Below are 72,089 nucleotides of genomic sequence, written 5' to 3'. Positions count from 1 at the left end.
CCACTCCTCTTTTTTTTTTTTTTTTTTTTTTTAATTTATTCTTGGGCTGGAGAGATGGCTGAGGCTAAGGGTACTGGCTGCTGCTCCAGAGGTCCTGAGTTCAATTCCCAGCAACGACACAGTGGTTCACGGCTATCTATTATGTGATCTGATGCCCTCTTCTGGCCTGCAGGTGTGCAGGCAGAACATTGTATACATAAATAAATAAATATTTTTTAAAATAATAATTATAATTTTATGTACATTGGTGTTTTTCCTGCATGTGTGTCTGTGTGAGGGTGTCCGTTCCTGTTAAACAGGAATTACAGATAGTTGTGAACTGTCATGTGGGTGCTGGGAATTGAACCCAGGTCCTTTGGAAGAGTAGCCTGTGCTCTTAGAGCTGAGGTATCTCTCCACTCCTATGAGGAGTCACACTCAGGAGGGAGTGAAGTCTTTGGGCACTGTGTATTCAAATACTGATTTCTGTTCCGCAGAGATCTGATTACAGGCAGGACTTTGCTATTGTAATTATTACGAAGCATCTCCTGTCGTATTATTTTGTAAGCATTGTTTTCTATCACTTTATTATTGGTCAAATAAAGAGCTGCACAGCCAATAGCTGGGCTGGAGAGATTAGGTGGGACTTCCAGGGGCCAGGGTTGTCTCGCATAGGGACCAGAGGGAGAGAGGAGTTGCCATCGGGACACAAATGAAGAAGCAGGTGCCAGAACGAGATTAAGATGGCAGGTAACCAGCCGGGCATGGTGGCGCACGCCTTTAATTCCAGCACTTGGGAGGCAGAGGCAGGTGGATCTTTGTGAGTTTGAGGCCAGCCTGGTCTGCAAGTGAGTCCAGGACAGCTGAGGCTACACAGAGAAACCCTGTCTCAGAAACCCCCTGAGCAAACAAACAAACAAAAACACCAGAGAAACTCATTCTCAAACAAACAAACAAGATGGCAGGTAATGGACCCCAGGGTGAGACGTAATCCAGGCTGGTGTTGAGTTGTCAGGTTAGGAAGCTGAGTATCTGATCGCCTGTAGCACCCTAAGCTGATGATAAATATAAGAGGCCTCTGTGTCATTATTCAGAGCGTGGGCAGGCACAGAAAGCCGTGCAACCACAGTGTAGGAACAGGGATTGGTAGTTCCTTAGCTACAGGGCCAACTCGAGGAGATTAAACAAATCTGGAGCTGGACATGATGATGGTTGCTCAGCAGTGTGAATGGTCTCAGCACTGCCCAGCTGTGCACTTAAATAGTTAACTCAGTTTCTTTTCTTTTCTTTTTTCTGGTTTGCGGAGTTCACCACATTTTTTATTGATTTTCTTTTCTTTTTTTTCCGAGACAGGGTTTCTCTGTGTAGCCTTAGCTGTGCTGGACTCACTTTGTAGATCAGGCTGGCCTCGAACTCACAGCGATCCACTTGCCTCTGCCTTCCAAGTGCTGGGATTAAAGGCGTATGCCACCACGCCAGCTTTACCACATTTTTTAAACCTTTTTTTTTTCTTAACTAGTTTATTTACTTTTATTTTATGTGCATTGGTGTTTTCCCTGCATGCATGTCTGTGTGAGGGTGTCGGATTCCCTGGAACTGGAGTTACACAGTTGTGAGCTACCATGTGGGTGCTGGGAATTGAACCTGGGTCTTTTGGAAGGACATCTAGTTTTCTTAGTCACTGAGCCATCTCTCCAGCCCTTACCACATTTGTTTGTTTGTTTGTTGTTGTTTAGAGACAGGGTTTCTCTGTGTAGCTCTGGTTGTTCTGGAACTTGCTCTGTAGAGCAGACTGGCCTTGAACTCACAGAAATCTGCCTCTGCCTAAATGCTGGGACTAAAAGCATGTGCCAACACTGCCTGACACCACTTTTTTTTTTTTTTTTTTTTTTTAATTCAAAGAAATTATAACCTGAGCTAAGGCCGGGCAGTGGTGGCGCACGCCTTTAATCTCAACACTCGGGAGACAGAGGCAGGTGAATCACTGTGAGTTCTAGGCCAGCCTGGTCTACAAAGTGAGTTCAGGACAGCCAAGGCTACACAGAGAAACCCTGTCTCAAAAAAACAAAAAAACAAACAACAAAAAACAAACCAAAAACCTGAGCGAAGAGAATCTGGGTACGGTAGAGAAGATCTGACTTCCAAGACACCTGGGCTACAAAGAGAAACAATATCTCAGAAGAAAAAAGAAAAACAAAAAACAGAAAAAGAACCTGAGCTGAGAGCACTCAGGCAGGGGCAGAAGAATTGTTTGCTAGGGGACATCTGAGTTCTCAAAGGGGCCACCTTAAGTGCAAGATCCATATTATGGTTGAACTAGCAGGGGACTGGGCTGGGAGGGGCATAGAAAGCTGCCTGTCAGGAGGCCCTGGTAGGAGCTAGGGAAGGATGGGACAGAAAGGGCACCGTGAATTAGCACATGCACCGCTTGGCACTAGGGCATTGGGCATCATGCTAAGAAGATTGGTTTTGTCTCCTGCTGAAGCCCTGATGATTTAGGCAGGAGAGGATCCCCTGTTCAGGGAAGGAGCTGGGGACCAGGGTAACAGGAAAGGTATTGGAGGCAGTTAGGGTGCCTCGGTGCACACAGAGGATGGAAGAGGGCCAGGGGCTAGGGTGGGAGCTGGGTGAGCATTTCCTGAGCTTGTCAACTTGGAAAGAAGCATAGAGGACTCCCTGGCTTCCAGTGTGGGTGTAGTACTTGTGTTCAGAGAATCCAGGAAGGGAACACTCTAAGGGGCAGGCTACAAGGTCAGTCCTGGGTGGGTTGGGATTAGAAAGCCCAGTAGAGGTCCAGGGGAGATGGAGACAGCCAAAAGACATCAGAAGATGAGTCCGGAGTCCCAGGAAGAGCTCTGGAGAGTCACTGGTATCTGGAGTGTAGACCAAGCTAAGGGAGCCCAGCACACTGTATAGTTAAAGATGCTTGTCTTCCCTCTGTAGCCCAGGCTGGCCTGGAACTCCCTACATAGCCCAGGCTGGGCAGCACTACTGCCTCAGCCTCTAAATGCTGGGATTACAGACACCTTTGCTTCTGTATATGCAAATATGATACCTCCTGGGTCTGAGCTCAAGGTTTCAAAACTCAAGAACTTTCTCCTTGCCCTAATGCCCAGCCCCACCTCTCCTGATTTTCCTCTCTCCCTTCTGTTCTTCCTGTTACCTTGAAGGATTCTTTTTCTTCAGCCTCCACTTAAAATGCTATTAGTCACACCATCAATGATACAGGGTTATGCAACAGTCCTCACATCTTAGTGGCTTATCATAAAAGCCATTTATTTTTCACTCACTGGTCCGCCATCAGCTGCACAGCTCAGCTTCACGTTGCAACTTCCCTGTACCCCCACAAGTGTCCCCACTCAAGGGGTGCCTGGCATGTTCCTTTCTTAATAACAGCACTAGAAGCCAAGCCCATCCATGTGCTCCCCCACTCTGCTCCAGTATCACATGCCAAGCCCCAACGTCGATGGCTCAGAAGAGGGTAGATTTAATCCCAGCACTCGGGAGGCAGAGGCAGGTGGATCGCTGTGAGTTCGAGGCCAGCCTGGTCTACAAAGTGAGTCCAGGACAGCCAAGGCTACACAGAGAGAAACCTTGTTTTGAAAAGGGGGGGGGGGGAGAGAAGAAAAACTAAACAAGCAACAAAACAAAACAATGGCACCATGTAGCTATGATCCCAGCACCCAGAAAGCTGAAGCATAAGGGCCCTAAATCCAAAATCATCAACATGGCAGAGAACCCAGGCCACTTGTACATATTACATATATATTAAGACTATATATACATATATGTGTGTGCATATATGTGTACAGACTGGTAACACAGTCCATCAAAGCTGGCTCCTCCCTGGCTCTCTTCTGGCTCTGGCTCTTTGCACAAGTTCACATATGAGCATGGCATGGCCCCTGAACTTCCTTCCACTGGATCTCCCCCTAGATCCATCCCAGCCCAGGTCCCAGGGCAGCTAGCTGGAGATAGCATCTACCCCTGCTGACCAGCTGGACCTGGTGAGCACTCTTCATCGGCTCCACCTTCCACCACTCACCTCTTCCTGCAACTGTCCTGCTGGGGTCTGCACAGGCCCCACTGACTTGCTGGCATGCAGAACACTGTCCTGTCTGTCTCTGCAGCGTCTCTGCATCCTCCCTTGCCAGCAAAGGCATGCACTCCAAGCACAGGTCTGAGACCCTATCCTGCTCAAGACCTGTCAGTGGGGGGCTGGAGAGATGGCTCAGCAGTTAAGAGCACTGACTGCTCTTCCAGAGGTCCTGAGTTCAATTCCCAGCAACCACATGGTGGCTCACAACCATCTATAATGTGATCTGATGCATACTGTATACATAAATAAATCTTAAGAGGAAAAAAAAAAAAGACCTGTCAGTGGCTCCCTCCCTAACTTACAGGATGGAGCCCATGCTCCTTGCCATGAAAGCCTGATTGGCTTCCGCCTCTTTGCACAGGTTGTTCTGGGTAGTGGGGGCAGATGTGTACATAAGAGACCCATGGTCCCTGTGTGGGGAAGCAGACAGCTCCTGCAGTGTCTGTGATCTAAGGTGACAGGGCAATGACGGAGCACATGAGCCCCTATGGACAGTGTAGGAATGATAAACTGGACTGGGGGTCAGGGAAGATGGCCTTGCCTGGACTGTCATGGGCTATGATGAGCCCTCCCAGGGAGAAGCTGGGTCTCTGGCAGCTCTGCAGAGCACCAACAGGTCCAATGAAAGAGTAGCCAGGTGGGTGACCAAGGAGGACTGCTCAGAGAGGTTGATAAAGAGAAACCAGAAGCTGAGTGTGGTGGCGGCACAGGCCTTTAACTTTAATCCCAGCACTTGGGAGGCAGAGGTGGGCCAACCTGGTCTACAGAGTGAGTTCCAGAATAGCCAGGGTTACACAGAGAAACTCTATAAAAAAAAATAAAATACAATACAATAAGAACCAGAAAGACAGCACTTCAGTGAGAAAGTGGCCCAAACAGTTTTGGAAAGAGCTTTTGGAAGGGGAGCAACGGCAGCAGGAGTTGGATCTAGACAGCAGAGGCGGAGGGAGAGGCAAGAATGGCACTAAGAGCAGAGGTCGCTTCTGAGAAGTTCGCTCGCTTGTTTGTCAGGAGGACGAGGGACGCGCCATCATCCAGGCGCAAGTGCTTGCTGTTTTAGGGTGAAGAGCTGTGTACATGCAGGTTGGCAGGTGCCCATCTGAAAAGGCAGAAGACAACATCACACAAAGTCTCCAAACAGTGGGGAAGGGGTGGGGTCGAGGCCAGTGCTTGCCTAATACGCACAAAGATGTAGTAACCTCCATCCCCACCGCAGCCTGAACTTGGAGTCCTGATGCATGCCTGTGATACCAGCAGCACAGAGGGGGTGCAGGGGAGGCGGAGGCAGGAACAGGGGAAATTCAAGGTCATCCTCAGCCACTTCGGGAATCTGGGGCCAGAGTTGCTGCCTGTGATGACTCTATCTCAAAAAGCAAAAAGCGAGGGCCAGCGAAAGGGCTCAGCAGGTAAAGGTGCCTGCTACCATAAACCGGGGGCGTTGGTGGCACTCGCCTTTAATCCCAGCACTAGGGAGGCATGGGCAGGCAGATCGCTGTGAGTTCGAGGCCTGCCTGGTCTACAAAGCGAGTCCACGACAGCCAAGGCTACACACAGAAACCCTGTCTCGAAAAAACAAAACAAGACAAAAAAGTGCTTACTACCAAACCTGGCGACCTGAGTCCATCTCTCGGATCCTTATGGTGGGGAGACAGATCATCCCCACTAATTGTCCTCTGACTTCCACGCTTGTGCAATGGCATGAAAAAAACCACACTCATGCTCACACACACATTTTTTTTTAATTGCAGGGGTGGAGAGAGGGAGGAGTCTAAGCAGCTAAGTCTTGAGGTGGTCCTGCTCCAGCATCCCCCAGTGCGCAGGCTCAGAGCAACGGATTACAGGAGAGGTCACATTTCCTAGGCAGCCCCAGCCTTCCCTGCTCAGCCCAAGGCAGAGAAGGTCCAGAGACCACCGCTGAAGGGGGTGGGTGCCATCGATCCTCCCCCCTCACTATCTGGGGTACCTAGAGCAGAGCTCATAGGTTCTTTCTCTGCTTCTGATCCCCGTTTCCACGGAAACAGGCACCGGCAATTGTCAAAGTCCCAGCTTTCAAATACAGGTCTCTTCCAAACTTACTCTCATGTGACTTTTGCATCAGGGTTGTCGGGCCTGCAGGACGCCCCACGCTCCATCTAGGCCAAATCCACCTAGCACCCACTTCAATATTACAGTGGATATCCGGGCCTGACCCCACCCAGAATGTCCAAGCAGCAGTCTCACAGTCAGGTAGAGCTCTAATTGACCACTGAGGTGACAGGGCCTGAAGTCAATAGATGTGTGGTCAGTGTCTCAGGAGCCTACCAGCCTGAGGCTGGGGTCTCCAAAGCTTCCCCTCACAAAGCTGAGGCCACGGAACCCAAGACCTTTTTCCTGGTCTTTAAAACCTGGGGCTCAGCCAGCCTTTAATCCCAGCACTCGGGAGGCAGAGGTAGGCGGATTGCTGTGAGTTCAAGACCAGCCTGGCCTACAAAGTGAGTCCAGGACAGCCAAGGCTACACAGGGAAACCCTGTCTCGAAAAACAAAAACAAAAACAAGCAAACAAACAAACAAAAAACCCAAAAACCTGGGGCTCACAACAGGGGGAATGAGAGAACACAAATCCCCTGCTGCAAGCCTGATTGGTGGCCAAAGTCAGGTTGAGGGAAAAGAGTTTCTTTAGGGCAAGCCAGCAGACCTGCCCCTCCCTTAGCTCTCTGCTCCATCCCCCCCCCCCCTCGAACACCCCATCCTTCTCATTTCTGTCAGCCTCTGTTCCTGCCTCCTGGATTGTCCTCTTGTCTCTCTGTCTCTTTCAGCAGGCTCCTCACTGGGTTTTGGCCTGCTCTGGCCATTGCTGGATGCCTTATGCGTGTGGTGTGGTCTCCGGCCTGGTGAAAGAGCATGAACAGTGTTTGAGGGGCGATTGTGCCTCACTCCTTCTCTTGTCCTGTCCTTCCCTGCCCTCTGTCTCCCCTCTTAACCTCACTCGCCATGTGTTTTTGTTACTTTGTGTGTGTGTACACAACCACTACAACATATGGGGGTTCAGGTTTGAGAACAACCCTTGGCACTTGCTTGGGTTTTTTCCATCCTGTGGGTTATGGAGAGTGGACTCAGGTCATCAAGTTTGTCAGCATGCACCTTTACCCACTTTCACGGTCTGAGGCCCCTCCTGGCCTTCATCTGCTGTTTCGGATCTTTTAACACGGGCTTCCTTCCCTCCCTCTACTCCTTTGTCTCTCGCTTTTTCTGTGCTCTGACTCTGTCCCTTCTGTTCTCTCACACTGTCTCTTGCACGTGTGCACAAAACAGCAGCAGCAGCAGCAGTAGGTGGTAGCTGTAGCAGCAGCAGGCTCTCTCTCTCTCTCTCTCTCTCTCTCTCTCTCTCTCTCTCTTTCTCTCTCTCGCTCACATGCACACAGCAGCAGTAGGTGGTAGCTGCAGCAGCAGCAGGCTCTCTCTCTCTCTCTCTCTCTCTCTCTCTCTCTCTCTCTCTCTCTTGCACACATGCACACAGCAGCAGCAGATTCTTTCTGATGTCTTCCCTGGCTCCTGGCTTCTTCTTCTTCTTCATCATCTTCTTCTTCTTGTTCTTCTTTTGATACAGGGTTTCTCTATGTCTATGTAGCCTTGGCTGTCCTAGACTCACTTTGTAGACCAGGCTGGCCTCAAACTCACAGTGATCCGCCTGCCTCTGCCTCCGGAGTGCTGGGATTAAAGGCATGTGCCACCACGCCCAGCCCGGCTCCTGGCTTCTAAGACCTAGTTTTTCTCAGCCCAGCGAGTGCCCCCACCTAAGGACCTGACCCTAGGGTCAAAGGGCTTCCCTGTCCAAGAACGAGCCCCAGATACAGGTGCTGAATGAAGCTACACCTTGTCTGATGAGACCCAGTCACCACCCAACTTTTCAAGGGGCCCCGCTTCCACTCTGAGCGAGGAGTAGACCAAAGGAGTTCACATAAAGAGGTTGCTCATCCCAGACCCCAACCCCTAGCCTGCCCCCTAGTCTGGGTTCTTCGCTGCTCCCTAATCTTGCCCCGTGTATCCCAGGCCGGAAGTAAGAGCTGTGATGCCATTCTCTGGGTACAGCACTGAGCAGGATGGGCCAAACAGGTCACCATATGTGGTTGCTTCAGTTACTTGGTATGCTCAGGGGATTTGCCAAGGAAAATGGACAAAGAGGTATAAAATCCCCATCATGCAACTGTACATGCACCAAAGGCTAGTCTCCGTGGTAGTGAAATGCTCCAACCTGAGATCAGCGAGGCCTGAGTTTGTGAGGCATCATTCTGCCACCTATGGCCATGCCGTTGTCCCACAAACCCTGGCCTCCACTCTATAAACTGAGGGTGGCCACACAAGTTCTTGAGGCTGCAGGTAGCTAAGTGGGATGACAGCCATCGCCTGCTTAGTCAAGTGCCTGACCTGGTGTGTGACCAGGAAAAGGTAGGTGACACTCAGGGACTATGTTATTAGGTGGCTGCAACAAACCTAAAAGCAGGTAGCATTTCATTTAGTTCCCAGGAGAGGAAGCTGAGGCTTAGGGGGGGAAGAGTGATGCACATGTCGCCTCACCCACCCACCCACTCTCCCATACTCCACCTCCTGCCATGGCTGCATTAGCTGGCTGCAAGGTTGGACCCTGGGCACCCTTGAAGCTGGTGTGATGGCTCAGTGAATAAAACCAGGAGCCTTCTGCTAAGCTAATGACCTGTGCTCAAGCCACAAGCTGCATGTGTGGAAGGAGAGAACCAACTCCCACAAATTCTCCTCCCACCTCCACACTCACAGTGTGGCACTTCATATGCGTACCAAAATAAATACAGTGTAAAAGAAAAAAAAAGTTAGGCATACCTTTTTGGTTAGGTTTGCTTTGATTTTTTTGAGACAGGGTTTCACTGTGTAGCCTTGGCTGTCCTGGACTCACTTTGTAGACCAGGCTGGCCTCGAACTCACAGAGATGCACCTGCCTCTACTTCCTGAGTCCTGGGATTAAAGGCGTGCACCACCACTGAGTTCAAGGCCAGCCTTGTCTGCAAATCGAGTTCCAGGACAGCCAAGGCTGCACAGAGAAATACTGTCTTGAAAAAAAAAAGGGGGTGGGGGGGGGCTGGAGAGATGACTCAGTGGATAAGAGTGCTGTCTGCTCTTCCAAAGGTCCTGAGTTCAATTCCCAACATCCACATAGTGGTTCATAATAACCATCTATAATGAGGTCTGGTACCTCTCCTGGAAGGCAGGCATACATATAGGCAAAACATTGTATACATAATAAATAAATAAATAAATCTTTTTTTAAAAAAGGAAAAAAAAAAAAAAAAAAAAAAAAAGCCAGCGGTGTGGCGCATGCCTTTAATCCCAGCACTTGGGAGGCAGAGGCAGGCGGATCACTGTGAGTTCAAGGCCAGCCTGGTCTACAAAATGAGTCCAGGACAGCCAAGTCTGTACAGAGAAACCCTGTCTTGAAAAACCAACCAACCAAACAAACAAAAAACCCAACAACAACAAAAAACAAAAGAAATGTATCTTTCGCTCCTAGAACTTTCACCATATACACGCCCGCCCATAGTCCTCCCTGAGCACAAGCCTGTGCTGACTCACCGGGCCCCAGTGTGCTTGCAAGAGGAAATACTTTATGAGAGCAGAAGCCCAGGTCCTGGGAGGCTGAGCCCTGAAGTGGACATGAAGAAGGGTGGAAGCGGCCAGAGCTGTGAATGATGGGGCATTGAACCTCCTCCGCAGCGGTGTCTGCTATTTGCAAGCAAGTGTTATTCCTGAGTGTGGCTCATCTTATACATGGAAACAAGAGTGGGAGGGTGGCAGGCAGAGAGGCTTCCCCAGGCAGGAAGGTGGGCAGCAAACGACAACCCTCAATGACAAGATGATCCTGGGAACAGCACAGAGCAGAGAGATGCCAGTGTAGCCTACCAACAGATCCCAAGACTAAGTCACCCAGGTCCCCCAGTATCTAAGCATCACATGCTCCATTCTGTCTTCCAAGTGGCTGGAATCCAGTGGGAGAGTGGGAGGGCTTAGCAAAGCAGTCTGAAGTGAGGAAGAGGCAGGAAGGAGGCTCCTGCTTGTCTGCATGATAACGCCACCCCATCTCCCCCATTTTTGGTACCTGCTTTTATTTTTCCAATTTGTCATAGCCGTGTGAGTCACACTGAATTCCCAAGCCTAGCTGCCTGTGGTTGGTAGGTTGGCTGGCTGATGTCAAAACGAATCAAGGCGAGGTTTGAGTAAGAGGGCTGGGGCTGTGCTCTAGGTAAGGCAACAACACGTCTCAGAAAATGAGCCGTGTTCAAAGCGTCTCCTTCTCTGCTAGGTATTTCCTTAGGGGTCTATAAACATGATTCCAATGCAAAGAGACGTTTCGAAACAATGCAACTGGGCTCAAGGTTAATGAAAGAGAAAAGAAGAGAAATCAGGACCAAAAAAAAAAAAAAAGAACAAAACGAACATATATATGCTATGAATGATCATGAGAAGTCCCTGCTGGCCAAAATAAAAAGGGAAACAAGAAGCTGGGCGTGGTGGCGCACGCCTGTAATCCCAGCACTCGGGAGGCAGAGCCAGGTGGATCTCTGTGAGTTCGAGGCCAGCCTGGTCTACATAGTGAGTCCAGGACAGCCAAGGCTACACAGAGAAACCCTGTCTCGAAAAACCAAATTAATTAATTTAAAAGAGAAACAAGATAAAAAGATACAGAGCTCTTGTCATAAAGGGAACAGAGGGGGCTGGAGAGATGGCTGTGTCATCAAGGACTGCCCTTGAAGAGGACCAGGGTTTGATTCCCAGCACTCAATATGACAGTTCACAACTTGTAACTCCTGTCCCAGGGGATCCACTTCCCTCTGGGTTCTGTGGGCACCTGCATGCTTGTGGTACACATAAACCCATCCGGGCACATACACATACACAGAAATTAAAATAATGAATAAATATTTTTGAAATAGGGAATAGAAACTTATGTTCAGTGAGCAATTTCAGGGTTTTAAAGGTGCACCACCTTATTTCCTCCCAAGTATCCATGGTGATAAGCTGTGTGACCCCCCCACTTGAGATGCTTCCGTGGATGCCACGGTGGTAGCTCCAGCACTCTTGTCAGCTGCTGGGGATACTGGCTGCTGACAGTCCACAGGAGAACTCCCCTGGGAACTCCTGTTTGGCTTCAGGGCATGACCACACTTCACACTGAGGCACATTACTTTAAGGGGTGCTTCTCTTCCTGCGTCATGAACGCAGAAGATGTAGTTCAAGGCTACTTAGCCTCCTCCCACCACACCCCGCAAGAACATTTTATGTAACTTCAAGAAGAAATAAGTCTGTGTGGTGGCTGGAGGACTGGCTTAGTGGTTAAGAGAAGGTGCTGCTTCTTCATAGGACCAGAGTTCGAGTCCCAGAACCCCCAGTTAGTGGGCCATCGTTTCCTGTACATCCAGATCCAAGGTATACGATACACTCAAGTGAATTTTAAAAGTACTTGTATGCAAATACGTACACCTACATAGACACACACACAGACATGATAAAAACAAATATTTCAAAAGTATACAAACACACAGTTATGGCTAATAAAGCATAAAGCAGTTGACTCGGGGCTGACAGATGGCTGAGGGGTTAAGAGCACTTATTGCTCTTTCAGAGGACAGAAGTTTGGTTCTCAGTATTTGGTTTACAGCTACTTTTAAGTGCAGTCCCAGAGGATGAGATACTCTCCTCTGGTGTCTGTGGGCGGGCACCAGGTATACACTTGATGCACAAACATATACAAAAGCAAAACACTCATACACATAAAGTAAAATACAAGAAAAATTAAGTTTTTTTTTCCCCAAGACAGGGTTCCTCTGTGTAGCCTTGGCTGTCCTGGACTCACTTTGTAGACCAGGCTGGCCTCGAACTCACATCGATCCACCTGCCTCTGCCTCCCAAGTGCTGGGATTAAAGACACATGCCACCACACCTGGCTCGAATTTTTATTTTATTATTATTTGGTATACATATAATTTTACCATTTATTAAAGATGAAAGCAATTTTCTTCTTTTTCCTTCTTTCTCTTTCTTTCTTTTTTTTTTTTTTTTGGTTTTTCGAGACAAGGTTTCTCTGTGTATCCTTGGCTGTCCTAGACTCATCTTGTAGACCAGGCTGGCCTCGAACTAACAGAGATCTGCCTGCCTCTGCTTCCCAAGTGCTGGGATTAAAGGCGTGCACCACCATGCCCAGCTAATTTCCTTGTTTCTATTTGTCTTGTTTGTCTGAGACAAGGTTTTACTATGTAGTCCTGGCTGGTCAGAAGCTCAGTATGTGGAGAAGGCTGGCCTCGAACTTAGAGATCCACATGTCTCTGCCTCCTGCATGCTGGGATTAAAGGCATGTGCCACAAAGCCCAGCCAAAAGCAAATTTTAAAATGTTTAATTATTATTTATGTGAGCTTTTTCTTGTTTTTGTTTTGCTTTGTTTTTGTGTTTTTGGTTTTTTGAGATAGGGTTTCTCTGTAGCCTTGGCTGTCCTGGACTCCTTTTGTAGAGCAGGCTGGCCTTGAACTCACAGAGATCTGCTTGACTCTGTATGTGCCACCACATCCAGTTTGTGATACACACACACAGACACACACACACACACACACACACACGCACACATGCATGCACATATATGTTCCATGTAATACTTGTGGACACAGAAGAAGGTGTCATCTCCCCTAAAACTGAAATTGTGGACAGTTGTGAGCCACTGTGTAGATCCTGGGAACTGAACCCAGGTCCTTTCGAAGAGTAGCTAGTGCTCTTAACCACTGAGCCATCTCTCCAATTTTTTTTTTTTTTTTTTTTTTTTGACATGGGGTTTCTCTGTGTACCCTTGCCTGTCCTGGACTCACTTGCTTTGTAGACCAGGCCTCAAACTCACAGTGATCCGCCTCCCTCTACCACCCCCACCCCCAAGTGCTGGATTAAAGGTGCCACCATAGCAGCTCCAGATATTAATGTAAGTAAATTCAATAAAATTGAAGTAAATGGATTACTGATTTATTTTTTCATTTATTTTATTTAGGTTGTAAGACACAGGGTTTCTCTGTGTAGCCCCTACTGTCTTGGAACTCACTCTATAGACCAGGCTGAACTAAAACACAGAGATCTGCCTGCCTCTGCCTCCCAAGTGCTGGGATTAAAGTTGTGTGCCACCTCCTCTGCCACCACCATCACCACCGCTAGGCTTATCTTTTCATAAAGAATTAAATCTTGAGCCGGGCTTCGTGGTGCATGCCTGTAGTCCCAGCACTCAGGAGGCAGAGGCAGGTGGATCTCTGTGAGTTCGAGGTCAGCCCGGTCTATAAAGTGAGTCCAGGACAGCCAAGGCTACACAGAGAAACCTTGTCTTGAAAAACAAAACAAAACAAAACAAAACAACAACAACAACCAAAAAGAATTAATTCTTGGACAATGCTAGCCCAGCAGGCTAAAGTGCTTGCTGCTAACCTGATGACCTGAGTTTGATTCCTAGAACCTACATGGCAGAAGGATGGAACAAACATCCTCAAATTGTCTTCTACAACCACATGTGCACTACAGTACTAATACACACACACACACACACACACACACACACACACAGAGTTCATAACGATGACGATGATGAAGAAGAATCTCTGAATTTGGGGCCAGCCTGGTCTACAGAGTGAGATCCAGAACAGCCAGGGCTACATAGAGAAATCCTGTCTCAAAAACAAAACAACAGGGCCGGGCGTGGTGGCGCACACCTTTAATCCCAGCACTCGGGAGGCAGAGGCAGGAGGATCGCTGTGAGTTCGAGGCCAGCCTGGTCTACAAAGTGAGTCCAGGATGGCCAAGGCTACACAGAGAAACCCTGTCTCGAACAACCAAAACCAAACCAAAACAAAACAAAACAACAGGGGCTGGAGAAATAGCTCAGTGGTTAAGAGCTCCACCTGCTCTTCCAGAGGTCCTGAGTTCAATTCCCAGCAACCACATGATGGCTCACAACCATCTATAATGCCATCTGATACCCTCTTCTGCAGATAAAGCACTCATATACAATAAATAAAATAAACAAAACAAAACAACAGCAACAATTAAAACCCTAATAGGTGGGCCCGGCAGTGGTGGTACATGCCTTTAATCCCAGCACTTGGGAAGCAGAGGTACAAGGCTAGCCTGGTCTACAATGTTCAGTAGTTCTAGGTCAGCCAGGGCCTAGAGAACCCTGTCTCGAAGGAGAAAAAATGGTTGGGGCCTACAGGGCTCAAGGAAATAATGCTGTCACTGTATCTATTAAGCTCATTAAAACCATGACTACTCCAGGGGCTACTGTGGCTGCCTTCAGCAAAGGAAATGTCAACAGTGAGAGATGACCCTGACCATCAGTAGCACAAAAGGAATGTTCCCACAGGACGGGAACAGAGTGCCCCTGAGTCACACTCAGGTGACTCACTGAGATGCCCTCTGGTGTCCCTTGCCTGGCATTAGTGCCATGTGAGCAAGTAGAGCCACTGTGGTCTGAACAGGGCACAGTAACCTAGGGCTCAGTTCCTTAGGGTGAATGTTTGCACCAGGCAGGCTGTCTGGGTGAGAAGAAATGCTTAAAAAGCTCAGGGGTACTACATGTGGTAGCGCACGCCTTTAATCCCAGCCACTGCCTCTCCCGGGCTTGCTTTCCTGCCTTCTCTCTACACTGAACCCTCAACTACAACTGTCACAATGAAGGTGGGTTTCCAGGAAATTCACCTGAATACAGACCTAGTAGTAAATATGCCCATGGCACCAGGGACCAGGCATACACCTTCCCCACTGTGTCCTGGAGGGAGCTCTCAAAGCTGACAAATGCTTTCTTATGTTAAGCCATACAATTTTGTTTTTTGTTTGGTTTGCTTTGGTTTGGTTTTTTGAGACAGGGTTTCTTTGTGTAGTCTTGGCTGTCCTGGACTCACTCTGTAGACCAGGCTGGCCTCGAACTCACAGCAATCCACCTGCCTCTGCCTCTTGAGTGCTGAGATTAAAGGCATGCATCACCATGCCTGGCAGCCATACAATTTTAGTTCAGGATTTATTAAGGAACCAAAAGTTTATGTCTACCATATAGTGATGGTATACACCTCTAATGCCAGCACTCAGGAGGCACAGGCAGGTAGATCTCTGAGTTTGTGGCCAGTTTGGTCTACAGAAGAGTACCAGGGTAGCCAGGGCTACACGAAGAAACCCTGTCTTAAAAAAGAAAAAGAAACCCTGGGTGATGTGGTGCACGCCTGTAATCCCAGCACTCTAGGAAGCAGGGGCACGCGGATCTCTGTGAGTTCGAGGCCAGCCTGGTCTAAAAAGTGAGTCCAGGACAGCCAAGGCTACACAGAGAAACTCTGTCTCAAAAAACAACAATAGGGGGCTGGAGAGATGGCTCAGTGGTTAAGAGTGCTAACTGCTCTTCCAGAGGTCATGAGTCCAATTCCCAGCAACCACATGGTGGCTCACAACCATCCATAATGAGATCTGATGCCCTCCTCTGGCTGCAGGTGTACATGCAGGCAGAGCACTGTATACATAATAATAAATAAATCTTTAAAAAAAGCAATAATAGCACACAAACAAACAAAGGAGAGGACAGAGACGACACCTACCATAAGACCAGATCCAAGAGTTAAAACCTTTTTTTAAAAATATGAATTAATCATTTATTTTATTCATTTAAAACATTTTTAGCCAGGTGTGGTGGGAAACACTTTTAATTCCAGAATTTGAGAGGCGAGACAGGTGGATCACTGCAAGTTCAAGTCCAGCCTGGTCTACAAAGCAAGTCTAGGACAGCCAAGGCTACATAGAGAAACCCTGTTTCAAAACACCAAAAAAAAAAAAAAAAAAAAAAAAAAAAAATATATATATATATATATATATATATATATATATATATATATATATATATATATATATATATATTCTGTGTGTGTTTATCTCCATATATGCATATACACCATATGCATGCGTAGTGCCTTCAGGGACCAGAAGAGACTGTTGGATTCCCTTGAGCTGGAGTTACAGATGACTGCAAGCTGTGGTGTGTGTGCTGTGAGCTGAACCCAGGTCCTTTGCAAAAGCAGCAAGTGCCTCTTCACCAATGGGCTAGCTATCTCTCTGGCCTCCCTAGTATGTTTTTAAAGCCTGAGTCTTTTTTTTTTTTTTTTTTTTTTTTTTTTTAGTTTTTTTTTTCAAGACAGGGTTTCTCTGTGTTATCTTGGCTGTCCTGAACTCGTTTTGCAGACCAGGCTGTCCTCAAAGTCACAGTGATCCACCTGCCTCTGCCTCCTGAGTGCTGGGATTACAGATGCGTACCACTGTGCCTGGCGAAAGCCTGGGTCTTGTGCTGCCCAGACAGATTGGAACTAAACTCCTGGACTAATGTGATTATCTGGCCTCAGCCTCCCAAATCACTGAGACACTATATTCATGGGATTCATGAGCCACTGAACCTTGCTGTCTTCCCTCCCCCCATATACGCACTTCTTAAGGATTTATATCATAAGGAAAATAACACAATGTCTAAATTCACTGTAAAAGGAAATTGATTGTAGCATTGTTTATGACACTTGAAAGGAAAATAATCCATGTGGGTGGAATAATCTTTGACACAGTGTATCGACATTACGGAATACTACATAAACTCTGGCTGCAAGCCTATTCTTCAGGTCAAATTCTAGCTACCCCCCCCCCCAGTCTGTTACCCTCTTGCAGGGCACTCAAAAGACTATTTTTCCTTAAAAAAAAAAAAAAAAAAAAAAAAAAAAAAAGCCCACACACAGTAACAAACTATATGGGCTTCATGGTCCTTTACTTTCTTTTGCTTAGGCTTTGCTACGTAGCCTAGGCTAGCTTTCCACTAGCTGTCATCTTGCCTCAGCCTCTCAGGTCCTATGATTGTAAGTATGTGCCACCATGCCTGGCTTAAAGATTGTATTAATTGTAAACATATTTGATAAACTAAAGAAGCCAGTCACCCCAGCACTAGGTATTGGTGAGCACGACTCTGTATGCCACACAGCTCTCATGGCCATGCCTGACAGCTCTGGTCTGGTGGGATAGACAGACAGAGCTCTAACTCTCGGCCACATTTAGGGCTCTGAAATGCAGTGGTTCGCAACCTTCCCTGTTCTGCGACCCTTTTATACAGCTCCTCATTTGCCATGACCCCCAAACCGTAAAATTATTTTTGCTACCACTTCATAACTGTAATTTTGCTACTGTTATGAATCGTAGCATAAATCCCTGTGTTTCCAGTGGTCTAAGCAACCGCTGTCCAAGGGCTGTTTGACAACCTCAGAGGCTGTGATCCACAGGTTGAGAACCGCTGTTTCCGAGGCAGTAACACTTTGGTTTGGGGAAGGGGAAAAAAAAAACTAGACTTAGGGGGGCTGGAGAGATGGCTCAGAGGGTAAGAGCACCGACTGCTCTTCCAAAGGTCATGAGTTCAATTCCCAGCAACCACATGTTGGCTCACAATCATCTATAATATAATCTGTATACATAATAAATAAATAAATAAATATTAAAAAAAACTAGACTTGGGGCTAGAGAAATGGCTTTGCAGACAAGAACACTGGCTGCATTTCCAGAGGACCCAGGTTTGAGTCTTGGCACCCACAAGGTGGCCTGCAACCAGATGTAACGACCAGCCAAGGTTATCTGATGCCCTCTTCTGGCCAGTGCAGGCACTACATGCTTGTGGTGTACAGATACACACTCAAACAAAACACCCATCGACATAAAGTACATTTTTGTTTGTTTGGGTTTTGGTTTTCTGAGACAGAACATGTTCCAGGACAGCCAGGGCTACACAGAGAAAACCCTGTCCTGAAAAACTGAGAGTAAGGGAGGGGTGGGAGGTGAAGAGTGAATGTTGGGATCGAGGAGAAGACGCTAAGCAACTCTTGGACCTATCCTAAAGGCATCTACTGGTTGGCTTAGCAGCAAGCCTCTAAGACTGAGAGAGTGCCTTACAGAGAGACAGAAAACAAGGGCGATTTTCCTCTGCCGGGTGTTGTCGTGACTGGCGTGCGGTTTGTATCTGCTGCCATATCTTCCAACCTTGAAAGGGTTTGACTTCAGGATGAGTCTGCCCCTGAGGGCGGCAGAGACAGAGACAGAAAGCTGGTTCCTCGGCATTTTTCAGCTGCTGACTGTCTAGAGGTGGCTCGGCTCCCTCTCTGCCTCCTCCCAGAGCAAGGTACTCTGCTTTCTGGCGGTTTCAACCAGTTGAGTCAGGACAAGACGTTCAATGTTGCCAAAGGACATTCTGAGCCCCAGTGACAGGAAGAGCAACATCTGACGCACAGAATGGCAGTGGCAGAAGCTGGACCAGTGCGGGGGATGCTGCCAGCTGCCCAGGAGAGGCCAGATGGGCCAGGGCATGCAGATTATGATGTGAAGATGCCAGACCGTTTCCTGGAGGACGACGAGGGCGGGGTTGTTCTTTTTTTTTTTTTTTTTTTTTTAATTTGATCTGGTCAAGAGTCCTGTGTGGCAGTGTGATTTTTGTTTTTGTTTTGTTTTTCCAGCCAAGGTTTCCCTGTGTAGCCTTGGCTGTCCTAGCCTCGCTTTGTAGACCAGGCTGGCCTCGCGCTCACAGCGATCCACCTGCCTCTGCCTCCCGAGTGCTGGGATTAAAGGCGTGTGCCACCACGCCCGGCGGCAAAGTGATTTTTAAGACTTGTCCCTTAGGAAGATTGTTCTGGAACTGGAACTGATGGGAAGAAGAGAGGAGCAAGCATGGAGGCCAATGGGAAAGACTGTGGACAGACAACAGGCAGGGCAGGGGAGGAGAATAGACAGGAAGGAGGAAGCCCAGCCTGGTGACTCATGCCAACAGCCCTAGCACAGGAAAATGGAGGTAGGAGGGCCAAGGGTTCAAGGCCAACCTAAACTGCATGGTGAGTTTAAGGCCATGCTAAGGTCTAGGAAAACCTTGTAGGAGGAAAGAGAAGCAGGGGAGGAAAACAAGAAAAGATGGTTAGTGCCTATAGGGACAAAGATGAGGTTCTCACTGCTTTCAGGCTTGGGCGTCTGAAGGGTAGTGTGCTGAGACAGGAGCACGCAGACATGTATGGGAGACAAAGCTAAGTCTAGACAAGATGTGAATGAGGTGCCCCAACATCTCACTGGTGTTGGGGAAATCCCACTGGAGGGCTTCCAGGGCCTTTCAGGAGAGCATCACGGCTTGCTTTGGGGAAATGTGCTATACAGGAAATCATCTTAAGGCCACTGTGATAAGTCCAAAAGGTGCCCAGCAGTGGTGGCGCATGCCTTTAATCCCAGGGCTCTGGAGGCAGAGGCAGGTAGATCTCTGTAAGTTTGGGGCCAGCCTGGTCTACAGAGTGAGTTCCAGGACAGCCAAGGCTACACAGAGAGACCCTGTGGAGGTATAGGGTGGACTATAGTTTGTATCTGGCTAATGACAGGGCCTGCTTTCCTCTAACATTGTTTTGTTTAAGTTTTTTTCTTTTTGGGGGGTATGGGGGTCGGGTTTTTTTTTTTGAGATAGCGTTTCTCTGGGTAGCCTTTGCTGTTCTAGAACTTACTCTGTAGACCACGCTGGCCTCAAACTCAGAGATTTGCCTGCCTCCTTCTAAGTGCTGGGATTAAAGGTGTGCACCACTACCACTCAACTGTTGTTGTTTTAAGCTATTTAACATTTATTTTTCTATTAATGTGTGTGTGTGTGTGTGTGTGTGTGTGTGTGTGTGTGTGTGTGTGTGTTGCAGTGCTGAAAGTCAGAGGACCACTTTTGGATATCAGTTTCCTCCTTTTCCTATGTAGCTTCTGGGAATGAACTCAAGTTGTCAGCCTTGGTGGCAAGCAGCTTTAGCCACAGAACCATCTCCAAAGCCTTTTTACGGCTTTTGGAGAGGAAGTTTTACCATGTAACCCTGGCTATCTCTGCCTGGCTTTGAATGCACTCTGTAGACCAGGTTGATGAAACTTACTATCTTCCTGCCTCAGGAGGCTGAGTGCTGGGATATGCCTACCTCTCTATGGACCTGAATTCTGGTCTGTTGCATAAGGTAGTTAGTTCACCCCCAGCATGGAACTTTGTTTTAGTCTGTACTCCCCAAATAAAGCCCCAAGCAAGGACTGATATGAAGGAAGTACATTTGGGGAGTGACTTAGGTAAGGAGAAGAGAAAATGGGGCAAAGAGCTCTAATTGTATTCCGGATGGATGTTCCGTCCCACTGGAACCTTCTACAGAGGACAGCCTGAACCTCAGAACAGTGCGAGGATGAAGGAAGGGAGCCAGGAGCGCCTTGGGCTAGGATGCTCGCCTCACTTCTCTGGGTTGCCCATGTGAAGACCCAGCACCTACCGGTACCTCAAATGGTAGCACCAGAGATGCAAGGACAGGAGGCAGGAGGCAGAGGCTCCTCATTTTGAGATGAAGGCTGTTGGTACCCACACAGAGGTAAAGGGCATACAGCGCGGAAGGAAAGGAGGGCAGAAGAGGAAGGGTTCAGGGATGGTGCCTAATGCAGACCTGGAAAGGGCTGCTTGAGCTGCCTCCTGGGAGACTGTCCCTGTCATCCTCACCAAGTTGTAATGATTGTGTTTTCCCTCTGTTACAGAACAGCTGCACTGCAGCCTTCCAGTTCACCGCTTTAGGCTCACAACAGTCACAGACAGTTTCTGTTGCCTAGGACCAAAAGCTTCTAATGACCGGCTAAGGTGAGGGCAAAGGCCGTGGGAGGGGAAAGTCCACTGGCAGAGCTCAGGGGCGGAGCCTACTATTAGCACCAGGGAGGCTGTGGGCTCCGTTTCCTACAGAGAGGGAATCCTCACGAGGTTGCTGGGGCTTGTACTCTCATAATCCAGTGGTTCCCGGACCTCACCTTCCTGCGTATCTGTGACTACGGGCATGCGACATTTCTCTTTTTTGTTTTGTTTTTGCTTGTTTGTTTTTGGTTCTTTATAAGAGCTTTATAGTACCTCAGGGTATGAGTTAAACAAATGATCTTCCAAGATTACTCAGCACTGAGAATGTATGTGTGTTCCAGTGAGCTGTCACCCCTTGTCACCATCTTCAGCAGATGTGGGGGTTGGCTTTTTATTTATTTATTTATTTATTTTTCTTCCGTTTATTTGGAGCAACCTTGTGTAGCTCAACCTGGCTTCCAAGTTTCTGTCCATCTGAGGATAACTTCTGCTCCTCCTGCCTCCCCTGTCTGAGTGCTGGGATTAGAGGTGTGTACCACTCTCTTAGGTACCCTTTCTTGCTGTGATAAAACACCGTGACCAAGAGCAACTTCCAGGCAGAAGTGTTTCCTTTGGCTTACACTTCCAGAGGGAAGAGAGTCCACCGAAGCTGGAAGGCATGGCAGCAAGCCCCAGGCTTCCATCTACACCCGGGAAGCAGAGAGATTAAACTAGAAGGGGAGCAAGGGTGTGAAACCCCAGAGTCCAACTCCTCAGTCATGCACTTCCTCCAACAAGGCTGCACTTCCTAAAGGTTCCAAACCAAAGAGCCCAGATATTCAAATACCTGAGCCCATGGGGGGCATTTCTCTTTTCAAGCTATCACAACCGTTCTGTCCAGTTTGTTTATTTGTTTTAACTTGGTTTTTTTTTTTTTTTAAATAAATTATTTATTTAATTTTATTTTATGTGCATTGGTGTGAGGGCGTCAGATCCTTGGAACTTGAATTATAGACAGTTGTAAGTTGCCATGTGGATGCTGGGAATTGAACAGTACTCTTAGCCACTGAGCCCATCTCTCCAACCCTTGTTTCAACTTGTTTGATTGTTTGGTTTGAGTCAGGATCTCACTTTGGTCCAGGAGTTCTGATCCTCTTGCCTCAGCCTCCCAAGTGCTAGATTACAGCCCTTTAGCACATTACTTAATCTTGAAAATCTGATAGGTGAAACTAGTTTCTCATTGGCTTAACTTACTTTTGTTTAATTATAAGTGGGAGTGTTGATATTTTAGCATATTTATTGGCCACTTGTCTTTCTTTTATTTATCCATTCATTTCTTTTTTTTTTTTTTTTGGTTTTTCGAGACAGGGTTTCTCTGTGTAGCCTTGGCTGTCCTGGACTCCCTTTGTAGATCAGGCTGGCCTCGAACTCACAGTGATCCACCTGCCTCTGCCTCCCAAGTGCTGGGATTAAAGGCGTGCGCCACCACGCCCGGCTCCACTATCCATTCATTTCTTTTTGAGACAGGGTTTGTTTGTTTGTTTGTTTAAGATTTATTTATTATTATGTATACAGTGCTCTGTCTGTGCAGGCCAGAAGAGAGCATCAAATCACATTATAGATGGTTGTGAGCCACCATGTGGTTGCTGGGAATTGAACTCAGGACCTCTGCAGGAGCAGTCAGTGCCCTTAACCTCTGAGCCACCTCTCCAGCCCTTTAGACAGCATTTTACTGTGTCACTCTGGTTGACCTGGACTTACTATGTAGACTAGGGTAGTCTCAAACTCATAGAGATCTGCCTAGGTGTGAGTCACCATACTGAGAGGTTTTTGTGTTTCTTAACTCAATTCTTTTTTTTTTTTTTTTGAGACAGGGTTTCTCTGCATAGCCTTGACTGTCCTTGCCTCACTTTTGTAAACCAGGCTGGCCTCGAACTCACAACATCCACCTGCCTCTGCCTCCCAAGTGCTGGGATTAAAGGTGTACACTACCACTGCCCAGCTCAATTCTGTTTTTTATCCACCTTTTGTCTGTTTATTTGATTAATTTGTAAAGATTATTTCTACTTTAATAAAAGTAAGCTTCCATTTATAAAAGAAATTCTCCTACTTTCATGTGTATAATTATTTGTTACTTGCTTTTACAGTTTTTCTGTGATATGAAAATAAATCCAAAGTTTTTGGGGGATATAGTGTAGCCTGGCCTAGAACTCACTCGGTAGTTCTTGCTTGCTTCAAATGCACATCTGTCCTCTTGCCTCAGTTTCCCCAGTACTCAGATTACGTTCATGAGATACTATGCTTGACTTAACATATATTTTATGTTATCCAATTCTGGTTTGGTTTTTCAAGACAGGGTTTCTCTGTGTAGCCTTAACTGTCCTGGACTCACTTTGTAGACCAGGCTGGCCTCGAACTCACAGAGAGCACCTGCCTCTACCTCCCTAGCCCTGGGATTAAAGGCGTGCGCCACCACGCCCCGGCTTTATGTTCTCCAATTTATTGTTATCTTTTTTCATAGTTTCTAGGTTGATGTCATGCCTGAGAGTATATGTAGGTTCCCAGTCAGGAAAGTTCCACGTGGGAGAGTTCTCCAGAACTTTCATGATGTCATCATTTATGCTAAAATCTTGCTTCTGTCTGGAGTTTAACTTAGACAGTTGGTCCACAAGCTCTTGATTTATTAATGTCTTAATTGCCCCTTACATTTTCAACTGCATCTTCTATCTCTTTCATCATGTTTTAGATTTTCTTCCATTCCCAATCTATAGATACAGCTTTTTTGTTTGTTTGTTTATTTGGTTGGTTGGTTTTTGTTTTTTATTTTTGTTTTTGATAACTTACTTCTTTGCCATTTTGTTTAATTTCAGGGCCGAGAGTCAAACCTAGAGTCTCACATGTGCTTGGCAAGTGTTGACCTTCAGCCCCTGCATGGGGCTTCTTAGGAGGCCCCATGCCTGCATGGGAAGCAATAGGGCAGAGGTAAGAGCACACTGGGAAGCCTATGGCTGTGTCTACATGATATGAGGGCAGAAAGAGCACCCGTGAATGGTTGTCTTGCTCCAGGAGGGGGGTAAACAGTGAGGCTGCCGGGGCTGCAGGGGCTGCCGGGGCTTGGGCCTATTCCGACACTGCTGGGTGTGTACCTGGCCAGCCCTTTTGGAGAGCAGGTGGCAGCCTGTGCCAGGAGGGCTTCTGGGACACACTAAGTATACTTCTGGGAACTAAATGTGAACAGTAACCAGGCATGTTCACCTACTAGAAGACTGGTCAGAACAAAGATGCTGAGAGTTTCCAGTCATTCACAACGCTGTTTTACAGAAATTGTTGGTTGAGTGTGGTAGCTGAGTCTTATAATCCTAGAAGTCGAGGAGTCTGAAGCAGACGAATTGCTCTGAGTTCTAGGCCAAATTGGACTACAGAATGTATTCTAGGTCATCTTAACACTGACTGAAAACAGAGGGACAGCTGGGAGTAGTGGTACATGTTTGCAGCATCTCAGCACCTGGGAGGTGGAGACGGTAGGCTCAAGGTTATTCTTAGCTGCATAGAGGGTTCACGGTCAACCTGGGCTATGTGAGTTCCTGGCTTAGGAGAGAAAAAAAGGGCGCGAACAGCTTATATAGGATTTGACAATTTTTATCCAAATTATATACATCACACACACACACACACACACACACACACACACACTTGGAGAGAGAGAAAGAGACTATATATAATGTGTATCTGTTAGTAGCTATGAATTTGAACAAAACCATTTCTCTGGTCAAAGTATTTATTTTCTCCTCTGTAAAATGAGATGTTATTGGTACCGATAGTGTAGGGACTAAAGAAGGGTGAATAAAAAAAATATAAAAAGAAAAGCTAGAGGAAGGCTAGGAGCACTTGCGCTGTTTTTGTTTTGTTTTGTTTTGTTTTGCGACAGGGTTTCTCTATGTAGCCTTGGCTGTCCTGGACTCACTTTATAGACCAGGCTGGCCTCGAACTCACAGCGATCCACCTGCCTCTGCCTCCCGAGTGCTGGAATTAAAGGCGTGTACCACCATGCCCGGCCCAGCACTTGCTCTTCTTATAGAGGACCAGAATTTGGTTCCCAGTGCCGTGTTGGGCAGTTCAGGACTGTCTGTAACTCCAGCTCCAAGGGATCTAATGCCTTCTTCTGGCCTCTTCAGGAGGTACCCACATGAAATATACATACACACACACACACACACACACACAGAGAGAGAGAGAGAGAGAGAGAGAGAGAGAGAGAGAGAGAGAGAGAGAGAGAGAGAGAGAGAGGGCTGGTTGTGGCAACACATTTCTATAATCCCAGCACAAGACTGAGGCAGGAAGATCTCCAAGTTTGAGGACAGATTCCAGGACAGCCAGGGCTACATAGAGAGACCTCCCCATCAAAACAAAAAACAAGCAAAACAACAACAACAACAATTTAAAAAAAAACCAAAACTCTTGGCAGTGGTGGTATGTACATCTCCCAGCACTTGGGAGGCAGAGGCAGGCTGATCTCTGTGAGTTCAAGGCCCGCCTGGTCTAGAGAGCTGCAGATTGAGTTTCAAGACAGCCAAGGCTATACAGAGAAATCCTGTCTCGAAAAACCAAAACCAGACCAAATCAAAGCGAGCTAACCAACCAAGCAAACACACAAAAAGAAACCCGCCTTGAGTAGCAATGGAAGACGAACCAGAAGGAGTTCTCTGACGAAGGCAGCACTGGTCGGCGTACAGATGCTTCTAATTTCCTTCTTTACCATAGTTTGGTATTTCTCAAATTTTCTAAAATGACATAACATAATTAGAAAATAAATGAATTTGTTAAGGTGAGTAAGCAAACTGTTTTTATTGTTCTTTAAATAACCAATTACATGGTTTGAATGTAAATGATTTTGGCTGTGGTCAAAAGTTTAAAACTGTAGACATGTGGAGAACCTAAACCTCGCCAGACCCACGCCACAAGTGCCCAAGGGCGCTCAGGGGAGCCTCGTGATCACACTTCACCTCTCCTCTCTTCCTTCCTTTCCCCCCTTTTCTCTTTCCTTCCTCCCTCCTCCCCTCTCACTCTTCAGTGTCTCACTTTGTAGCCTAGGTTGGCCTAAGGCTCTTCATCCTCCTGCCTTAAGCTCTCGATTGCTAAACCTAAAGGTGTGTGTACATGTTGGCTGCTGGTTTCTTTCTTTCTTTTTTCTTTTTTTTTTTTTTTTTTTTTTTTTTTGGCTTTTTGGCTTTGTTTGTTCGTTGGTTTTTGGTTTTCAGTTTTCGAGACAGGGTTTCTCTGTGTAAACAGCTCTAGCTGTCCTGGAACTTGCTATGTAGACCAGGTTTGGCTTGAGCTCACAAAGATCCGCCTGCTTCTGCCTCCCAAGTGCTGGGATTAAAGGCATGCACCACCACACTGGGCTTGGCTGCTGTTTTCTGGGGTGTTTGTTTGTTTGTTTTTCGAGACAGGGTTTCTCTGTGTAGCCTTGGCTGTCCTGGACTCACTTTGTAGACCAGGCTGGCCTCGAGCTCAAAGCGATCCACCTGCCTCTGCCTCCTGAGGACAGGACAGTGTGGAACACTGATACACAGGTAAATATGGATCCTTGCCTGCCAGTCACATCCACAAACTCACTTCAAGTGTCCCTCACATCCAGCAGGGAGGTGCGCATGCTCTGATCAGAGCTGTGGAGGTCCATGGGACACTAAAGTGACATACCACCCAACCCAAGCAGGGGTGAGTGTAGATGAAGTCTCAGGAGGATTCCTGGAAGACTATTAATCAGGATGCCTTAGAAGGTGAGTTTCAGTAGGGAAGGAGAGAGAGCACAGAAGGGGTAGGGTGAGCCCAAACATCTCTTGGTGAAGGCCTAGAGAGTGGTTATAGACTCACAACTCAGACCCAGAAGGAGGGACAGCTTTTAATATTCGAGTGAGGGAACTTAGAGCAATGCCTAGGAATACAATTCAGCAGGGCGGTGGTGGCGCATACCTTCCATCGGAGCACTTGCACTGGGGAGGCAGAGGCAGGCAAATCTCTGTGAGTTCGAGGCCAGCCTGGTCTACAGAGTGAGTTCCAGGACAGCCAAGGTTCTCTAGAGAGAGTCCGTCTCAAAAACAAACAAACAAACAAACCCTAAATAAATAATAAATCCAGGGCCTGCACATGCTTGGCAGATGCTCTGAGCTATGTTCTCTGCTTATGTTATAGCCTTGGTTGGCCTCACACTTGTGACCCCACCTCCTCCTGTTCAGCATTTGCCTAGCAGCATGCACCACCACGGCTGACCTCAGCTACTTTTGTTTGTTTAATTTTATTTAATTTTATGCATGTGGGTGTTTGCCTGCATGTCTGTCTGTGCACCATGTGTGTACAGTGCCCACAGAGGTCAGAAGAGAGAATATCCGATCCCTTGGAACTGGAGTTACAGACATTTGTGAGCTGCTGTGTGGGTGCTGGGAATTGAACCCTGGTCCTCTAGAGGAGCAACTAGTGCTCTTAACTGCTGAGCCATCTCTCCAGGCCCTGATGTTTTGTTTGTTTATTTTGAGACAAAGTCTCACTATGTAGACAAGGCTGGCCTGTAATTCACAGCAATCTGCTCATTTCTGCTTCTGGAATGCTGGGATTAAAAGCATTATGCCACCATGTCTTGCCAACCGCAGGGCTTTTTCAGTTTTCATTTTGAGATAGGGTGTTACTAAGCTGCCTGGAACTTGAATTTCTCCTGCTTTGGCCTCCAAGTATCTGGGATTATTGGTCTATACTCTCAGGGTAGATTATGTTGCTATTCTGTACTTTAGATATCTCATCTATGAAATGAGAAATAATGGCACCCATTGTAAGGACCAAACTAATGCCATGTTCTGTATGCTCTCTATTTTCTGTGAGAACTGTGACCCTTCTCCCTGCATTCCAGGAGTGACCACGTACTGCTGTAAACTGTACCTGGCAGCAGTCTTCAGAGATTCCACCAGGGCAATTACATACAATCAGCATCCAATGTTCCTCTGAGATAAACAATTTCCCTGGAGACTGAGCTTCCACTCAACCCACCGGAAGCTCAACACACCTGTGACCCACAGCTTCCCCTTGTGATCCAGCCGCCACCCAACCTGCCTAAAGGTCTACATTCCTGTGACCCACAACCCCCGCTAGTGGCTTTTCCCCTTCATAAGCCCATTACCCTTGAAGTTCAGTGCCACTCTCCTATCCTGTTGCATCAGGAAGGATTGTGACCTGAGCTTAAGCCCAGAAGGTAATACAGGACCCTGTGTATATTGCATTGGTATCGAGTCCTGGTGGTCTTTTTTTGGTGGAGCTCGCCATCTGGGCAATCTGGGTACTACATTTGGGGGCTCATCCGGGATCCCCCCCACACACACCCCCAGGACCGTGAACTGAGGGTCCTACATTGGCCAGTAAGTGTGTGTCTGTGTAAATATACTGTCTTTCTGTGTGACTGTGCCACGGCTCTGTATTTCCAAGCATCTGGGGACTTCTGTATCTGTGGCAGCCAGGAGTGACTTAGCAGACAATGCTGTATAGTCACGGTTGCGGGAGTCTGGAAGAAATTCTATCCCATGGTGGGGGTGGGGGGTGGGGGGGGGGGGGGAGGGGGGAGGATGGTCCCCATCAGGAGGGGGTTTCTGACCCCCATCAGGGAGGTCTTAGAACTTCATGGGGGGCTTCGGTCCCCATCAGGAGGGGGGTTCTCTGACCCTCATCAGGAGGACTTAGAGCCTCACATCTGTTTATTACCAGATCTGGCTACTGAAAACTCTCCTGGGTGGCTGAGCCAGTACTTTTGTTTCCTCTCAAATCAGTGAGCTGAATGTGTTTGTGCGTCCAACTGTTTTGTATATGTGTATAGTGTTGATTGAGACTTTGACAGACAGAAGGCCAGGATAGACAACTCAACTTTGGTCACTCCTGTGGTACAGCGAGATGCCAATGTCTCACTACCTGTGCGCACCAGGAAGTCTGATTTTGTCGGTTTTGTGCTTTGTTTCCTTTTTTGTCTTTGTGTGACTCTTGTGACTAAGAATCTTTTGTAGGATTTCCATACCAGGTCTGGCTTTCTGATTCAGGCAGAGCCCAGTTACGGAATAGGCTGCTTTGAGTTTGATTTCTGGCAGAACATGACAGAGCCTGCTGTCTCTCAGGACAGTCGCAGTTCTGAATTTTGGTTCTTTTCTGTCACCATACCAGTATTTTTCTGTTTGTGTAGTTGTTTTGTGTTTCTGTTTGCTTGTAACCGTTTCAGTTCTAGAAATGGGCCAGGTCTAAAGCATAGCAGCTTGAGCCTAGTGCCTCCCACTCCCTACTTGAATACTTGGCTGCTGCTGAGTCCTTGGTAGAGAGGCCTGTCCCAAGCACCAAAGGCCTTCTGGGGACCCCCGCCAGGAACATGGGAGCCTATTGGATTCTTGCTGGTTCAAAACACCTGGGGCTAGAGAGATGGCTCAGCGGTTAAGGGCACTGACTGCTCTTCCTGAGGTCCAGAGTTCAATTCCCAGCAACCACATGGTGGCTCACAGCCATCTATAATGTGATCTGATGCCCTCTTCTGCCCTGTAGGTATATATGCAGGCAGAGCACTGTATACATAATAATACATAAGTTAAAAACAAAACAGAACACCTGAGCCCTCAGCCAGCAGCAACATGCCCTGCTCCCCACCTGCTTGCGTTCTCTATGGCTTAAGCAGCCTCAGGAGATGGGTGGAAACAGGATTGCTAAGGTCTGCCTGCTCCCTTCTTGTCTTTTAAAATGTCCCACCATCTGCACTGAACAAGCACCTGCATGACACAGGAACTGCAGGGCTTTGGAGCTGCTGCTGTTTGGTCTTAGTGAAAGCTTTTTCCAGCTTGCAGTCTGGTCACAAGCCTGGGCCCCCCAAGTATGGTACACTGGTCACCTGATCCGGGACACCGCTGGAAAGCCCCAGCTCTTGTCTGTATCGATTGTTTTCAACAAGTGACAAGGTACTTTTCCTTTGAAATTACATCTAGAGAAAGTTCTGTCTGTCTATCTTAAAATGCATGTGTGTGGCCACTGTATGTTTGCTTTAACTTGTTTTATTTAAATTATAAATTTATTGTGTTCTGTAAACCTTGCTTATAAATTACTGGTAATTGAAGATGGCTAACCAAGGTCGACACTCCTGTGACCCACACCTTCCCCTTGTGATCCAGCCTCCATCCAGCCCGCCTAAAGGTTGACATTCCTGTGACCCACAACCCAGCTAGCTGTTTTTCTCCTTTATTTTATTTTATTTAAAGATTTATTTATTGTTATGTATACAGTGCCCTGCCTGCATGTACACCTGCAGGCCAGAAGAGGGCATCAGATCACATTAGAGATGGTTGTGAGCCACCATGTGGTTGCTGGGAATTCAACTCAGGTCCTTTGAAGAACAGTCAGTGTTCTTAACCTCGGAGCCATCTCTCCAGCCCCTGAGTTTTCCCCCTTTATAATCCCAATACCCTTGAAGCCCAGCACTACTCTCTTATCCTGTTGCATCAGGAAGGATTGTGACCCGAGCTCGAGCCCGTAATACAGGACCCTGTGTATGTTGCACCGGTATTGAGTCCTGGTGGTCTTTTTTGGAGTCTCACGATCTGGGCAATCTGGGTATTACACTATCACATGTTTTTGAGGATTAAATCAGTTAGTGAGTACTAGAGAGATGGCTCTGTGGTTAAGAGCACTGGCTGATCTTCCAGAGGTCCTGAGTTCAATTCCCAGCAACCACATGGTGCCTCACAAGCATATATAAAGTTATCTGATGCTCTCTTCTGGCATACAGGTGTACATACAGGTAGAGTATTGTTTACATAGTAATAAAAAATTTGTTTTTGTTTTCCAAGACAGGGTTTCTCTGTGTAGCCTTGGCTATCCTGACTCGATTTGTAGACCACGCTGGCCTTGAACTCACGAAGACCTTCCTGCCTCTGCCTCCTGAGTGTTAGGATTAAAGGCCACCCCGCCCAGCAATAAAGAAATCTTAAAAAAAAAAAAAAAAAAAAATCAGTTAGTGAATGGAAAATGCTTAGGACAGTGTGTGGCATTTAGCAAGAACTTTGTAAATGTTAAGTCATCTAGTATTCTTGGGCACAATAGCCTGGCTGTTTGTATTTAAATTTAATTTAAACACACACACATATATATTTTACATTTCCTTGTATGTATATCTGGGTCAGAGGAAAACAAATGGGAGTCTATTCTCTTCTTTTACCTTGTGGGCGGGGATCAAATGCAAGACGTCGAGCTTGGTGGTAAGCACCTTTATACGCTGAATCGTCTCGCTGGCCCCCTTGACTGGGGTTCAGAGGGCCGGTTTCTAGTGCTTGTTTGCTGTAGCTATGACACGTAACCATGAAGAAGATGCTGCTTCTCACTCAGCCTACGTCTCACATGTGAAATGATGTCTCCTTCTGCTTCCAGCTGAACCAGTTCTCTCTAACTTGGGGGACCCCTCTGCATCTGTTTCTCCCCACCTCCACCCAAACCAAGAGATATTTCACTAAGCCCCATCACATCTATTCTTTTGTTACATTTGTTATTTTGCTTTGTTTTAGAGACAGTTTATAGCCCAGGCTAGCCTCAGATTCACTATGTAGCTAAGGCGGACCTTGGGCTCCCAATCTTTCTTTCTTTCCTTCCTTCCTTCCTTCTTTCTTTCTTTCCCTCCTCTTCTTCTTCCTTCTCCCCTTCCTTCTCCTTTTTTTTTTTCTTTCTTCATTTTGAGATAGGGTTTCTCTGTGTAGCCCTGGCTGTCCTGGAACTCACTGTGTAGATCAGGCTGGCCTCAGACTCAGAGATCTGCCTGCCCCTGCCTCCCTAGTGCTGGGATTAAAGGCATACGCCACTGCACCTTGCTGCCTTTAAATTTTATTTATTTATTTATTTATTTTTGAAGATTTGGGGCTGGAGTGATGGCTAAGAGGTTAAGAGCACTGGCTGCTCTTCCAAAAGTCCTGAGTTTAATTCCCAGCAACCACATGGTGTCTCACAACCATCTATGAGATCTGGTGCCCTCTTCTAGTGTGCAGTGGTACATTCAGGAGGAACACTGTGTATATAATAGATAAATAAGTAAATTTTAAAAATTAAAAAAATATATTTATTTATGTGGCTGGAGAGATGCCTCAGTGGTTAACAGCACTGGCCGTTCTTCCAGAGATCCTGAGTTCAATTCCCAGCAACCACATGGTGGCTCACAACCATCTATAATGAGATCTGGTGCCCTCTTCTGGTGTGCATGAAGACAGTGTACTCATATACGTAAAATAAATGAATAAATCTTTTGTTTGTTTGTTTGTTTTTGTTTTTTAAAACAAGATCTCTCTGTATTGGCCTTGGCTGTCCTGGACTCACTTTATAGACCAAGCTGGCCTCGAACTCACAGCGATCCGCCTGCCTCTGCCTCCCAAGTGCTGGGATTAAGGTGTGCGCCACCACCGCCTGGTCTGCCTTTACTTCTTAATGCTAGGATTATAAGATGTGCCACTGTACCCAGCCAGTGGTTTCATCCTTTGACTCTTGCTTTCACGCCAAGCATCCCATCTTCCTCTGGAATGTGGTCTTCCTTGCTCTGCGATGCTTCGGCTCCTGGGCTCCCTCATACTTTCCGGTTGGCTCTTCTCTCATTTCTCCCCTGTCTTCTGATTGTAGAATTGTTCTGGGCCTTTCCTCAGTTCACTCTGTGTTCTGTTTCCAGACCATGTCCTCTGGCCCCTGGATTTCAATAATGTCCTCTAAGCAGAAGATGTGTATGTGAACCTCTCTCTGCAGATCCTGTCTGAGCTCTAGTCCTGAGTGGCCAGACGTGGTTTATCCACCCACACATATATTCATCAGCCTTTATGGTCTCCGTGTAGATGCTGTGTTAGGCAGCTTTCCGTCACTGTAACAAAATACTTGCGATAATCAACATCTAAAGAGGAAAGGTTTCCTTTGGCTCCTGGTTTCAGAACCCGGACTTGTGGTTCTGTTGGTTTGGGCTGTGGTGAAATAGAACATCACAGCAGGGAGCCTGGGGCAGAGCAAAGCTGCTTACATATTGGTAGCTGGGAAGCAAAGAGACAGACAGAAAGGGACCAGAGTCCTAATGTACCTCTAGAGATACTCAGCAATAACATAACTTCCTTCCACAAGGCCCTGCATCTTAAAGCTTCTACCATCTCCTAACGGCATCCCTAACTGAGGACCATGTCTTTTTTCTCTTCTCTTCTCTTCTCCTTTCTTTCTTTCTTTCTTTCTTTCTTTCTTTCTTTCTTTCATTTTTAGGTTTTTCGAGACAGAGTTTCTTTTGGCTGTCTCGGACTTGCTTTGCTTTGATCTGCCTGCCTCTGCCTCCTGAATCCTGGGATTAAATGAGTGAGCCACCACGCCCAGCTTGAAGACCATGTCTTAACACATAAGCCTTTGTGGGGGGAACTTAAGGTCCAAACTAGGGCTGGGGCTATTGCTCAAGAGTAGAGCACCCACCTAGTGAGAGCCAGGTTCAGGGTTTGCTCTCCACCACTGCAGAAGCCATGTATGCCTGGAATCCTCTCTTGAGTTCGTGACCAGTTTGGGCTACAGGAGACCTATCTTAAAACAACAACAAACCTCAAAATGTTGTATCTTTCTTATGTTGGCCAAAGACTCAGTATAATACCAATGAAAATTCCGTGAAGATTTTACACTTTTAAAAAAGATTTATGCCAGGTGGTGGTGGCACACACCTTTAATTCCAGCACTCAGGAGGCAGAGGCAGGCAGATCGCTGTGAGTTCGAGGCCAGCCTGGTCTACAAAGCAAGTCCAGGACAGTCAAGGCTACACAGAGAAACCTTGTCTTGAAAAACAAGAACAAAACAAAACAACAACAACAAAAAAAAAAAACCCCAAACCGAACTAAAAAGATTTATTTATTTATTTATTATGTATACAGTTCTGTATAGGCATATGCACCTGCACAGCAGAAGAGGTCATTAGATCACATTATAGATGGCTATGAGCCACCATGTGGTTGCTGGAAGTTGAGTTCTGAACCTCTGGAAGAGTGCTCAGTGCTCTTAACCATGCCCCCTAGCCTTTTTTTAAAAATAAAAGACAAAAGAACTAGCTGGGTAGTGGTGACACACATTTTTAACCCTAGCACTCAGAAGGCAGTGACAGGTAGATCTCTGTGAGTCTGAGGGAGGCCAACCTGATCTACAGACCAAGTTCCAGCACAGCAAAGGCTCTGTTGCATAGTGAAACCCCATCTCAAACAACAGCAACAACCACCCAAAACAAATCAAAACAAAACAAAACAAAAAAAAAAAAACAATAAAAAAAGCGCATTCTGAATTTTATATAGAAATACAAAGAAATTAACAAATTATAAAGCTGACAAAGCCCAACATTTAAGGCTCTGTGCCACACAGGATGCAGGATTACCACAAGTTCCAAGGCCAGACTGGTCTACACAGGGAGTTCTTATCTCCCTATCCTGAGAGAGAGAGAGAGAGAGAGAGAGAGAGAGAGAGAGAGAGAGAGAGAGAGAGAGAGGAGAAAGGAAGCAGGTAGCAGGGGGGTGTGGCTCACCTGGTAAAAGCTTGGCCAGCGTGCACAGAGCCTTGGACTACATCCATTTAGAGCATCTTGTAAACCGGGACACATGCTGGCACATGCCTCCTAATTCCAAGACTCCATACTTGGCTTGTAGAGGCAGAAGGCTTGGGAGCTCGAGATCACTGTCCACTACAGAAAGAGTTCCAGACCAACTTAGACCCCTCAAAACCCTGACACAAGGAAAAAAGTGTCTTCATTATAAAACTTCAGCCAAAGCTGGGCGTGGTGGCTCATGCCTTTAGGCCCAGCACTCGGGAGGCAGAGGCAAGTGGATCTCTGTGAGTTCGAGGCCAGCCTGGTCTACAGACAGAGCGAGTCCAGGGCAGCCAAGGCTACACAGAGAACCTCTGTCTTAAAAGAGCATAACCAACCAACCAACCAACCAACTAACCAACCAACCAACCAAAAAAACCACTTCAGAAGTACAAGGTATACAAATAGATTGCTAACGCAGAACAGTGATTCTATCTATATACCACACGTGTGTGAAAAAGGCCACTGAGATTCACTGGTAGGAAAAGGGTATTACACACACACACACACAGAGAGGCATCAATCTCAGTGGTGTGGTGGTACATGCCTACAGTCCCACACACACTTGGGAAGGTCAATCAGGAGCTCTATGAGTTCAAGGACAACCTAGGCTATCTAGAAAGCTCTCGTCTCTAAAATTTAGAATGTAGTTCATGTAGTTCAGTGGTAGAATGTTTGCCTAGCATGCCTGTGACCCTGGTTACTTTATTTTGTCTTCCTCTCGCCTCCCCCTGCCCCCCCCCCCCCCCCGAGCTGAGGACTGAACCCACAGCCTTCTGCTTGCTAGACAAACGCTCTACCACTGAGCTAAATCCCCAACCCCAACCCTGGCTACTTTATAGGGCTGTGGCTAAGTGAAGACATAAGACTGTTCTGGAGACCGGAAAATGCAGGATTTCTCCGTGCAGCCTTGGCTGCCCTGGAACTCACTTTGTAGACCAGGCTGGCCTTAAACTTAAAGATCTGCCTGCCTGCCTTTAATCCCAGCACTCGGGAGGCAAAGGCAGGCAGGTTTCTGTGAGTTCAAGGCCAGCCTGGTCTACAAAGAGAGTTCCAGGACAGCCAGGGCTATTACACAGAGAAACCCTGTCTTGTGGGGGGGAAATCTGCCTGCCTCCGCCTTCCAAGTACTAGGATTAAAGGCATGCACCACCACTTCTTGGCTTGTTCAAACTTTTAAAATTAAAAGTAATTACATTTATTTGTTTTGTGTTTTCTTTTCTTTATTGTTGGCAGTTTTTGTTTCTGTTTGCTTTGTTGGTTTGTTGTTGTTGTTTGACATGAGGTGTCTCTGCCTGGCCTTGAACTCAGAGATCTGCCTGCCTCTTGGCCTCCTGAGTGCTAGGATTAAAGCCATACACCACCACCACCCAGCTACGTTTGTGTGTGTGCGTGAGTGCATGAGTGTAAGACTCTGCTCTCCTTCAAGCATGCTTGGGAAGGAAATCTAAGATACTCTAATTGGCAGGCCTGGCAGCAAGCGCCTTTACCTGCTGGGCTATCTCAACAACCCCTGTGCTCTGAATGTTTATATAAATAGTAGTTATCATTCAAATGATATTCTTCAGATTTCAGGAATCTCAAGCTAGAGAGATGGCTCAGTGGTTATGGGCACCTACTGCTTACACTTCCAGAGGATCCTAGTTCAGTTCCCAGGACCCACATTAAGTGGTTGACAACTGCTTGAATTTCACGTCTAGCGGATCCAATGCCTCTGGCCTCCACAGGTGCCTGTACACAGGTGGACATGCATCCATACACATAATTTATTTTATTTTATTTTATTTTCATACACATAATTTAATTTTAAAATAAATTTTAAAAAATTAAGCTGGACAGTGATGGTGAACACTTTTAATTCCAGCACAGGCAGACTGATCTCTGAGTTTGAGGCCAGTCTAGTCTACAGAGTGAGTTCTAGGACAGCCAGGGCTACACAAAGAAAACCCAGTCTTAGCGGGGGGGGGGGGGGGGGGGGGAAGTTTAAAAGGGGCTGGAGAGATGGCTCAGAGGTTAAGGGCACTGACTGCTCTTCCAGAGGTCCTGAGTTCAATTCCCAGCAACAAGGTGACTCACAACCACCTATAATGAGATCTGATGCCCTCTTCTGGCCTGCAGATGTATATGCAGGCAGAGCATTGTATACATAATAATAAAATTCTTTAAAAAAAAAAAAAGTTTAAAAGGTTTAGGAAGCTGGGAGTGGTGGCACACGCCTTTAATCCCAGCACCCTAGAGGCAGAGGCAGGTGGATCACTGTGAGTTCGAGGCCAGCCTGGTCTACAAAGTGAGTCCAGGACAGCCAAGGCTACACAGAGAAACCCTGTCTCGAAAAACCAAAAAATAACAACAACAACAACAACAAAAAAGGTTTAGGAAACCTAAGCACTTGAGAAAAAAAAAGCAGGCAGGTCACCAATTCAAAGCTCAAACAGCCCATGTCACACAAATAAGTAAACAAATAACGAAATTTATACCTTGTGTCCTAGGGTTTCTTTTGTTGTGATGAAATACCCTGACCAAAGCAAGTTGGAGAAGAAAGGGTTTATTTGGCTTACCCTTCTATATTGTAGTCCATCATTGAAGGAGGTTGGGACAGGAACTCAGAGCAGGATCCTGAGAGGCAGGAGCTGGTCCAGAGCCCGTGGAGGCATGCTGCTTACAGGTTTGCTCCTTGTGTTTTGCTCAGCTTTCTTTCTTTCTTTCTTTCTTTTTTTCAAAAACTATTTATTTATTTATTTATTTATACAGCATTCTGCCTGAATATGTGCGTACACACCAGACAAAGGCACCAGACCTCATTATAGACGGTCGTGAGCCACCATGTGGTTGCTGGGAATTGAACTCAGGACCTTTGAAAGAACTGACAGTGCACTTAACCTCTGAGCCAGCTCTCCAGCCCCTCAGTCTGCTTTCTTATAGAACTCAGGACCACCAGCCTAGGGATGGTGCCACCCACAATGGGCTGAGCCTTCCCCCTTCAATCACTATTAAGGAAATGCTTTACAGTTGGATTTCTTTCTTTCTTTCTTTCTTTCTTTTTCTTTTTTTTTCCTTTTTTTTTTTTTTTTTTTTTTTTTTTTTTTTTTTTTGAGACTGGGTTTTTCGTATAGCCTTGACTATCCTGGACTTGCTTTGTAGGCAAGGCTGACTTCTAATACACAGTGATCCTCCTGCCTCTGCCTTCCAAGTGCTGGAATTAAAGATGTTCACCACCACTGCCCAGCTTACAGTTGGATTTTATGAAGGCATTTTCTTGATTGAGGTTCCCTCCTTTCAGATAACTCTAGCTTGTGTCAAATTGACATAAAACTAGCCAGCAGACCAGCACAAGGTCTCTGCCTCAGTCTCTGTCACCAGCACCAGGATTATAGACTAGAGCTACCACACCCAGTTTTATACGAATTCTGGAAATCTGAAAACAAGTCCTCACCACTGAACCATCTCTCCAGCCAACACTCCAACTACATTTTTAAGGGTCATAATGTCAGCTCCTAGAACATTCATTAGCTTTTTTTCCTTGAGAGTTTTTTTTTTTTTTTTTTTTTTTTAACAATACCTCAGATGGGCTTGGAACTTACAATGTAGTCCAGGCCAGCCATGAAGCCTGCCTCAGCCTCCTGCATGCTGAGATTGCACACATATTCCATCATGCTTGGCTTCAGTAAATATTCTAAATAAGCTAAAAAATGGCCAGTGGCTTTATTTTATTCCTACAGCAATATTTCTGAGATTGGGGCTGGAGGGATGGCTCCTGTTCTTCCAAAGGTCCTGCCGGGCAGTGGTGGTGCACGCCTTTAATCCCAGCACTTAGGAGGCAGAGGCAGACAGATCGCTGTGAATTCGAGGCCAGCCTGGTCCACAAAGTTAGTCCAGTACAGCCAAGGCTACACAGAGAAACTCTGTCTTGAAAAAACAAACAAACAAACAAAAAAACCCCAAAGGTCCTGAGTTCAATTCCCAGCGTCCACATGGTGGCTCCCAACCATCTATAATGAGATCCATGCCCTCTTCTGGCCTGAAGGCATACATGCAGGCAAAACACTGTATAAATAAATCTTAAAAAAAAAAAAAAAATTTTGAGATCAATCTCTACCTTCCACTCCATAGGTTTCTCAATATTTTTTAATCCTCCATAGAACTGTTCAGTCCTGTCCAAGAAGCTATGTTTTTACTTATCTCCTATGCTGTTCTAGACTCTTCTTTCCATCCTCTCTCTCTCTCTCTCTCTCTCTCTCTCTCTCTCTCTCTCTATATATATATATATATGATAGATTTAAAATATATATAAATATATATATTAAAGATTTATTTATTTATACGTATGAGCACTCTATTTGCATTTCTGCCTGCATGACTGAAGAGAGCATCAGATCATTTTTTTTTTTTTTTAGATCACTTTACAGATGGTTGTGAACAACCATGTGGTTGCGGGAATTGAACTCAGGACCTCTGGAAGAGCAGGTAGTGCTCTTAACCACTAAGCCATCTCCCCAGCCCTCTTTCTTTTTCTTTTTGAGATACTCTCTACATAGCCCTGGCTGTCCTGGAATTTTCTAGATAAGACTATCCTTGAACTTATAAAGATCTGCCTGCCTCTGCCTCCCAAGTGTTGGATTCAAAGGCATGTGCCACTATGCCAAGTGTCCTTTCTTTTTTTCATTCTTTTTTTAAATTTATTTATTTATTTATTTGTTATTTACCATGAGTGTGTGTGTGTGTGTGTGTGTGTGTGTGTGTGTGTGTGTGTGTGTGTATGCAGATGCCACAGGGCACTTGTAGAGGTCGTAGAACAACTTGTAGGAGTCTATTCTCTTCCTCCACCACGTGGGTCCTAAGGATTAAATTCAGATCATCAGTCTTGGCAGCAGGCTCCGTGACCTTTGAGCCCTCTCATTGGCCCCTTGCTTCCCCACTCTCTGACAGGTGCCAGCTCCATTCCTGTCTGTTCTTCCTAAGCCGCTTGAGAACTCTGCTCTTAGAACTCGCACGCATCATTTGAGCTACCTTTTTGCTGTTGTTGTATTTCGAGACAGGGTTTCTATGTATAGCACTGACTGTCCTGGACTCTCTTTGTAGACCAGGCTGGCCTCGAACTCACAGCGATCCACCTGCCTCGTCCTCCTGAGTGCTGGGATTAAAGACATGCGCCACCACTGGCTGGCTTTGAACTATCATGTTTTTTTCGAATATCCTTGGCCAAACATCTCGTGACTTTTAGAGCACAAGTGCACTGCCTCCCTGTGGGCTGGATGCTCTCATTTTCATAGCACACTCTGTCCCAAGACCTGTTTCTTATTGTTTCTTTTCCCTCTTTGGCTAGCTAGCTTCATGCTCCGAAGGTTGATTTCTAGGAACCTGGGAAACTGGGCCTATGGTTCAACTATCAGAAGACCCCAGCAGGAAAGAAAAAAACCTGTCATCTATTCCTCTCCTCCCTCCCCTCTGGGGTCAAGGCTCTGTCAGGAGGCCCCACCCCACCCCCAGGCCCCCACCCCTTGCTTCCAAGGTCCACTTCCATGGCCCACTTCCAAGGCTTGGCTTGAGTGCTTATCTGGTTATAATGATCATTTTCTCACCCAGTCAGGACTGTAGAGGTAAGGCTCCCCCCTCCGTGGCTCAGGGGACCTCACCATTCCCAGTAGGTTTTCTTAGCCCTCCTCATCTATGTTAAGGACAGTGGCCCATTAGTATCCATGGGAGATTATTTCCAGGACCCCAAGTGGACCCACAGATGCTCAAATCCCTTAATTGCATATGACCTCTTAAGCAGTTTTGTCATCTCAAGATTCCTTTCAATAGTAAATACAATGAAATTTTATAGAAATACTCTGTCATATAGACAATAATTACAGAGGATGTCTATGGTTCTCTCCCCCTCTCTCTTTGTGTGTGTGTGTGGGGGGGGGGTTGAGACAGGGTTTCTCTCTGTAGTCCTGGCTGAACTGGCATTAGTTCTGTAGACCAGGCTGGCTTCAAACTCAGAGATCTGCCTGCCTCTGCCTCCTGAGTGATGGGACTAAAGGTATGTGCAACCACATTTTTTTTTATTTTTCTTTCTTTCTTTCTTTCTTTTTTATACAGGGTCTCATGTAGCATAGGCTGGCCTTAAACTTCCAATCTTCCTGCTCTGCCTTCTAAATGCTATGAATACAGACACTTACCCCTGTGCTTGATTTTATGCAGTGCCTGGGGACCCAGGGCTTTATGCTTACCAGGCAAGCATGCCACTACCTAAACTATGTCCCCGGCCCTTCCTTTCCTGGTGCCTTCCTATACATTTTGCTCTGTGTCGGCCACAGTGCAGATACAGGGCCCAAGAACACAGAGGGCCAACTTTTGGACCTCTGCTAAACTCTCTGTGCTGGCAACCTGGCACACACCCTCCATCTTTTCATTGTCCATTTTCTCCATTGCTTAACTGTTAGAGCCCATGCTCCATGTGATGGAGACTCAGGGATAACTCACAGGTGTGGGGGTGGGGATGGAGACAGGACCCATGTGGAGCTGACAGAGAAAGCAGAACAGCTGCAATCAGGGTAAAGAAAAACAGGGGACCCCGGAGGCAGCTCCAAGAAGGCAGCTCTGGGAATGAACATTCCAGAAGAATCAAAACTCAGAGGGGTGCTGCCCTTGGGGCACACAGGAGCTGCATGTCTTCTTGTCAGCCGGGTTTAGAAATGTGATAACTACCCACCTTAAGGAAAAGAAGTGGTGTGAGCTTTCTTCTCTGATCCACAACATGCCAGAATCTTCTAAGGTTGGAAAAAAAAAAATCTAACACCCCCATGGGATGCTAGAAACATCTCTACAATACGCTACGGTAGCCCATAACCTGTGAGAGTCTTTCCCTGGACTCCCGGAACCTCCCAGGCCCCTCATCTCAGCACTCATGCCTTAAGTCCTAAGTCATGACTGTCCACACCTCCTCCGCGTTCCCTGCCCTAATCTCCACCCGGGGTCTTTCCCCATGAGGTAATCAGCAGATTCCTCTCTGCTAACTTTCTGCAGGAAGTTCCTCTGCGTGGTCTCTACCCACCTCTTCGAGTTGCTATGCTGACACTGCCCCTCTCTCTAGTGTCCCCTACCACTGGCTTCTTGCTGTGCCTCCACCCACTAGCCACACAGTCAGCTTTGGAAGTGTTCTCTCTGGGACACTCGCCCTGTAAATGTCAGAATGTCAGAACATGTAGTGGATGCTTTAGCGTGTCACCCAAATCTCCCCCTTTGGGGTGAGGTTCTCATTCCTCTAGTGGCAGAGAACACTGACAGCAACAGATGTTGAGACTGTCCATCAACAGACAGCTGGCCCCTTCCTGGGGCCAAGGTCCATGGCTGTTCAGAGAGGTTCAGAGCCCCAGCCCGTTGCCTCAAGCCAGGCCAAGCAAGGCTTCTGGCTCCAGAGCCTGTGGGAGTAAGCAAAGGCTTCTGTGGTCCCTGCAGCCCAGTCTGCCTTTTTCCTCACCCAAATCTCTTCCCTCTCTGACTCACAGTGAGTCACACACGTGCTTTAAATACATGCCCTGACCAGTTTCAGCTTCCTAGGTGTCCCGACCCTCGGCACAGTGCTAGCACCCTTCTCTTCTCTGCCATAGAGAATGTTTCCCCAGTCATCCTACCACCCTTTGTGTGTGTGTGTGTGTGTGTGTGATATGTATGTGGTGTCTACAGAGAGGCCAGATTATCATTCTGTGTTTTATATTTAAAAGATAAAGTCCCTCCGGGCAGTGGTGGTGGTACACGCCTGTAGTCCCAGCACTTGTAAGGCAGAGGCAGAGGCAGAGGCAGAGGCACTGTAAGTTCAAGGCCCGCTTGGTCTACAAAGTGAGCCTAGGACAGCCAAGGCTACACAGGGAAACCTTGTCTCAAAAAACAAAACAAAACAAGACAAAGTCCCTCGGTAACCTGGAGCTGGGCAGGTAGCCAGCGAACCCCAGTGTTCCTGTCTCTGTGCCTCACAGTTCTGGGTTTATATGCTCAGCATCTCACCCATCCCTGAGATAGGGCTTCCCTGTGTGTAGCTATCCTGGAAATTACTCTGAAGAACTGCTCACTGTGGGAGGCTCCACTCCCTAGGAAGCAGATTCTGAATTGGAGAGGCCTGGAGAACACAGTAGTCAACTGTTTTCTGCTCATGACTGTGGATGAGATGTGAGCAGAGCTTTCAGACTCTTGCAGCTGTGACTTCCCTGCCGGGATGGCTGTAGCCTGAACCTGGGAGCCAACCAAGCAAATGCTCTCCCTGAAGTTGCTTTTGTCAGGATGTTTCATCACAGCAAAGGAAATGAAACTAAACACCTGGATATCCTTATTTTTAAATTTAATTTAATTTTGTTTATTATTGCATATAATGTCCGTGTGTGTGTGAGCGAGAGAAACACACACACACACACACACACACAAACAGGGAGAGAGAGAGAGAGAGAGAGAGAGAGAGAGAGAGAGAGAGAGAGAGAGAGAGAGAGAGAAAACACGCACAGGGCAGAGGACAACTTTTGGAGGTCAATTCTCTCTTCACACTATGAATTTCATCATGAAATTCATATCATCATAATTTTTTTTTTCAAGACAGGGGTTTACTGTGCTGCCCTGGCTGTCCTGTAGACCTCTGTACACTCAGTAGACCAGGCTGGCCCAGAATTCTGCCTCCTGAGTGCTAGGACGAAAGGCATGCACTGCCACTGCCCAGCAGCTCTTTTCCATTAATTCATTTAAAAAAAAAAAAAATAGAGCCAGGCACGGTGGTGCACACCTGTAATTACAGAACTCTAGGAGGCAGAAGTAGGCAGATCTCTATGAGTTCCAGGACAGCCTGATCTACAAAGTGAGTCCAGGACAGCCAAGGCTAACACAGAGTCCTGTCTTGAAAAACAAAACAAAACAAAAAATTAGTTGGGCATAGTGCACGTCTTTAATCCCAGCAGTCAGGAGGCATAGACAGGCAGAACTCTGAGTTGGAGACCAGCATAGTCTATATAGAGATTTCCAGCACAGCCAGGACTACGTAGAAAGATCCTATCTCAAACCAGGGGTGGTGGCTCACTCCTTTTAATCCCAGCACTCGGGAGGCAGAGGCAGGTGGGTCCATGTGTGTTCGAGGCCAGCCTGGTCTACAGAGTGAGTCCAGGACAGCCAAGGCTACACAGAGAAACCTTGTCTCAAAAAACCAAACCCAAAAAAAGAAAGAAGGAAAGAAAGATCCTATCTCAAACAAACAAACAATTTATTTATTTATTGAGACAGACTCTATGCTCAGGCTGGGCTTGAACTTGTGATTCTGTGGCTCCTGCTTGCCAAATTCTGGGATTACAGGTATCCATGCCCAGTTTTTGCCTCATCATCATCATCATCATCATGTTTTTTGAGATAAGGTTGTTTTGTTTTTGTTTTTGTAGCCTTGGCTATCCTGGACTCACTTGAAAACCAGGCTGGCCTTGAATTCACAGAGATCCATCTACTTCTGCCTCCCTGAGAGCTGGGATTACATATGTATGCCACCACACCAGGCTTTGCCACCTTTTAAGACTATCCTTTTTGCTGGTTTTTGTTTGTGTGTTTTGTTATTTTTGAGGCCGGGTTTCTCTGTGTAGCTTGACTGTCCTGGACTCCAGCCCAGGCTGGACTCGAAATCATAGTGATCTGCTTGCCTCTGCCTTGCATTAAAGGTGTGAGCCACCACGCCCAGCTTCTTTTTGCTGTTTTGTTCATGCATTTCGTCTCTTCTCCATGTATTTCCTGCAAGCTGCTCCTTGTGTTGTCCCCAATGCTGGTGACAGGGCTTGGTACATAGCTGCTGCTCACTAAATATTTGTGGACTGAATAGACAGGGGCAAAGGAGTGAATGACGGCGAGCCAAGCCTTTTTTATTCCCCCACCCACCCTGCCCCCAGCCCCTGAGTTGGGCGTCAGCCCCTCCCCACTGTGACCCTGGCTGAGCTGGGGCCTCCTGGGAGGATGAAGCCTGCAGCCGCCTTGGCTGCCTGCCCTGTATTGATCAAAGCTGGGAGGCCTGCTGGCTGAGGTCTGTCCCAGAGTGGGGGGCGGGGTGGGCCAGGGGATTCTGGTGGAAATTTTGTCCAAGGCTTGCCTGGGGCCTTGTAATGCTGCTGAAGACCCATCTGGTGCAGGGACTGGCTATATCCTTCCTCGTACTTCCCAGGGGAAGCCAAAGCAACCCCAGGAGAATAGGTGGCAGGAGTGAGCCGGGTACACGGGCAGGGCTGTATCTTGCCAGACCATGCCTTGGCCACATATCAGTGTCTGTGGCTGTCCTACTATGCTTCCTTGGGGCAGGAGTCCTCTCTTTCTCTCTCTCTGTCTGTCTCTCTTTCTGTCTGTCTGTCTGTCTGTCTCTCTTTCTTTCCCTCCTTCCTCTTTTTTGAGATAGAGTTTTGTTTTGTTTATAATTTATTCAGATTACATCCCAATTATTATCCCTTCACTTGTATCTTCCCGTTCCCACCTTCCCCTTTCCTTTCTTTTTTTCTTTTCTTTTCTTTTCTTTCTTTTTCTTTTTTTTTTTTTTTTTTTCCCCGAGACAGGGTTTCTCTGTGTAGCTTTGGCTGTCCTGGACTTGCTTTGGAGACCAGGGCTGGCCTCGAACTCACAGAGATCCACCTGCCTCATTCTCCTGAGTGCTGGGATTAAAGGCGTGCAACACCACGTTAAAAAACAAAAACAAAAACTTTTTAATAACATTTATTTGTGCAGGTGGTGGGGATAGGGGTGTGCATAACATATATCTGAAGGTCAGAAAACAACTTGTGGGAGTCAATTCTCTCTTTCCTGCATGTGAGTCACAAGACTTGAACTCTGGGTTGTCAGGCTGGACAGGAAGCACCTTTACTCAGTGAGCCATGCTGCTAAGGCTTGAGATAGGGTACCTCGTAGCTCAGGCTGGCCTGTCATTTACTATGCAGCTAAAAATGATCATGAATTTCTGATCCCCTTGCTCCCACCTTCCATATGCTGGCGTTCGAGGTGTGCAATGGCTGATTTCTACATGATATTGGGCCCAGGATTTATGTATACAAACTATAGAAGTAAGCTACCATCTCAGCCTCACCCACAGCCGCACTAGCACACATATTTTTATATAACCCTGAGAGATAGACTAGCTAAAAGTCACACCTATTTGATAGATGAGGAAACTCAAGCCCCAAACCATCTTGATGGCTCAGGGTCACATGACAGGGTTGTTTGTTGGTTCTTCCTATACAGGGTACTATTTCTCCCTGCCAGTCCCAATGCCAGGACACAGCAGTCCCAATCAGGACACAGGTCTGATCAGACCATGGCCAGCCTGTGCTCAGGGAGTGCTGGGGAGCCCCTGGGATCTCCAAGCAGGGCCTAGGCTTAGCCTCAAACTTGCATTCTGTCAACCCCAAGCCCCTTCCTGGAGGATTTAAGACTGTGTTGAGCAGTTGTTTTAAATTTCCGGGCTGGGGGCTGCAAGGGGGTGGCGGGGGTGGAGGGTTGAGGGGTAGGGGGTGCTGCCGCAGGCTGTCTAGGGTGTGGGCTGCTATTTACCAGGGCCTTTTGTAGGATGCAGTGCTCTAGGCTGGGGGCGCCTACAATTGCTTCCAGCTGGGCTGTCAGCCAGGCAGAGGCCTAGGGATAGGTGGAGGGGGGGTGGCAAGAGAGGACCACAGTACTTAAAGGGTCCCTTCCAACCCAGTGTCTTCCCTTGCCTTGATGGGTGACTGCTCTCGCTGCGCCCTCAGGCCTAGTGGGGCATCCCTGAACATAAAAATGTATCTAAAGCCGGGCGTGGTGGTGCACGCCTGTAATCCCAGCACTCGGGAGGCAGAGGCAGGCGGATCGCTGTGAGTTCGAGGCCAGCCTGGTCTACAAAGCGAGTCCAGGACAGCCAAGGCTAACACAGAGAGACCTTGTCTGGAAAAACCAAAAAAAAAAAAAAAAAATAAAAAATAAAAAAAAAAAAAAAAAAAAAAAAAAATGTATCTATAAACCGGGAATCCATCCTGCTGGGCCTGCGCTGAGCTTTATGGGCCTTGTGCACTTAATCTTCCATTTCCTCTCCCTGCTCCGTCTCCCGGCTCACTTCCCCCTCTTTCCCTGGAGGACTTGCTCAGCAACACTGTGAGCCCTCCCCCCCCCCACCCCCACGTCCCTTTGTCAGAAGGTACCTGTGTGTACAGCTGTCCCTCCTGCCACATGATCTAGCTTGCAGTCGCTCTGTACAGCAACCGCGGTGAGTAAACCCTGCCTGGCATGCAGTGAGCCCCAGTGCTTCTCTGCGCCCACAGAACAGCCTTCTTAGCCAGCTGCTGGGCCCCCAGCTTCCTCTTTTCCCCCCCAAAAAAACAAACCCTAGACTTCAGCCAAACTAAAGGGCAGCAGGGTCTGGGTTTCTGCCTTGCTCCTTCCACCCACAGCCAGTCTGATGCCGGTTGCAAGCATGGTGGCGTGTGACTGCCCTGTCACCCTACATGAAGGTGGAAGGATGGGACCAACTCTGTAATGTTCACATGCAAGTATACCCTAACATGCGAATAATACTTCTTTTTACAATTAAAAAAAAAAAAATAAATAAAGAAGCTGGGCATGGTGGCACATGCCTTTAATCCCAGCACTCAGGAGGCAAAGGCAGGTGGATCTCTGTGAGTTGGAGGCCATCCTGGTCTACAAAGCGAATCCAGGACAGCCAAGGCTACACAGAGAAACCCTGTCTGGAAAAACCAAAACCAAACCAAACCAAAACAATAAAGATATGGACATGGTGGCGCACACCTTTAATTCAAGCACTGGAGAAGCAGAGGCAGGTGCATCTCTGTAAATTCGAGGCTAGCCTGGTCTACAAGGCAACAAGTCCCAGGCCAGGCAGAGCTATGAAGTGAGATCTTCTCTCAAAAACAAAGCAAACAAACCAAAACCAAATGTGGACAACTCCTGAGAAACAACATCTAAAGTTGATCTCTGGCCTCTGTTAGAATTTTGCTTCCCCATCCCTTGGGAGGCAAGGGCAGGCGGATCACTGTGAGTTTGAGGCCAGCCTGGTCTACAAAGTGAGTCCAGGACAGCCAGGGCTACACAGAGAAACCCTGTCTCGAAAGACCAAAAGAACAAAATAAAACAAAAATAACAACAACAAAAAAAGAATTTTTACTTCAGTCTGTTTACCTGTGATGTCATTGCCTACCTGCCATGGGGGCGTGGCCCTGCCCAGTATATAAAATGACAGACCTCCCTTGCCCCTCCCTTTTATCCCCTTACTCTCTTCTCTTCTTCTTCTTCTTCTTCTTCTTCTTCTTCTTCTTCTTCTTCTTCTTCTTCTTCTTCTTCTTCTTCTCCTTCTTCTTTTCTCTCTCTCTCTCTCTCGTACTCGTACCCCTCTCTCCTTTCCTTCTCTCCCCTGCTCATTTAATAAACCTCATATGTTCTAATATCTAGCGTCTCCTATCTTCTTATCATCTTTTCCATACCCATGAGCACACAGGCGCGCGCACACACACACTACCTGTACACACTCAAGAGCATGCATGTGCACCGCACCACACACCACACACATGGGGGTGGAGGACACTGATGGTGGAAGGAGATAGGGTGGTGAACGGACTCTGTGAGTTCTAAGACCACACCAGCAGAGAGCAGACAGGTTTTGGGGCCTCTCTTGCAGTGGAGACGTTGCCACAAGACCGTCTGCGCCCTTTCCTGATGGACCCCAGGACTAGACTCAGGGAACTGGCTTGGTGCCATGTCCTGCACCTCCCCAGTGCCTGCCTCTCCACACACACCCTAATTCTCCCTTTTCATTTTACACAGAAGACACCAAGGCTCGGGGTGGGGCTGTGATCCACCAAGGCTAATGCAGTGGAAGAGGGGCAGAACTGGGACTAGGTTCTTGGTGAGGCTGAGGCAAGAGGATCACAAATTTCAGGCCAACCTGTGCTACATAGAATGTCACTGTCTCAAAACAGATAGACAAACAAAAACAAAATGAGAAAGGAACAAAAAAGATCTAAAGACAAAAAATAAATAAATAAATAAATAAATAAATAAAACCCAATCCTGAGACCCCAGTGAATGAAAAACTGGCTAAGAGCCAGGAGAGGCTGCTGGCCTCGGTGGAGTCCCCAGACAGGTCACATGACTACAGTTTCCTCCGGCCACTTTGTGCCCTCCCCCTTTCCTTCCTGCAAGTTCTGAAAGCAGGCTCTGCTCCTTTAAGGCCCCTCCCTTCCTCTCCCCTGGAAAGCACCCCTGGAGAGAGCCAGGCCAGTACTAGGGGAAGGTGGCAGGTCTCAGCTGTGGGCCTGGTGGGTCCCAGGATTCCCAGAATGCATCTGCACCTGACAAAGAATGTCAAATGTCCCTTTTGTTCTGGGGTGAGGAGAAAGGGGGTTGGGGGGGGGGAGAAAGGGGAGGATGGAGCTGCAGGGCCCAGGGCTGAGTAGGATGAAGGCTCGAAGACTGTCACAGTGAGAGCTGAGCTTGGAGTTAATGTGCCAAAGTCTCTTAGGTGTGTGAGTGGGTGGGGTCACCTGTCTGATTCCCCACTGAAATAGTGAGAATTTTGTAGGTCTGCGTCTTACAGCTCTTTCTCTCTTGAGCTGTTCTCTCCAGAGAACCCCGTTTTGCAAAGGCCAGAAGCATCTGACTGTAGTCGCTCATTTCTAGAGGGGAAACAATAGGGCTAGACTCATAGTGAAGTCTGCGTCCAAGGCAGGGCACTCAGGACTTACAGGGCAAAGGTCCTTGCGCGGCAGAGTACGGCTGACAGAGGGCTCCTCAAGAGGTGTGGGCTGACTTGCATGTTGGGATAGGATCTGGCCAGCCTGGTCTCTCTGAGAACCCTGACTGAACTTGGACATTTTTCTCTAGGACTTGGGGACAGAGGACTTTGTAGTCCGGTCCAGGCTGGCCTTGAACTCAGTATCTCTCTCCCTTAACATTCCCCTGCCTCAACCTCCAGAACCCTGGGATTAGAGACAGGTGTGCATCATCACTGCGGGGGAGGGGCATCCTGAAGGAGACTGCCTCTGATCAATTACAACACCCATTCTTGCTAGCCTGGTTCCCATCCCGTCCCCATGTGCTGCCCCCCCCACCACCACCACCAGTGAGAGAGCAAGCAGTCAACTGTGTGACTTAGTTTAGGATGGCCACATTTTGGGGTCTCAATTTTCTCCTGTGGAAGGTAGGTGCAGGCGCTGTCCATCCCGGCAAGGTGGCTGGGCAGGCTGATCAAAGGAAAAGAGGAAGGACAGACCAGCTGCACAGAGGCCAAGCTTTCCCTGCTCCCCCTCCTCTTAGGCTCTTGGGCTCAGGCCGGCCTGTTTCCTGGACCGACAGGAAGCGAGTCGAGGGGCTGGGGAGCTGGGGCAAAGGGAGGCAGGAGGGGGAGGGGGAGGGGAAGGCTTGTCTTGTAGCCGCCTTTCAGAAACAAGAAACCACTTTTCTGCTCCCAGTCCTGGGGCCCCAGCACTCCAGGCCAATAGCCTGTTCTGGCCCCAGATTGCCCAGATAAGGAGACTTAGCAGACCCCAGGAAGACCTAGCCCCAGGTACTGGTGAAACCGTGTGGGTAGAGGGAACCACAGAGTCAGCAGGGAATTCTTAGCCTCTCTCCCCACTACTGGGCAAGTAGCAGGCAGCATTGGAGGACCATGGAGGCAGGTACAGAGGGTAAAAGACTTTGTCCTGTGACCAGTGAACACCCTCCTGGTCCTCAAGCATCGCGCTTCCTGGAGGAGGCCCAGAAGTCTGGTAGCTAGAGAGCTGGGTAAAGCGCCCTGTCTGGGTGCTGAGCCTCTGGAGCCTCCACGCACACCTTCCATCCGGGCAGAAAACGAGACCTTTCCAATAAGCGGTCTTTACTTCACATTACCTGTCCAAGCTGGGCTGGCCCCCGCCTCTCTCATGGAAGATGCTAAGCTTGAAAAACAAGCAAAACAGAGCCAATAAAAAGGATTCTCTCCTTGAACTCTTCAGCCAGGGAGAAGGCACAGTTCAGAGCTGCCTCTAGCCTAGCGAATGGGTGGAAAAAGGCTTCCTGAGAACCGAGGAAGTCAGCAGCTGGGTAGAGGGGACCAGTGGAAGAAGAATGCTCTAAGCAGGGCACATCCAAGCTTCTCAAAAAAAAAATTTTTTTAGATTTATTTATTTATTATTATGTATATAGTGTTCTGTCTGCATGTACACCTGCAGGCCAGGAGAGAGCATCAGATCACATTATAGATGGTTGTGAGCCACCATGAGGTTGCTGGGAATTGAACTCAGGACCTCTGGAAGAGCAGTCAGTGTCCTTAACCTCTGAGCTATCTCTCCAGCCCTCAAAAAAACAAAACAAAACAAAACAAAACAAAAACTTTTAAAATTAGTATTTCATTTTTATCTGTATGGGTGTTTTAGACGTGAACTACCCTGTGGGTGCTGGGAATCAAACCCAGGTGTTCTGGGAGAGCAGCCAGTGCTCTTAACCACTGAGCCATCTCTCCAGCCCACCACTGAAGACTTTATTTGTTATTTATTTAGTTAGTTTTATTTAGTTTCTTGGTATAACCTTGGCTGTCCTGGACTTGCTTTGTAGACCAGGCTGACCTCGAACTCACAGTGTGCTGAGGTTACAGGTGTGTACCACCAAGCCCAGCTCTCATTTATTTATTTTAGTGAGTGTGGGTATATGTCTGTATACCACTTGTGTGCCTGGTGTCCTCACAGGTTAGAGGAGGGCATTAGATCTCCCTAGAATTGTTGTTACAGATGGGTGTGAACTACCATGTTGATGCTGGGATCAGAACCTGGGTCCTCTGGAAGAAGAGCCAGTGCTTTTAGTCACTGAACCATCTTCCTGGCCCCCACTGGAGACTTTCAAGTGGTAAAGTGGGCTTTCTCAGGATGGTCTGGTAAAACACATGGTTCTCAATACACTGCGTCAGATAAATAACAAATTGAATTTTAAGCAGATGGTGGTGGCCAACACCTTTACTCCCAGCACTCAATGGGCAGAGGCAGGCTGATCTGAGTTGGAGGCTAGCCTGGTCTACAGAGTGAGCATCAAGATAGCTGGGGCTACACAGAGAAACTCTGTCTCAAACAACAACAACAACAACAACCAGACAAACAACCAACCAAATTCAATTCTAGTTTAAATATAACCCATGCAACATTGGTGATATATTTGCAATAAACATTTTGGTGGTATATTGAAATTCTAATTTAACTGGCTGATTTGAAATTTAAATAATTTTAAATCAATGCTACATATTTTATTGCAATTATTATTATTATTATTATTATTATTATTATTATTATTATTATTATTGTTGTTGTTCTTGTTGTAAGTGTGTGCGTGCTCAAGCCATGCTGTTCATGTGGAAATGAAAGGATCACTTGTGGGTGTCAGTTCTTTCCTCTCATTGACGTGGGGCTCCAGCGATCGAATTCAGGTCATTAAGCTTGGAGGCAGGAACCTTCCTTCATCTGTTGAGCCACCTAGCCAGCTCCATTGAAATTTCATTTTAGATACTGTATTTTCCATCATTTTTACCATCATTGTACCATGGGGGGGGAGGGAACTTGCAAATGAGCCATAAAACAAAAACAAAAACAAAAACAAAAAAAGAGAGAGAGAGAGAGAGAAATAAATAAATAAATTTCATTTTAGGCCTGAAGAGATAGCTCAGAGGTTAAGAGCACTGACTGTTCTTCCACAGGTCCTGAGTTCAATTCCCAGCAACCACATACATGGTGGCTCACAACCATCTATAATGTGATCTGATGCCCTCTTCTGCTGTGCAGGTGTATTTGTGGGCAGAGCAATGTATACATAATAAATAAATAAATATTTTAATTTTTTTTTCATTTTATACTTAATTTTTGAACCATCTAGGTGATCATTGGCAAATCACCTCTATTTCCCCAGCTCTCAGTGAATGTACTTGCAGCCCTTTGGACAAGAGCAGAAAGACTGGCTCATGATGGTAGGCGGAGGAAGGATCCCAGGGACACTGCATGCAGACCCATAGCATGAGAGGGAGAAGGGAGAAGCAAGGCTCGGAGCATTCAGCTAGGGGTACAGAGGTAGCATTTCCAGAGAGGATGCTAGGAGGTGGGCAGGGAATGCAGTGAGGTGACAGCAGCTGAGGTCCTCCAGAGCTTTCCAAGTGGCAACATGCAGGTGACCAGGTAATGCTTGGGGACAGGGCTCAAGGAATGCAGCTGACCTGTCCTGAGGGCTGGTTTGTAATCTTGCCCTGCCCCCCTCCCCCCAGCTCCTGCTGCACTCCCCAATTCTAAGGACTATCTCTGAGCGGGCTTTGGAGCCAGGCAGGCTGCTCTTCCCACTCTGGTCCCTCCCTGTACCACCCCAGGCCTGCTTCTGCAGCTTTCTGAGACTTTACTTCGCAGGACTGGAATTTGACTTTATCTCCCCAGAGGTCACCTTGTCCACACCCGGGCCCTGGGGATGGACATTCCTCACATTCCAAGGCCCTCACTGGAGCTGGCCAGCCAGGACTTCCTGCTAGCCTCAGATCCTCTAAGCTAGACCTACTGAAGGCCCATGAGGTCTGTCCTGGGCCTAGCCCAGGCCTCTAAGGGTCCACGTCAAATCCCACCGCTCTCCTTCTAGCGTGATGGTCCTTGAAGGAAGCTACAGTTCTTTTCTGAGTTTCCAGGTCCTCACCTGTGGCTCGGGAGAGTTCTGAGGCTACAAAGGGGCTGAGTGATGCCCTATTAGGAAGCCCTGCCTCTCTTTAGCCTTCTATTAGTGTTTCCTACGCTGCCTCCCCCTAAAAAATTAAACAACAACAAGAAGCATTTATTTACTCTTTATTGTTTGAAGTGGGTAGTAGTGAGGTGGGTAATGCCACAGTATGTTCCTATGGAACTCAGAGAACACTTGTGGGAAGGTGGTTCTTTCCTTCCATCATGGGGACCCTGGGGACCAAAATCAGGTTGTCAGGTTTGGCAGCCAGAGGCCTTACCCACTAAGCCATCTTGCTGGCCTTGTTTTTTTTTTTTTTTTTTTGGTTGGTTGGTTCTTGTTTTTATTTTGTTTTGTAGGTCTTTGGAGACAGGGTTTCTCTGTGTAACACACTCTGGCTGTCTTGGATTCGCTTTGTAGACCAGGCTGGCCTCAAACTCACAGAGATCCACCTGCCTCTGCCTCCCTGAGTGCTGCACCTATAGATGTGTGCCACCATGAACTGCATGTTTTTATTTTAATGTGTTTGGGTGTTTGTCTGCATGCCTGTATGTACACTGTGTACACTGTGTGTGTGCCTGTTGGATCCTGTGGAACTGGAATTACAGTTGTGAACCTCCATGTGGGTACTGGGTCCTCTGTAAGAACAGTCAGTGCTCTTAGCCTCTGAGCCACCTCTCCAGCCCAGACCTGGTTTTTGTTTGTTTGTTTTTGAGACAAAGTCTCATTATGTACCAAGGATATCCTCAAATTCATGGTAATCCTCCTGCTTCTGTCTGTTGAGTGCTGAGACTACAGTGAGTGAGCTACTGTGCCTGCCTGTTTCCACAGTTACACCTCTTTGGAGCGGCAGAGGCTGGCGTGTGTGGTGGCTGTGATAGTCCTTGATGGGGCTGACAAGGAAGCTGAATCGAGTTCCACTCTCCCTAAGCCAGTGGAACCTGGCTGTGCCGGCAGGCAAAACCGGAGGAGTCCTTCGCTGGCCAGGGAGCAGAGGGCCGATGACTTCAGCCTCTGTGCTGTTTCTTGCAAAGTAGTAGCTTTGATGGAAACAGGTGCAGGCAGTCTGCAGCCCCTGCAGGCAATTGGGTCCCTGCTCTGCACACTATTAGGTAGGCTTCTCCTAAGCTGTTTCCCAGACTCACCCCTCCCTATAAGGTTAATGGGGGCACACGAGAGTCTGTCCTCTGAGCTCAAGCTCTCATTCTAGGTGCCTGGACTCTGGAATTCTTGGCCTGGTAGAGGGGCTGCCCGAGGAGTCCTCAGGGACCGGCTGGTGGAGGCCACTTTTGCCTGTACTACCTGGGCATGCTCCTGGAGACTGCTGCTCCTCGGCCAGAGCTCAGGCTTGGGGGCTTTGTGTCTGCTTCTCGGTTTGATTCATTCGCCTGTGCTCATACCATGTGTGGAATGTAGGTTGGAATCCTGGAGTTGTTTGGTTGGTTGGTTTTGTTTTCTTTTCTAAGAGTTTTTCTGTGTAGCCCCGGCTGTCCTGGAACTCTGAACTCAGTGATCCACCTGCCTCTGCCTCCCAAGTGCTGGTGAAAGGCACCACCACCCAGTGGAGTTTTGCTGTTGTCCTGGACTCCCTTTGTAGACCAGGCTGGCCTCGAACTCACAGTGATCTGCCTGTCTCTGCCTCCTGAGTGCTGGGATTAAAGGCGTTTTGTTGTTTTTTAAAAGATTTCCTGGTTTTACTGGGCGTGGTGGCACACGCCTTTAATCCCAGCATTTGGGAGGCAAAGGCAGGTGGATCACTGTGAGTTTGAGGCCAGCCTGGGCTACAAAGAAAGTGTAGGACAGCTAAGGCTACACAGAGAAACCCTGTCTCGAGAAAAAAAAAAAAAAAAAAACCAAAAAAAACACCCAACTCTTTATTTTTACCTATTGAGTGTTTTTTCATGCATGAGTGCATATGCACTACCAGCAGAGGCCAGGAGAGGGTGCTAAATCCCCTGAGCCTACAGTTACAGATGGTTGTGTGTTACCACGTGGGTGGCTGGGAACCAAACCCTGGGTCTATGTAAGATGCGCATAACTGCTGAGCCATCCCTTGACCCGGTTGGTTCCACTGCGTGTCCAGGCAAGGACACCTAGGGTTTCTTCTTGCAAGATGGTTCTCTTCTCTGTGAAGGGGGCCTGTACGCTGGCAAGGGGCACCTACACCTGCCGACTCTGGGCCCAGCTGGGGTTCGAACCGGGCTGATTTCCATCTAGCCCGTGGCCTTCGTCTCCTTAGTCTGTAGCATCAGCCTCTTAGCTCCACAGTGAAGTGTTTGCAAACTGGCCAGCACTAACACTACATCAATTGCTTCTCGAAGTCAGAACTTCGGCCCCTCCTCACCTTACATACACTCCTTTTTCTCCCCTGTGATGCTCCCAGTGGCTAACCAAAGTACCTGTGATCCATAGGCCACTGCCCCGCTGTGAGACCCATAGCATGAACAACTCTTAGTCCCGCCCCTTCCCTGGATCTGCCTTGCTTGACCCTTGTCGCCCAGGACCACTAACTTATCCAAACTATTCCATTGTTGGGCACTTTGACATCAACCACAGGGGCTGTTTGTCTCCGCTAAGGAAACTTTCCCTCCTTAGAAGCTCTGCCCCTCCCCCGCACACCCCCCCCCCCCCCCGTTCCTCTCACTGTTACACAACCCAGGCAATTGTGGTAAGCTGCCAAGCCAGGGTGGCAGTAGTCTCCCCACAATTTGCATCCCATGCTTTCACCTCCTTGTCCTTGCACGTGATGTCCCCTGTTGCTTTAGTTCCTTGCTATTTCTAAGGTCCAACCAACAGTGTCTCAGACTGGGCCAGGACCCCTCAGCTTTGGCCTGACCTGCCTGCCCACTGGTGGCATTTCCTAAAAATAGTAGCTGGGGCCGGGCACGGTGGCACACGCTTGTAATCCTAGCACTGGGGAGGCAGAGGCAGGTAGATCTATGTGAGTTCGAGGCCAGCCAGGGCTCTACAAAGCGAGTGCAGGACAGCCAAGGCTACACAGAGAAACCCTGTTTCGAAAACCAAACCAAACCAAACATACAAAAGAATATAGCGGGTGGTGTATTTATTCATTCTACCTCCATGCATTTTTCTCTATAGACCCACCTATGCTCACAAGCATTCCAGGAGGCAGGGTCTAAGACCACCATTGTTTCAAGTGTAACAAGGCTAAATTCACACTTCTGGGGACTGGAACTCAGGTCTACTGTCTTCGGAAAGCTGGCCTCTAATGCAACATTGAGCTTGTTAGACGCTGCCTCCCGCAGTACTGGATTGGTTTGGGCAGAGGGGCGTGTTCCTGCCTTCTAGATCCAGGAAGGCAGGTGGTTTCTAATCCACTTCTTGAGCCCCAAAGCAAGTCATCTCGCTGGTACCGGGAGGTGCGAGCACCTGGCACTGCTGCTCTGGGCCCTGGTCGCTGCAGAGCTACTATGGCCCCCCGGAGAGCAGCCGAGTCCCCCCGGAGAGCAAGCCTCGGGCCGCCCAGCTGGGGTGGGCTAGGGGCCAGATGGACTGCGCTGTGGCAAGGAAGCTGGGGCTGCCGGGCAGCGTGTTGCCATGGGGACCGAGGACAGCTGCCCCGCCCCTGTGGGTGGGGGAGCAGGTGGCTGGACCCTGTGCAGGCTGGGGGAGGGGTCGGAAGGGGCCCGCGGGGTCGTTGCTAGCTCCCCTGCTGCTCAGCCTCCAGCAGTTAGAGTCTGGGACCTGACTCTGTAGCTCGGGCATCGACCTGCAATGACCTCTGGTTCTCTGGACAGCTCTTCACCTTCTGCCTCATCCTCAGTTTCCCCAAGCTGTGACTGCTAAACTGGACCAAAAGGGTTCCTTGGACACTCCCAGGACACTTGCACACTACCCTCTCCCCCATTTCTTTTTGAGACAGGGTCACAACTCTGGCTGACCTGGAACTTTCCACAAACTTAGAGAGATCCTTTTGGCTCTTTGCCTTCCCAGTGCCACCACAGCCGGATCGAAGTCGTTCTTTTTTTTCTTTTCTTTCTTTCTTTCTTTTTTTTTTTTTTTTTTTTTTGAGACAGGGTCTGTTAGCCTTGGCTGTCCCGGACTCGCTTTGTTGACCAGACTGGCCTTGAATTTACAGCGATCCGCTGCCTCTGCCTCCTGAGTGCCTGGGATTAAAGGTGTGTGCCACCATGCCTGGTATTATTATTATTATTATTATTATTATTATTATTATTATTATTATTATTATTATTATTATTATTATTATTATTATTTCCAGGAAACAGGGTTTCTCTTATAGTCCTGGCTGTCCTGGACTTGCTTTGTACACCAGGCTGGTCTCAAATTCACAGAGATCCTCCTGCCTCTGCCTCCCAGAGTTCTGGGATTACAGGCTTGTGCCACTGAGCTGGGTTGGAAGTAATATTTTAAAAAATTTGTGAATTTATTTTATGTAGGAATGCTCTATCTGCATGTACATCTACAGGCCAGAAGAGGGCATTAGATTACAGTATAGATGGTTGTGAGTCACCCTGTGGTTGCTGAGAATTGAACTCAAGAACTGTGGAAGAGCAGACAATGCTTTTATCCACTGAGCCATCTCTCCAGCCCCCTGGAAGTCACTCTTAACTGCATAGTGAGTTGTTGGCTGTCCTGGGCCACATGAGACTCCCATCTCAAAACAACAAACAAACAGTATTTTCTGTAGCCTTGGGGTAAGGCTTGGAGGGCTGAAAGCTGGTGCCGAGCCAGGCAGTGTCGCTTGAGACAGCTGGCAGACTCTCAGCACCCAATGTCTCCTTTGTACATACATGGAAGCAACAGTAGCCCAGATAGCGCCTGTGAGGGACCTGTCTGGGGTCACAAACTGGGGAGGAGACAGAAGCAGGATAAGAAACCTGGCCTCTGCCGGACCTGGTGGTGCATGCCTTTAATCCCAGCACTTGGGAGGCAGAGGCAGGTGGATCGCTGTGAGTTCGAAGCTAGCCTGGTCTACAAAGTGAGTCCAGGACAGTCAAGGCTACACAGAGAAACCCTGTCTCAAAAAACCAAAACCAAAACCAAAAAAAAAAAAAAAAAAGAAAGAAAGAAACCTGGCCTCACTGGGTGGTAGTGGCTTATGCCTTTAACCCCAGCAGAGGCAAACGGATCTCTGTGAGTTAGAGGCCAGTCTGGTCTACAAAGTGAGCCCAGGACAGACAAGGCTATACAGAGAAACCCTGTCTCGAAAACCAAAGATAAAGAAATAAGTCAAATAATAAATCTTTTAAAAAAAGAAGGAAAGAAACCTGGCCTCCAGTGCACCACCCCTCCACCCTCTGGTGGAGCCAAAACCTGGTGAGAGGATGGGGGAAGCTTCAGTGAGAGGACACCCCCAAACTTCCAGCTGCCAAGGAAGCAAGAAGATTGCTTGAGGGCACAGAACTGAGGCCAAGGCTCAGGCTGCCACAGAGACTATGGTAGTCCGTCTGCTCCCCTCCTGCCCATCTTCATCAGTGATGGTGGGGGTCTGGGTGCTGTCAGCTGGGGTTCTACCTGACCCCTTCCCCCAGGGTGCTCTGGCTCTGCTCGCCACTTCTCCTGCCACAACCTCTCCACATCCCTGACTGCAGCTTGTGAGAGCATCAGAGCACAGGAGCCATTCTTTCCTTTGTGCTTAGGGTGCTGGGGACCAGTGGATGCTGGATCCGAGCAGATGACAGGAGGCATTTCTGGCTGAGAGGGATGGAGGTCAATGACTCAGGAGGAGGGTCTGTGCCTTTAAGGTACAGCTTGCTGCAGGAGCAGGGCATGGCCACACACACACACACACACACACACACACACACACACACGTCTCTTGCACAGTCACGCAGTCACATAGCCACACACACACACTCCCAAGCTCTGTTTTCTCTCACCATCCCCCTACATATTTCCCCTTCTCTTTCCCTCCCTCTACACACACACACACACACACACACACACACACACACACACACACACACACACGTCAGCAGCACTTGCAGAGGCGGCTCTCCCTCTCCAGCTATCCCCCAAGGTCTAGTTTTCAACAACAGGAGCAAGGGGAGGAAGAGCAGGGCCTGGAGCTCTGACCCAAGGTTGGGCTTGGCCCTCTCCTAGGCCTCTGGCCTAGGAAAAGGGCTTGTTTTTGAATTTGGCGTGCCTTCCTGGGGTCAAGGCTGCAGGAGGGGTAGAGGACCTGCTCAGGAGGCAGAGGAGGGAGGGCAGGCATTGGGAGAGAGAGGGAGGGGTTGTTTGGCCATGGGCCCAGCCTGTTGGACACAAACCCAAGAATTAAGAGGGGGCCTCCCCGACTCATGAAGAAGAAAAAGAAGAAAAAAGGCGAGATTCACTTGCAGCACAAAGGAAGCAGGCTTGGGGACAAAAGTGGTTATAATTGGGGCTTGGCCACGGAAAGATGAACCAGTGACCTTTGACACCTCTGACTCATGAGGCAGGGCCCCTCTGTTCTTCCAGGCCATTCTATACCTTTAGTCAAAACCTGCCCTAGAATCTGTTCTTCAGTTCTGGGGCTCAAGTCCAGGACCTTTTATTTTTTGGGGGTGCTAAGCAAGCGAGCATTTTTTTTTTTTTTTTTTTTTTTTTTGGTTTTTTTCGAGACAGGGTTTCTCTGTGTAGCCTTGGCCATCCTGGACTCACTTTGTAGATCAGGCTGGCCTTGAACTCATAGCGATCCGCCTGCCTCTGCCTCCCGATTAAAGGCGTGTGCCACCACGCCCGGCCCACACTTTATTTCTTAAGTTTCAGGGCTAACTCATGACACGAGGGACTCCTTTAAGCTTCAAAGCCCAGCACAGTGCATAGTACTTTCCCTATCTAAGTCCCTTGGACACAATTATCAATAAGTATCTAGACCTTCTGTGTTTTCTGTAGTTGGAACATTTGCATAATTTAATTAGCAAGTGTGTACCTGAGTTGTAGACATTGCTTTCTCACTTTATATCACCTTTCCACCCAGTAGACCCTGTCTGTCTATGTGCTACGGAGTAGGATAGCTGTTTACACCCCAGAATGTGCTCTGCTAAACAAACTAACCACTCCAGCTGGACAGTCACCAGGATTTGAAACTCAGTATCTGGTGTAAAATCTCTGCTTCCCTGTCCTGGACTCACTTTGTAGACCAGGCTGGCCTCGAACTCACAGCGATCCGCTTGCCTCTGCCTCCCGAGTGCTGGGATTAAAGGCATGTGCCACCATGCCCGGCTCTCTGACAACTCTGACCTATAGAAATCCGGGCCTATGACAGTTCTCAGAGGAATCAGACTGATGCCATCACAATACCCCCTGAAGTGTGCCCTCTTTAATTCTGCAGAATTTTCCAAGCACTTTCTGGACGCAGACCCTGTGCTGGGTACCGACATGAAGCAGACACTGCCTCCTATCCCTGGGGACAATGTATACACAAACACAATGCTGACTTAGGTGCCTGGGTTTGGGATGCTGAGAGGGCACATACCAGGAAGTAGGAGAGGAATCTTGAGGAGGGAGCAGGACCCAGCCAGGTAGACTGGAAAAGTGGACGGAGTTTGAGCTCTGCGATGATGCCTAAGAAACTCAAGCATTACAGTTGGGAGGAAGGCATCCTGTGAGTCTTTGCTTCATTAGCATTTTCTCCTGAAAGTAAGATCAGAGGGCCTGCCAAGGGGCCTCCTGACAGCTGCTCTCCACTGTCTCTAGTCCCAGAGTTCTCTCCCTAGAGCCTACCCCAGTATCATCTAGACGAGATGGCCATGGCTTGAATATGACTCAGTGGCAGAGTGCTTGCCCAGGATGCACGGGGCTGTGGGTTCAATCCGAACCCTGGAAAAATTAAAAATGTAATTTAAAAAATGGATTGCCAGGATTCTGCTTCAGCCACTCCAACTGGGGGTCTCTCCTTCATCTCCCTTCAACATAGGAGCAGCAAAGGTCAAGCGGTTGGCGTTGAAGTTGCCAAGGGCTCACCCATCATTAAAGCCCCCGGAAATGCTCTTTCCTGCTTCTACTGGGGACCTAGACTCCAAGCCCATTTCCTATGGAAGAACCAAGCTCAGGGCTAGAGAGTCATAAGAAAAGCACCAAGTGTGTGTGTGTGTGTGTGTGTGTGTGTGTGTGTGTGTGTCTGTGCGCGGGCGCGCGCGCGCGCAAAAGTGTGTATTCTCATCTGTAATGTGGATACACATGTGCTACAGCATACATGTGGAGGTCAGAGGGCAACCTCAGTATCCATCTTCACCTTCCCCCATCTCCTATTTATCACTGCACTGCCAGGTTAGCTGGCCTGTGAGCGTCAACCTCTCATAGGCATGCTGCGGTTCTGGGCATATGCTGCCTTGTTAAGCTTTGCATGGATTCTGGGGATCTGAACTTAGGTCTTCTTGTTTGCAGAGCAGAAGCATACCCACTAAGCCACCTCTCTGGCCCTTGTTTGGTTTTTTTGAGGCAGAATATCAAGTAGCCCAGGCTGGCCTCCAATTTGGGTGGCTGCATGGTAGTGACACACACCTTTAATCCCAGCATTTGGGAAGTAGAGGCAGGAGGATTTCTGTGAGTTTGAGGTCAGCCCGGTCTAAACAGATAGTTCTAGGACAGTCAAGGATACACAATGAAACCTTGTCTAAAAAAAAAATTAAAATAAAAAAAATAAATAAAAAAGAAAGAAAGGAAAGGAAAGAAAGACAGGCTTGGAACAAAAGGGTGGGACCACCTGCCTTTCCTGCTTGTATCTCCCTAGAGGAGGAATGACAGGTCTCACCACCACCCAGGGCTTCTCTGGAGGTTTGTCATGTCTGTCGATACTGTCTGCTTAGTTCTCGCCCGTTCCCTTCCTTTCCTTTCCCTTCCCTTCCTGAGGATGGCCAGGCTGGCTTTGAACTCTTAGGCTCAAGCAAAAGAGACTCAGGTGGGTGACTTAGTGTTTTCCTTTGAATTAGTTCAGTTTTGCAAACTTTATATATAACAAGGTAACTGCATCAGCACTCAAACTGGAAAGCCAGCATGACTTTCCCAAAAAACAAAACAAAACTAAAAAACCCAGAAGGCAAAGATAAAAATAAATTCAAGGAAAAGGAACCAATTCCAGCTTAAATGGGCGTTGTCTGCTAAGATGGCTCTTTCTTTGCCATACGGGCAGATTTACCAAAGTAAGAATGGCATTAACACCAGGGGTGGTGGAAAATGTTTGGAACCCTGGCATTGAGGGGCCTGAGTGTTCAAGGCTGGCTGCAGATACAAAGCAGGACTGTCTCACAAACAAAGGTTTTAGAGACATATCAACCATCACACTAGTCCTAAACTGAGCCTTTGTCCCCCTAAACTTAACTGAAGAAACAATGTTGGAAAGAATTTGGGCTGAGCCCGGTGGTGGCAGAGCAGGCTTTAATCCCAGCACTCAGGAGGCAGAGGCAGGCAGATCACTCGAGGCCAGCCTGGTCTACAAAGCGAGTCTAGGACAGCCAAGGATACACAGAGAAACCTTGTCTTGAAAAACAAAACAAACAACAACAACAACAAAAACCAAAAAAAAAAAAAAAAAAAAGAAAGAAAGAAAGAAAGAAAGAAAGAAAAACAAACAGCCAGGCATGGTGATGCATGCCTTTAATCCCAGCAGAGGCAGGTGGATTGCTGTGAGTTCAAGGACAGCCTGGTCTACAAAAAGCAAGTCCAGGATAGCCAGCACTGTTAAACAGAGAAACCCTGTCTTGAAAAATCTAAAAAAAAAAAAAAAAAAAAAAAAAAAAAAAAAGAAAGAAAGAAAGAAAAAAGGAAAAACAAGAAAAACAAACAAAACCCAACCAACTAGAGACCAGACATGGTATCACACTCCTTTAATCCCAGCACTCCAGAGGCAGAGGCAGGAGGATCGCTGTGAATTCGAGGCCAGCCTGGTCTACAAAGCGAGTCTAGGATAGCCAATGATACACAGAGAAACCTGTCTTGAAAAAACAAAACAAAACAAAACAAAAAAACAAAAAAACCCAAAAAAAAACCCAAAAAACCAAAACAACCAGGCCACTGGGCATGGTGGTGCATGCCTTTAATTCCAGCACTCCAGAGGCAGAGGCAGGCAGATTGATGTGAGTTCCAAGGCCAGCCTGGTCCACAAAGCTAGTCCAGGACAGCCAGAGCCACGCAGAGAAACCCTGTCTCGAAAAACCAAAACAACAACACCCAAAAAACAAAAAACCAACCAGCCACCAAACAAACAAACAAACAAAAAGAAAAACAAAAACAAACCTTTAATTCCAGTACTTGGGAGACAGAGGCAGGCAGATCTCTGTGAGTTCGAGATCAGCCTGGTCCAGGACATTCAGAGCTCTGTTACACAGAGAAACTCTGTCTCAACCCCCCCCAAACAAACAAACAAACAAACAAAAAACCAAATAAACAAACAAACAAACCAAAATGAAACAAAAAAGCAATCCTTGGGGCGTTGGAGAGATGGCTCAGAGGTTAAGAGTGACTGCTGTTCCAGAGGTCCTGAGTTCAATTCCCAGCAACCACATGGTGGCTCACAACTATCTATAATGTGATCTGATGTCCTCTTCTGGCCTGCAGGTGTACATGCAGGCACAACACTGTATACATAATAATAAATAAATAAATCTTTAAAAAACAAAAACAAACCTTGGGCTGGTGAGAAGACTCACTGGGTACAATTGCTTGCTGTCCATGCCTGACCTCCTGAGTTCAATCCCTGGAACCAACTCTTGAAAGTCATTCTCTGGCCTCCACAGTTGTGTCCCCACACCCTAAATAAAAATTAAAAACAAAAAACAAAAAAACAAGGGGGTTGGGCAGTGATGATGCACGCCTTTAATCCCAGCTCTCAGGAGGCAGAGGCAGGTGGACTGTGAGTTCAAGGCCAGCCTGGTCTACAAAAATGAGTTGAGGACAGCCAAGGCTAACATAGAGCGGCCTTGTCCCAAAAAACCAACCAACTAAACAAAAAAACAAACTAGGGGGCTGGAGAGATGACTCAGCAGTTAAGAGCCCTGTCTGTTCTCCCAGAGGTCCTGAGTTCAGTTCCCAGCAACAGCATGATGGCTCACAACCATCTATGCTGGGCTCTAGTGCCCTCTGCTGACCTGCAGGTGTATGTGCAGATCCAGCACTCATCTAAAAAAAAATGTGTGTATATATATGGCTCTGGTTTTTTTGTGGCCTCTGCCTCTTGAACGCTGGGATTGAAGATGTTCACCCCCACCACGACCAGCCAGAGGCTCTATTTGTCTATGGCTTGGTGTGTGAACTTTGGAACCTACTGCCCCCACCTCATCCCACTGACACAGCCTGTGCCACACTTGATCCTCTGGTCTAGGGAGGGGAGACGTAATCCAGAGTCACTGAGAACTGAAGTGAAGCCTGCTCTGCTTCCCTAGTACTGCCGGGAACCGTAGGTTCCTGTCTGAGTGCTGCCCTGGCTTTCTTCTAGAGGATCCCTATAGCTTACAGGGTAGTAAGCACACCAGGAGACGCCCACTGTGCTGCAGACGGGCCCTTACCTGCTCCTTCCAGGTCCAGCTCCGGGATATGTAGTCCATAGCAGTCGAATGGATGAATTAAAGAATGCCCAAAACTTTTCTTTCTTTTTTTTTTTTTTTTTTTTTTTTTTTTTTTTTTTGGGTTTTTGAGACAGGGTTTCTCTGTATAGCCTTGGCTGTCCTGGACTCACTTTGTAGACTAGGCTGGCCTTGAACTCACAGCGTTCCGCCTACCTCTGCCTCCCAATTGCTGGGATTAAAGGCATGCGCCACCACGCCTGGCCCCAAAGCTTTTCTTACTTGGGTCTACAAGCTTCTTTTTATTATCTCTAAAACCCCTCTTAGATGCACCCCTTTTCTAAGAACCTTCCCCCTGAAATTTCCCAGCAGAGTTCACCGCCATCGACATAGCAAGTCTCTACCTAGCACTTGCTGTGTGCCAAGGTGGGCAGGGTGAACAGGACAGGCCCCTCCTCTCTCTCTCCTTGGTTTCTCAGCTCCCAGCTCCAGGGCGTCTGTCTCCAGGGGACTATCCAGCAGAGCTCTTCTGTTTGCACCTGGGTCTCCTGGGCTGGCTCAAACTCCTGGCTAAGGCCATCTCGGTATGTGGCTGATTGCATTGTCATCCATCAGACAGCCCTCCCCACCCCAAGCTGGAATTTCCAGAACAATGTGAGCAAGAACAGGAGCCCTGCAATGCTGGCCACTGTTCACTGAGCCTTGAGAATCTGTAGGGTGACATGCACCTGGCCCACATCTTGGCCACCCCTGAAGGTACACACAGACCTGGGCGTTGAGCCTGGCCCTACAAGCTACATAACTCCTCAAAGGCCCCTCGGCTCTTTGGGAGCCTCTTCCGGAGGCTGGATTCCAGGAGCCTCCTTTTTCTAAACCCTGCCCTGCACACCCCCTCCCCCAGCACTGGCCTGGCTTCCTGGAATTTCTTCTAATTGAAACCAAACACCGGGGCTCCTCCAGGGCTGTGCCCCAGAGGCCCCATGGGTTTTTTTCCCTTCCTCCTCCCTTCCCCGAATGGGGCCTCTAGGGGTACTGGGGGTGGGGTGCCTACCCTAAAGCAGCACGGGAGGGGGGTACTTTCACACACCGACTGAGGGGTAGGGGGCTCTCCAGCTGCTGGGCTGTGTATGCGCTAGACTTGGCTGCCTCACAGCTGGAGAGGTAGTGAAGGATCGGCAGGCTGGTGATCCAGGCTAGGCGGCTGGGATGGTCAGCTCAACTGGGACTGTCCCAAGAAAACCCTGGACCCACCCTGTGTCAGGCAGTAGTAGGTCTGGGAGCTGGATGGGGTTGGTGAAGGTCAGCCTCATCAGAAGCCTGGGCAACATAGTTCTGTCCCCTATCTGAACCTTGAGTTCCTCAAGGGACCTGTCCCTGATGACATATATAACTACCACATGGTCTTAGCGACGAAGCTAGGCACACTTACCATTTCCAGTGGATCTGCAAGGCTGGAGGCAAGCAGCCGGGAACATGTGGGCCTGTTGATAGCTGCAGTTGGAAAGGTCACTGGGGGTCAATAAATGTTTGCTGAATGAAGGAATTCTCTCCAGTTTTAACAAACATTTACTGAATGTCTTCCTTGCTTCAAGCGCTGGGGCAAAACCCAAAGGCAGCAAGGCCCACTACCCTGAAGGCGGCGGTGTCTGGGAAGAAAGCCCACTGCTGTCCTTGTCAACCCTGTAGGCTGATGCTGTGACCAGGGAGCAGAGGGGGGCAGGCATCCTGGGGAGAGTCGGACCAAGACTGGGCAACGGATAGAGTAGTCAGGACAGCTTTCCGGAGAAAATGACCGAGTGACCTTCTTGATAATCTTGTTTCAACCAGTACTTGCCATCGCAAACCACTGGAACCCAGGTGCTGCTGAAGCCATGCCATTCTGCTGGGAAGTCTGACGTGGACTGGTATTGGCCAGAGTCGAGGAGAAACCTTCCCTTTTTTTACAGCACTGCCCTCTGCCAGGCCACTGACACATCCTTTCTCCTGCCATATTACCATCTTAACAACCGTGGTGGCCCACTCCTCCTGAATAGCTTAAGCTGTCCTGGAACTCACTATGCAGCCCAGGCATGTGTCCAATTCATGGCAATCCCTCTGCCTCTGTCACTGCCCTCCAAGTGCTGGAACTGCAGTATGTGCTATCACTCCCGTAACTGCCTCCTTCCCTCTCTTTATTTATTTAGTTACTTTTTTTTTTTTTTTTTTTTTTTTGGAGACAGGGTTTCTCTGTGTAGCCTTTGCTATCCTGGTACTCACTCTGTAGACCAGGCTGGGCTTGAACTCATAAAGATCCACTTGTCTGTGTGCACTGCTACAGCATTGGATCCTCTGGAACTGGAGTTACAGACAGCTAGTTGCCACGTGTGTGTGTGCTGTGATTTGAACCCAGGTCCTTTGGAAGAGTAGACAGTGCTCTTAACCATCTCTCTGGTACCCGCAATTGCCTGTAATTTCCCGTTTTCACGTCTGTTCCTCATTGTGCTGTCCCAGGTCAGAGAGGTGGGTCACATCCATTTTATTCTATAGCAGCCATGTTTAATTCATTGATTGTTGGATTACACATTCTTTCTTTCATGAATTAATTTGTTCTTTGATGGTTTGATCCATGTGTATTTTCTGACCCCTCACACTCTTTCGTCTTCCTCTTCCCGTCACACACCCCTTCCCCACAGGCCTTCTCACATTTATGCCATTTGGTTTTGTGACTCACTGATATTAACCAGGTCTGTCTGTGTGGCCACCAGTTTGGAACTATCCATCAGCCCCTGGTGGGCTTAATCTTTGGTACACGAGTGAAGACATTGACTGTCATTCCATTCTGTGACTCTGTCAACTGCCAGTAGGAGAGGTGGGTCCCCCATGAGGCCCTCCCAATACGCGAGATTGACTGTTGACAGGCACAACGTAACTTTTTCTTTTCTTTTCTTCTTCTTCTTCTTCTTTTTTTTTTTGAAACAAGATTTCATGTAGTCAAGGTTGGCCCTGAACTCTTGAGCCTCCTTACACAAGTTGGGTTGGTAGGCATATGTATGATTATGCCGGACATCTTTTGCTTATTAACTGTGTGTGCTACTGACCTCTGACCTCTGCCACTGGTCTCTGCCCTCTATACTCCTAACCTTCATTTTGACATTTTGATCTCAGTTGCCTTGACCAGGCCTTGAGTTTGATTAGATTTAACTGCTGCCTCCTGGGAAGCTAGGATCACAGGATTGCCATACTCTGTCTGGCCTCGTTTTGTTTGTTTGTTTTTTGTTTTGTTTTGTTTGTTTGTTTTTGAGACAGGGTTTCTCTGTGTAACTGAGATTAAAGGCATGTGCCATCGCCGCCAGGCTGGCCTGGAAATCTTGATCCTCCCACATCAGCCTCCCAAATCCTGGGGATTGCAGGTATGTGTTCTCATGCCTGCCGTAGTAGCTATAGTTATTTATTTATTTTTTCGAGACAGGGTTTCTCTGTGTAGCCTTGCCTGTCCTGGACTCACTTTGTAGACCAGGCTGGCCTCGAACTCACAGAGATCCACTTGCCTCTGCCTCCCGAGTGCTGAGAATAAAAGCATGGGGCTACCGCTCACAGCGCAGGAGAGCCACTCAGTGAGAGATCACCGTACTGGGTGGTGCAGAACTAGATGTGGGTTCTTCAAGTGCTGTTGGTCACTTGATCTTGTTTCTCTTTTTTCCTAAGAGAGCAAAGCACATACAAAGACCCAGAGGCATGATAGAACAAAAATTTAGGGGACAACAATCCATTTCCCGTAATTGGGACAGCAAGCTACCACCTTTCTCCTGCCATATTACCATTATAACAGCTGTGGTGGCCCCTCCTCCTCGTCCTCCTTCTCCTCTGTAGCCTAAATTGTCCTATGTAACCCAGGCTGATCTCCAGTTCATGGCAATCCCTGCCTTTGTGCTTCCGTTGGTGTGGAAACTTGAAGTAGTGAGTGTGCACGTGAGTGTGTGTGTGAACATGTGAGCATATAGATAGGTGTATGCATGTGTGTGGTGGGTGGGTGTGGCCAGGGCCCAAAATGCGTTGGATAAGTGCTAAGGAATTCAGACTCAAGTTAAGTGGGCAGCTCAGGTCATGTGTTGGGGAGGAAGGCTTGAGCAGAGACCCTGGTAGGTCTTATGGAGCACAATTTACAAGGGACCAGGTAGGCAGCAGCACCAGGTAGCTAGAAAACAGTTGTAACTAACAGGCAACACGATGAGTTTGTAGAATAGAGGTGGAAGCTGACTGGGGAGACAGCAGGAGGTCAGAATATCAGGATTTGGACTGGCTGACTATGGGGTGGCTAAGAAATGAAGGATTTTCCCTAAGCGTCTAGCTTGGGGTGCCAATTTTTGGAGTCAGGACATCCAAAAAAAAAAAAAAAAAAAAAGGAGATGGACAGGTCTGTTGAGGTCAAGGGATCACTTTCAGACCATGATGGGACTGTTATCAGGACTTCTTGATAAACAGAACAATTAGGATCTACTATAGTAATGAGCTCCCTGTCACTGCATTCAAATAGGGGCTGGACGCACAATGGCTGGGGAGGCTGAGGGGGCTCTCTCTATTTGCATCTCTCTTATGCGAGCTGGACCACCTGACCTCTCAGACCAGACAGGTTGCGATGTGCGCTTTGCTGTGTGGCAATGTGCCTATCAGCTCTTTAGCATGCCTAATTTAGGAAGCTCTGTGATGTAGCCGTTGCTTGCTTTTTGCGATCTTGGCCCGAGATTGGAACGAGGGGCAGAATATAGGCATCATGGCTACATGCAACAGGGGTACCGTCTCAACAGACCGCGGGGAAGGCAGCCCACAGCCATGGGGACGGAGCATCACGGAACAAGAAGGATCAGCGGTCTCCACCCAGTTGGATTCGTGGGCAAATGAAGGGCCTTGCCCAGGGTCACCCATCGGGGCATGACTCCTCTGACAGGCGGGAGCATGTCAGACTCCTGACCTGTTTCCCGAAACCCCAAGGGCTTCTGGGTTTGCGGTGCTTGCCTCGCCTCTCCCTGCCGGAGATGCTTTAGAACACACATGCAAAGAGATCCTGGTTCTTTTTAATTAGGAGGACACAAGGAGGGTAAGCCAGACGGCCACCCCCACTCACGCAAGGATGGGAGACTTAAGTGCTCCCCAAATTACACAGCAGATGCCAGGGCTTCGGCAACAAGACCCAGCTTGACAGCTTTGTGGTAACCACAGCCAGTGCAATTTTATTTTTATGTTTGAACTCAGCAGTGATACGTAGGCATCTCACAGGCAGGAGAAATGGCAACCACAACTTGTGTGTGTACGTGTTTATGGCCATGAGTGTGAGGAACAGCAGTCCAGTTTAATGAACCCTTTTGTCAGGAAGCTTGGTCTGAGCTGGGGCGGCTTAGAAAGAAGACAGTTGCCTCTCATGAGGCAGGCAGGAGTGCCAGCTCAGCCTCACTGCTGTGTGTGAGGAGCAACTCCATGGCACCCTTCTGCAAAAGGAAAGCATGTCAGGCGCGGTGGCACACACCTTTAACCCCAGCACGCGGGAGGCAGAGGCAGGCGGATCGCTGTGAGTTTGAGGCCAGCCTGGTCTACAAAGTGGATCCAGGACAGCCAAGGCTAACACAGAGAGACCCTGTCTCAAAAAACCAAAAAATAAAAATAAAAAAATAACAAAAAATAAAAAAAGGAAAGCGGACTTTGCCAGAGCACTTTGGATTTTGTACAGCCATTTTTCTGATATCCTATAGATGCATTTTTAACACTTGGGACTCCTGATGGACTCATACCCCGCTCCCGTCCTCACTGGGTAGATGATTGCATGGGTAACTGTATGTACCTACCACTTGCTTGTCTGTTTCTTTATTATGGTTTCCAGAGACAGGGCTCCAAGATGGCTCAGCAGGCAAAGAAAGGTGCCTGCCACCAAGACTGACAGCTTGACCTGGGTGGGACTTAGGTGGTAAAGGGAGAAAACTATCCCTTGAAAGTTGTCTTTTGGCCTATAACTTCACACACACACACACACACACACACACACACACACACACACACACACACACAGGAATGTAATTTAACAATTCCAGGGCTCTAGGGGTCAGTGGGAGTGCGCTTCCCCATCATGGGAGCCGATCCCTCCAGATCCTCAGCATTGGAAGAAAAAACCAAAACATCAGCTTAAGGTGGTGGTCTAGGGTCCTCAGTCTCCTCATTGTGTCTTCCTATCCTTCTTTTCATTAAGACTCAGGACTTGGGAGCTGGAGAGATGGCTCAGAGGTTAAGGGCACTGGCTCCTCTTCCAAAGGTCCTGAGTTCAATTCCCAGCAGCCATCCGGTGGCTCACGTGCATCTGTAATGAGATCTGGTGCCCTCTTCTGGTGTGCAGGCATGCAAAAACTGTGTATATATGAAAAATTAATTTAAGACTCAGGAGGCAGAGGCAGGTAGATCTCTGTAGCATGAGGCCAGCTTCTTCTACAGAGCAAGTTCCAGGACAGGGCTACAAATAGAAACCCTGTCTAAAACAAACGAACAAACAAACAAAAAGACAAAACAAAACAATCAAACAATTGTTCGAAAACAAAACCAAAAAGACTCAGAACTTGAATATTTGGAGTGGAAGCCCGCCTCTACAGCCTGCCACTAGGCTACACAACCTCAGAGTCCTGAGTCTGGGGAACACCCTCCTCGGTGTCCAGGCCTTCTTGGCCAATCTGACCCTGCTCGGTACTCTTAATTTCTATCTGGTCTCAGCCTCTTAACATTCAGCTCTGCTCTGTCCCTTTTCCTGGCCAGGCAACTTCAGGGGCCCCACCAAGTTGCCCCACCCCCACCCTCCACCCCATTGTCTGAGAACAGATCTCAGCCCCTCCACCTTCCACGAAGAGGTACCTAAGATCTAGGCCCGCCTCCACCCCCTTCTAACAGCATGTTTCACATTCTATGCATCCAGTGTGCAAAGTTTTGTTTTTGTTTTTTCCCCAGTCCTTATATTGTGCCAGTCTCAGGAACATGGACGCTACAGCGCTCAGGAGCTAAGTGTGTTTTGAGAGCTCAGGGTTGGGGGCTCTGAGGAGGGGCTCGACATGAAACAGGGACTGGGGCTCCCGGCAACTCCCTTCTTGCTGGTTTCCTGTTTACGCCAACAGCTGCCCATCCCGCCTGCCTAGCACACAGATGCCCCAGAGAACCTTGGTGAAATTTTTCAGACCTGCAGTTCAATTACAAAAAGAGAAGCCGGCAACTTGAAGCCAGCCTTCAGCTAGCTGCCTTGAAAACCTGTGAGGAAGCCCCGCTAATCCCTCCGTGTCACGCGCACTCCCCAACTTCTGTCTTCCTCTCCTCCCCCCCCCCCCTTCGAGGACATATGGCCCCTTGAAGTTTTTGTTTGCTTGCAGGGGGAAAACACACCCAGCCACAGTGTGGAGTGTTTCTCTTTCTCTTATTATTATTATTAGGCACCAAGAGACATAGCAATCTGCGTGCAGATAACCCTGCGTGCATAATTAATAAAAATCTCATTATTTATTTATAAAAAGACGCACGGGGAACTGGGGAATTAGGGCTATCCCCCATTATCTGTGGAGAGAGGGGGCGAGGCAGTTTTGAGCAATGGATCTTT

Source organism: Acomys russatus, chromosome 29 (assembly GCF_903995435.1).
Source record: "Acomys russatus chromosome 29, mAcoRus1.1, whole genome shotgun sequence".
Classification (NCBI taxonomy): Eukaryota; Metazoa; Chordata; class Mammalia; order Rodentia; family Muridae; genus Acomys; species Acomys russatus.
The sequence above is the reverse complement of the archived record's forward strand: the minus strand, read 5'-3'. Positions refer to the sequence as shown.